Genomic DNA, 72,089 nt, shown 5'->3' on the forward strand with positions numbered 1-72,089 from the left:
TTTTAGGAAGTGCTTTGTAAAACACTACTACCTGAGGTGGATGTTAGCGCATTAAAACAAGGATGCGTTTAACCATCCATGATGGCTTTCTTATCTCTCAATGAGCGTCTATCTCTAGGAGGGATTAACATTTACATTCCAGCATTTAGCACCTGATAATGCGCTTGCCTCAAGGATGTTTGAGATCCCAAACAAGAATGTTACATTGGAGTCATTTACTATACAGATCTGTAAAAGACTGGCTGTCTCGTTTTGATATTAGCATCATGATACATATGCTTTTACCTGATAGGGATGAGGATTGTTTATTCCTAGTGTCATTGACTATGTAGAAACCTTCTCCTGCCATTGTCCTTTTAGTACCAATATGCTGTATTACCTGTTCTTTGTTTTTTATATTGCCTTAGACATCACTATCACACTACTGTAAATGACATAGGCTAGCACATGTACTATACATATTAGTTTTGTGATGCCTCCCTGTTGTTTCAGACCGGGGCTCCCTTCCCTGAGTTGTGACCAGGTTGAGGTGGGCTTACTTGTCCCACAGAATTGGGAGAGTGTTTTTTGGACTCTGTTGCATGTTATGACTTATCAGTCATTTACATATTGCGTTAAAGTTTGGAATTTCCAGAAAGTTTTGATTGATCGCGTTCTTTTGAATATCATTTTCTTCTAGACAAGTTCCAGTGATACCGTTTGTCCACCTAGGATTACTGGTTTTGTATCAGACACTTTTTTCTTTTCAATTTTTTCTCTTTAGCAGCAGCTTTGTTATATGGTCCTGAAGAAAGACAAACATAGCTGTTAGATGGCCAATGGCTGAAGCATGTTGACCTTTCTTTTTAATCTAGCAGTCTAATCATACACTGCGTAGCACTGCGTTTTAATCCTGCCAGCCCAGATGAGCGAATAAAGTTTACTTTTATCTGCACTAGGCAGTTTTAAATTCACCTCTTTTACTATTTACTTTTCGCGCTGCACCCTCACTCTACTAGTTTGCTCGCATTTGGGGATTTAGCATTCCCATCTGCTTAGTGAATAACGAAAACATCCCAGAGCTCCCACCTCTCAGAGGGGTGGTTGTAGCCCTCAGTGGGACTAGGTATTCTCACTGGGAGGAGAAATCCCAAATGATGAAGCATGTAACCTTTGGTGAGTGAGGGCATTCGTCCTAAAAGGGATCGCTCCCCAATTAGGTTTTCTTGTTGAGACACAGTTGTACATTTTCTTAACCTTCGTTGGTTCCAAGTCCTGACAAAGTAATGTTAGTAACCAGCGGAGTCTGTAAAGAATTTCACAGAGAAAATGTAACAGAGACCAATCCAGCAAAGACACACCTAAATGGTTACAAATGCATTGCTTTAGTTTTATTTAGAGCGCAGCCAAAACACTCTAAATGAGCACTCAATATTAAGAACTTAGGCAGAAAGATACAGCTCAGAGTTCAGAGGGATATAAATCCGACAAACAAAGTGACTATTCAGTATTGAGATGTACCAGGGAACCAATCCTACAAAGGCACACATCAGTAATTGCAAATATATTGCATTTGTTACAATTAAAGAGCAGCAGTAACAATTTGATATTTAAAAGTAGGACATGTAGACATTATTGTTTAACTTTTTTTTTGAGTTAATATCATCCAAAATGATTTTTAGTGTAGCAAGGCTGACGGCTGCAATAGGGAATCATTGGACTAGATTGCTTACCTTTATTAAATTCGAATTGGTAGCTGATAGTAAAATACTTCTTATACTCTTTTGAATTATAATTTAAAGACCTCTTATACAGTGAGATTGGATTTTTATTTTAGAAATGCCTCTTTTAGAAAGTTTCAAAAAAGGGGTTGGGCCTACAAATTCAGCAAGGTTAGGCCACTTTTAAATATTAACAAACAACAATATACCTTGTCTGAAGTTTTTTAATCAACACAATAAATCATTAGTTTGTGATAACTAGCATGACTACAGTATCTATACATGACTATTTGTCAACTTTTTCCTCATCCATTTGATATCCAGCGAACTTTAGTAACCCACAGCTTATTACTTATTACTGTAGAACATAAACTCAAATTATAAATTACAAAACATACAAATAAACATTTCTTTGCAATTCGTGACACATATAAAGTGTAGCAGGACCCAACTTTCTGGGGGGTAGGAATAACACATTTGTCTCAATTATCCAGACTCCTAAAATCAAGCATTTGCAGGGGTTGTAACAACTCATCAATTAAACATAAACAAGATACCAGGTTTTTTACAATAGGGTTGCCTATATAAATGGTTGAAAGTCCAACACCTCCCTAATGTGTGGTTGTCGGCGAGTTTCTAACCCCGTCTTTGTGGTGTCTCCTGAGGACTAAGTACTGGGTACAACTGTGAAAGAAATAATTAAATAAATTGTCATGTATTCATTGCACTTGTGGGAGTGCATTCCTTTACCCACAGCCTAACCACATCTCTTTTAACTATAACAAAGCCCAGCATACAAAACAGTAGTTGCTTCCTTGGTAGGTTAGGTATGCCCAGTATAATCAGTTGAGGTGTTTTAGGAACGGTATCCTCCCCACGACTTCCAGTTCTGTTACAATTGTCCCCAATAATCACACTCCTTCTGACAGCTTCAAATCATGTGGCGGAACGTGCCGTAATGGGCACTTCTCTGATGTGTCGTTGGAGTGCATGCCCTAACTGCATGTATCTATATCTTTCTGAGTCTGCTAGCTGATATTCCTTTTGCAGGTCTTTGAATAAGATTATTGCCAAGCCTCTCCATACATCTCTTAGGTGGGCTGTATCTAGCAGTTTCCATTTATTAAATTCTTGTAGTTTACCTACTTCCTGCAGCATGTTGATGTCCCACAGTGGGGCTCTTTCTGCCAGTCTGGTTTCCACCCTAAGAAGTTAGTTGACCTCCGTCATGCGCTCAACACTGCTTGCGTATGTGGGGGCATTTGTTTGTCTGCAGTTTTCTGGTATAGCGCACCTGGGTAACCCCTCTGCCCCATCACCAAGTGATCCACACTGAACCCTGGGCCATCTCTATCCGCAAAGATTAATTCATTGATACTTACCAGCTGTGACGCCCAGTAGTATTTTTTAATACCCGGAATGTCAAGGCCTCCGTCGTATATACCTCTCTGGAGTTTGGTTAGTGCTATCCTTGCACCACCCCCATCACAAAGGAGCTTCCTAAGTTCACTATCTACTTCTCTAAAGAACCTGTCTGATATCTTGTGGGGGGTATTTTGTAGAACATATAGAATGCGCGGCTGTGTCATCATTTTGTAAAGCACCGCTCGCCCCATCAGGGAGATTGGTAAAGCTCTCCATGCGCCATGTCTCTTTTCAGGTGTTCCAGTTGGGGCTTTAGTTTTTCTTCCAGTATTTTCAACTCTCTTTTTGTGATAGTAATGCCTAAATACTTGAATTTGTCTTTAGTTTGGAGTTTAATTTCCCTAGTCAGGCACCGGTCCATCTGTACGCATAAACAGGAGAGACGTATCCCAATTAATTTGGTACCCTGAATAGCCACCAAATCAGAATATTTGCAGCAGCCTGTCTACAGTAAAGGCTAGCCTTGTGACGTACAGTAGAATGTCGTCCGCATATAAGGGTATACGTTCCTCCCAGTTCCAGTCGCCCCTTATCCCCGTTACCAATGGGTCTCCTCTTTCTCACCCAGGCTGTGAGAGGCTCCAGCGCCTATGTAAATAGGATAGGGGACAGTGGGCACCCCTGCCTTGTCCCTCTATGCAGGGCAAAAGCTGAGCTGATCACCCGTACCCTAGCCATTGGATTCCTATAGAGCAACTTAACCCATGATCGATATCAGGGGCCAAATACAAATCTCTCCAAGACTGCAAACTAATAGTGCCATACGTGCATCTAGTGAAAGCAGCACAGATTTGTCTCTCGGTGGGACTTAATCAAGTGCATTACCCCATACTGACACCTAAGATTTAGCCTGGTACTTCGATGCAGCATAAATCCCAACTGATCCGGATGTACCAGACTCTTGACCACTCGCCAAAGACGATTCACCAGAACTTTGGCCAGGATTTTAAACTTTGTGTTTAGCAAGGATATAGGTCTGTATGAACTGCATTCTTCTGGAGGTTTGCCTGACTTCGGGATCACCACTACAGTAGCTGTTCGCTGGTCTATTGGTAGGTATCCCCTTTCTATTGCTTCTTCGAACATCTCCAGCAGATGTGGAGCCACAACACCCACTGTGCCTTTATACAATTCAGCTGGCAGGCCGTTAGGCCCCGAAACTTTCCCCACCTGCAGATCTCGTATGGCCTCTGTAATCTCTTCAACTGTGATGTCTTTTTCCATGTCCTCTCTGTCCCCATCTGTCAGTGTCGGTAGTCAGACTTCTACCAGTAATTTTCAACAGTCCTCTCCTGTTCTAGAGGGTTTGGAAGTATATATTCCCTCATAATAATCTGCAAAGGCCTTTATTATTCCTTCCCTGGTCGTCTGTACTACACCCCTGGAGTCTCATATCTCCACCACACAGTTTCTCTCCCTATCCCTCTTTTCCACCCATGTGATCATTTTGTTAGTTTTATCTCCGAAGTCGTATAGCCTCCTTTGTGTTGCTAATGCTAAGGACCTTGCAGCCTTATCTGCTAGGTCTCTCATTTCTAGCTGTTTGAGAGTAATGAGATGTATGAGTGGTGGATCGGATTCTTCCCCTGCTAATACTTTTGCTTCCAGCCTGACTATTTATCCCTCTAAGGTGTCCCACCGGATTGTTTTTTACCTCTTGCACCCCCAAGTAGTGCTTGTACATACCCATGTATCACCGATTTAAATGCTTCCCATAAGGTGCATGCTGAGTCACTTTTCCAGGAAGTAAAGTTCTGCCCTTTCTCTAATTTGATCTACGAGGTCTTTATTCTTGAAGACCCAAAGGTCTATTCTGGGTGGTAGTACCATCGTTATTAGTGGACCTTGGAGAACCACCTCCACCGGTGGGTGATCTGAAATTCTGCGTGCTTTAATTTTAGCATTTCGGACCAATCCAAAACTCCCCGTGTGCATCAAAATATAGTCTACGCGGGAGTAGCTGTCATGCACTACTCAGTAGTAAGTATATTGACTTTCCCGGGGTTTATGCAAACGCTATAGGTCTGTCAGCTCCTTGGCATCCACAAATGCTTACAACAGTTCAATCCCCCTCCCCCTATTTGCTCTTCATTGCCTGTCTCTCTCAGATTCCATGGTTCCGTTAATGTCCTCCCTAATATTAGGGTCCCCCAGGGGAGGTCAACAAGTAGGGCACCCAATGCCGACAGTGCATCTGCCTGCATGGCTGGCGGTATGTACATCAAGGCAATGTTAAAGACCCGGTAAGCGCCAAGGATCTCCTGAGCGGGTCATGCCAAATTTCTTTACTGCCAAAGGGAGGGCAGTCCTAAGCAGTATCCCCACCCCTCTCTACCCCTTCATGTAACCTGCATGTACTCTAAGTTTTATCCATATGTATCTAATGCTTTATACTTGTTGCCCTTCAGGTGTGTTTCTTACAGTAACACTAGGTCTGGGGAGTGTCTATGTAAGTATTGTAGGACTATTGGGCGTTTAGTTTGGTTACCCAATCCATTTACCTTCCAAGACAGGATTTTCAAATTGTTATTTTCCTGGCACTCCCCCTTGACTCTGTGCCCCTAGAGTGGGAGCTTCCATTTGGGAGTCGATAACTTCATTATTAGCCAGTTGTCTGTCATATATACCACCTCATGCTTGGACACTGTGATTGTTCAGCAACCTGACCTTTCTGTAACCAACTATAAACAGTCCCGTGCTGATGGGAGTAATCCCACGTTCCCCACCTTTGTAAACCCCCCCCCCCGCTACCCTGCTATGCAGGCTTACCAAACCTCCCACCTCCCCAACTTGCAGAGCGCCTGTCACCCTTTTAACATTGGTAACTAGAACGGGGTAGGCAGGTGCCTAATAGTGTAGATTACCATCCTCATTCACCCTTAGACCCCAAAATCTATTGATCTCATTCCTGATGCTGCTCACAACATTAAGGTTTGCTTAGTATTTACTCTTCTCGTAAGCACAGTACACCCCACAGTCGCTTGCTCCTTGCTGTTCATAAAGGATATATACTGGCAGCTGTGTACAAGCACACCAACAGTCTCTTGTTTACAGGTGTTAGTCTTGTTTATGTGCAGATCTTTTGTGTTTCAGTCTTTTTTGCCGTCTCAGTCACCGGTATGCATCCTTTCCCACTGTACACCAACCCTCTAGCCACTCTCAGGCCTCTTCTGAAGTGTTGAAATGCCAGGTGTTCCCCTCTGCTATGACTCTCAGAATTTCTGGAAACAGCATCATATATTAGATATATATGCTCTGTAGTTCTCTCTTGACTGCCTCGAAAGTTTGCCTCTGGACCCGCAGCGTACAGTCCAGAAGGAACCGAATTATCGGATTTTCGTTGTAGAGGTTGCCGTGTGCACATGCTGCTTGCAGTATAGCATCCCTATCTGCCAAATTAAAGATCTGTGCTACAATCGTTCTGGGTGGTGCTCCCGGTTTTGGCTTGGGGAGTGGGGCTATGTGCGCGTGTTCTATGGTAAAGTAGTTGGAGACTCTTTTTGGCTTTAAATGATTAAGTATCAAGTCCTCCAGAAATAAATCAACACTCGGCCCTTCTACACCTTCCGGGACCCCATCACTCTAATATTATTCCTGCGTGCCCTCCCTTCTTGGTCGTCCAGCCTTGCTACCATAACTTCTTGTTGCTTCATGAGGTTCAGAACTTGTTACTCTAGGAGCTTCTTGTTGGTCTGCAAGTGTGCTACCTCCGTCTTTGCTGCGGAGACTTTGTCAGAGATTTTATGGAAGTCTGCTCGCAGAGGATTCACATCTATGGTCACTGCATCTTGTTTGGGTTCAATCGACCCTTTCAAGTCCGTAATTGCTGCCATTGCGCTAAGTGAGGGGTAAGCGGATTCCTCTGTTCGTTGTTCCAGGACTCCCCTTGCCTGCCCTGGGACCGCATATTTGTCCATTTTGTTAGTTTGTGTCCCCGATTGTCCCTTGGTCCTCATCCGGGAAGACCTCACTGTGGCAGCTCTTTATACTTTTGTGTTCTTTTGCCCTAGGACCCAGAAGTACCTTCACTGCATCTGTCGACAGCTCTGGTCTTTCTTGTAGCAACTGAGTAGTTGGGTTCCTCTCCAATTGTTGCTTCGCTGTCTCTGAGTTCCTTCACGAGGAACAGTACCACTGCATAACTATGTGTTGTGGCAGTAGTCTGCTAGTGCCGCTGTGCTTTTCACCCACAGCTCAGGCTCCTTTGTCTGGCCCACAGCTTTCTCTATGTTGAGGGGCCAACTGCCCTTGGACTGTGCCTCCACCGCGACTCTCCCAGGGACTTGTTGCCACAGAGAGGATTTTACCTTCCCTGGATCGTGCCTGTGGCTGAATAGTCCTTGCAGCGCTCACCAGGCCCCATTTTCAGGACAAGCAGGCCCAGGACCTGTTAGGTGTTATGGGCAAAGGATATTAAGGACTACCATTCATAGCCTTGTGGTCTATATGGGCCACGCCTCATGCACCATGCTTTCTAGCCCTTCTGTTAATGTTTCCTGGTAGGGTTGCCCGTTCCTTTCTAGCCTGTAGATCTTTGTTTCTCTATTAGGGTATGGGAAGTTTTGCTTTCCCTGGGCCGTACGTCTCCTGGCTTCTTTCACCCCAATCGCCAGGCCCGAATTCCATACACACATGTCTAGGTCGCTGTCAGTATTGCAGCCGACGGAGTGTTAGGGTTCCCCTTCCTTACGTTCTTGCCACCTGCCTCTATCTCTGCCCATTACAGCCTCTCCACACGTGTCCTGTTTCTTCTTGACAGTTATGGCTGTTCCTTCCTGGCATAGGCCGTGGATCCGCACCTCTCTCTTTGGCCTCTTCAGTTATTCCTCTTCGCCATGCGGCATTCACCCCCTTCCACTGCCTCACCTCACGGGCACTGGTGCAGTCCTTCTTGCACTCTGGATTTTCACTGCCTCTGGAGGTCCAACGCCAGGCCTCATGCGCTCTTCTATTGCTGCCGACTCCCAGCCCCCCCTGGGGGCTTACCGCAGCAGGCCTGGCTGAGAGCCTCGCCTCTTCTGGTGTCGCTAAGGGGGTGACGTGGCATGGGGTTCCGCAGTCTGTGGTTCACGATCTGCTTACCGCCACCCTTCGGGGAAGGGTGTTCATCGCTGCCATCTCAGGATGACTTTGCCATTCTCAACAGGGATCGCTGTTATGGCCGGTACTGCGCAGGCCTCCCCTTTGCCGGTTCTCCGAGTCTGCATCTCGCTATTGCTCTGCAGCTATTTCACGGCTCTTTGTTAGCCCCAGCTTCTTCTCTTTGCATCTCCAATAGTTAGATGTCAGCAGGAACGGAAATTAGTACATATGGTGGGATATCCCGGCAAATGAGGCCCGGAGCTTCGCTAGTGAGCTGCCATCTTGGTCGGCTCCTGAACCACGTTCCCCCTATGCAAATCAGTCTTGACCATGTCCCTAATGGGAACAGTCCAGCTTGAACTGCCAAGCCAGGTTTACCCTGGACCAGAAACAAGCATCCTGCGACCGGTTCAGGGTAACACCCCTCATCAGGCAGGCGAGCTTGAATCCAGTGGCAAAATGAGCAAGGGACCCACGTCTGGGCATGCCCTGCCAACTTATGGCGAACAAAACCAACACAAGGAGATGGACGGAATGCTGAAACTTTTCAAACACTCACCCATAGTCACCTTGTGTTTGCTTAGGTCACAAGACTGAACCTTAGAAGCCTACAAATATAGCTAGATACAGGGCGATAATGTTGTAATACGATGAGAAAATATTTGACTCCATAGACTGGCAACATCTATCCGAGACCCTGAAGCAGTTTAGATTTGGGCCCAAGTTCTGTAGCTGGGTAGGTCTCCTCTATCAAGCACTCATTGTGGCAGTGAGGGTGAACAGGACCGTCTTAGAAACAATTGCTTGGAGAGAGGCATAAGGCAGGGATGTCCACTGTCACATGTTTGCTCTGTGACTAGAGATGTTGGACTGCTGAGTGTGCTGCACAGTAGAAATCTTAGGCTTTCCTCAGATACCAGACGATACAGAGAAAATATTGCTAAACCTCGACGATGCCATGATTTTACCTAACAGTCCCAGAGCTGTCGATCCCAGCAGTACGATTGGTTTTCTGTGCCTTCAAAACCTACTCCTAGTACCAAATTAACTGGGTAAAATCTGACCTTTATCAACAGGGAGAATAGGAGGGCCTGAAGGGTGTGACTGGTGACTACCAGCTGACAAAGTTAGACTTCAAATATGTAGGTATCGATATAACACCGGAACGTGAGCGTTTTTGGAGTTCTGGGATACTTCTGCAAAGATGCAGAAAGGTGGCACAAGCTCTCTCTGACGATCATGGGTAGGGCTGCTCCATACAAAATGATCACCTTACTCAAGCTTCGTATTGCAAAACACCCCATATTGCATTCCGGATAAATTCTTTAACAAATGAGATAAATGCTCAGTGCATTACTCTGGGATGGGGCGCCCTGAATACAGCTCTAAAAACCGTATATAGCTCTGTCTACTACAGAGGCTTTGCGCTTCCCAACATATGAGCGCACCGTACCGCTTCACAGGTTTGCATAATTAACAACTGGAGAGACAACCCCCACAACGAACCAGCATATAGGATAGAGACATCAACCTTGGGGGGCAACCTATGTCCATTACATCTATGGGAAGCCAGATAGGAAATACCTACACAAGCCGACCTGGACCACTCTGAGGATCAGGGAGGATGCCACTAGTGCTGTGGGTTGGAAGGAGAAGCTCACCATGGCTACCCCCTTATGGAACGGAACATTACTGACTGAAACAGGCAAACTCACAATAGGGGATATCTTAGTTGGAGGGGAATTTAAATAATTTGAGGTACTACAAAAAGATTATGCCTTAACCAACACTCAGCTGTTTAGATAGGTGCAACTGACACATGCTTTGGGGAAAGAAGGTGTCCTGGAAATGGATCTTTCAGACCATAGCCAGCTAGAGAGCTGGGTCCTTGGAGGCGCGATCCAGCTCAAGGCAGTATACCAGTTATACCATACTATGCTAAACAACAGACCTGATAACCAAGGTAAATTATGGGATAAGTGGGAAATCTGGAAGATATTGACTGGGAGGCAGCCCTGAGGCACCCTAGGGAAGTTGCCATTAGAGCCAAGCTGCACGTTATCCGGTTCCACATCCTTCATAGGCTAAACTATAACAGGGCCAATCTCCACAAAATTGGGAATGCTGACAGTCTCATGTGCCTTCGGTGTGGTACAGGTGTAGATGAGGGCCTGTTACGCCACATGATTTGGAGCTGTCAGAAGGAGTGTGATTATTGGGACAATTGTAACAGAACTGGAAGCCATGGTGAGGATACCATTCCTAAAACACCCCTACTGATTATATTGGGCATACCTAACCTACCAAGGAAGCAACTACTGTTTTATATGCTGGGCTTTGTTATAGTTAAAAGAGATGTGGTCATGCTCTGAGGAAGGGAATGCACTCCCACAGAGACATGTGGCGAGAAGGAATGAATAGATGTACAGAGGTAGAAAGAGTGGTCTACGACAGCCATGTTGGTCCCAGGAAAATCAAAAATGTTTGTGGGCAATGGAGGGCCTACCATGAACTGACGAACAGCTCAGACGACCCTTCAGGAGGAGGGATCCAACCATTGTGTCATCGCCAACAGAGGGGGCACCAGGAGCGTCCAAGATTGGTGAACAGGGGAGAATTGAGATGGGGACATGATGTGCTTGTCTGTTTACCGGGTGTGTATTGATATGTACTGACCACTGATTGTGTAAAATCAATGAAAATATGATTTGTTTTAAAAGAAAGAGACACGTTATGCTGATTGAAAATGTTTTATTTAAAAATGTATTGTTGACAGTATTTTTTTATTACTATTGCAATGCTCTATTGACCATAATGACTGCATTTAAACATGGTTATTGATTTCTGTGATGTAATGGTGGTTTTTGACATGTGGATTATTGATCTTTTAATGTGGCAACCACTTGACAACGCCAATAGGCTTCCCTTTTATATTGATGTGGTTACCGTTGACCAAGCCAGTAGGTGTGACTTATACTTCAATGTGGTTAAGCTCCTTGAAAAAGGCAGTAGGCCTGCTTTATTTAAAGTTATCTCCCCTATATTGTAATGTTCTATCTGGTATAGGTAGGAGGAAATACTGTGATTGATTTTTGGGGGTCAATTATAATGTCAATGTCACCTTATGTATTTCTATCTGCCTGAAGTTTATATTTGTAAATTACTGCATAGTATTTAGTAGTGTGTGTATGTACCAAATTTATTTTCAAAGAAAAAACACTGACTGGATAATCATTTACTGAGTGTCATAATTGCATGCCAGGGAATGATAATTACTAGCCCACACCACCTCTACTGAGAAGGCCTTGGACTGCTCTGCTTTGCTACGCTTAAGGGGTCTAGCGCTACAATGGGATGCTTTCCTCCAAGTAGGGAGACATGGTAGACCTATTACTTGTGCAGGCCTCACGTCCTCCACAAATAATAACACAATTTATTACAAGAACCTAGTTTGAGGAAGGTTTTTGAGCAGGGAGCCTTAACAGGCATTGTGTTTCTGCTCACAGTTGGGGGAACCTGCTTCCAAAACAAATCAGTGAATTTGTGGCTTGTGAGCATTTCCTATCAACAGAAAAAAGTTGGAACTTTTTTACCTTTGCAGCACCAGGACGAAGTGGGGTGACTCCACAAGAATGGAGCGAACTCAGCAGACAACATTTCCTTTACCTAAAAAGTAAGTTTATTGTATCAACTTAAAGCCATACAGTATACAAATGCAATACATGCATACTTTTAAAAGAATAATGACACTTTTTTAATAACAATAAAAGATTAATAGTTCTTCAGTTATTATTGGGTTCATGCCTCGATGGGCATCAGATATAGGCTCACCCGGGAACAAAATGGAGACAAAATCTGGTCAGCAGTATAAAACCAGTGTTCTTTATAGCTTGCAACACCTTAATAAATGTGTTTTTGGGGGGATTCCCACTGTTGTTGTACTAAATAGCATAAAGTGTCCAACTATTTCCAGTTCGACTGTGGTGCAGGCCCTTAATCCAGAGTTGTTATCTTTGGTGTGTCATTTTACTTTGAAGGCACGTACTGGTAGGACCTGGAGTCTAACCTTCAAATCCCAGGAGCGATTCATCTCCGCAATATTTATATCAAAATATGGTTCAAAGCCAAATACATTATTTTCCTTGGTATATTTAAATATTGGAGGGCCATACTGGCTCGAACAGGCAAGTAGTTATCATTTCAATAGCCACAAACACTCCTTATTTAGAGCTGCAGTGTACTTATTCAGGCTACTCAGTTTCGCAGATCTTGCATCCTATGTACTTCAGTATTATTTTGCTGTGAATTAACCATTTGAATTTAATTGGGTCTCTCGAGTTCAAAATGTCTTGCAAGGACTTTAAATAAAGCTTTAGGCAAATACCATGTAAACATGTAGAGTCTGATTCACAAAGTTAAACGTATTCTTATGTGAAAGATTACCACTTTTTTTGCTAGACACAAACTACAAGTAAATGGTAATTTTATGACTTTGGAGACTCTGCAAACATAACGGACAGTTCTGCACATAAAAAGATTGGAAAGGGTCATCTTTTTAAGTGTGCCTGTTCGCAGTGCAACTGCGTGTTAAAATAGCATGATAGATTAAGTTGATAACCCCGCCCCCAAATTAATAATTTACAATCCACACCAGAGTTGTAGAGATCTTAGCCTTCAGTGCAATAAAGTGACCTAAAGCAAGCAAGAAGCTGAAGATCTCTTAAAACAGTGAATATCAATTGCCAAAAACACGATATTACAGAGGCATTGAGATTTATCTCCATAGACTTATTGGAGTACAAAATAATACCAAACTTCCACACTTTCCACTGATTATTTTACAGGTTTCTAGTGTGCCAGCTTAGCATTATTTGTACCATTAAACTAATAATTTAGAGGTTTGTCAGTATATTCCTGTGGCCTGCTGCAGCCTCTACAGAAATTACAGGCTTCTCTTGAATAAAGAAATACAGCTGGTCTGGGCTAGGGTAAATTGCACTTTTTATCTAAATGTTGATTTCAGGGGCAAAATTGTGTTTCAGTTATATATGAAAAAATAACTCATGTTTGCTTACGGACAAGACAGATGGAGATATTTTGGGAGAGACTTCCTATTTTTTTGGACATCAATTATTTATTTGATTATAATATTACATATCTTGGCAATATTTCACAAACTGTTGTTATTTTTTTCATGATATTTTTTGGTTTAATTTGTCTCTGCTCTCTGAACAATTGTGTTAAAATAGAAAAGAAGACACTGGAAGGAGGCTTAAACATAAGTTTATTAGCACCCACCGGAGGAGACGCCAACAGCCAGTAGCCTCTCCGCATAACTCTTGAGAACCCCCAGCAACAAAGTTCTGGTGATGCACTTACATTCTACATGTGCATCACCAGTTAAAGGAGAAATGACAACACATCTCCCCCCTTAACACATTAATGAAAGAAAAGAAGGAACTTAAGATAAAATAAAAGTAAAAAAAATAGATACAATTTTCAGAAAGAAAAGAAGGAACTTAACAACACATTGAAGTGTAATATAGAAAAGTTAATACAATAGCAAGAAACTAGCTTACCTGTAAACGACAAGAACTAATTTTACCGCAACACGTAATCATTGAGATATGAAGGAGAACATCTCACTCTTCTGTCACGACCAGAAAGCTTTAGTGTCCAGCTACTCCATGTGACATAAAGAAAGACTAGACATACTCCAGATATTGCCATCATCCAACATTACTACATTCTTCATGACCTTGATAATGCTTTTTGGTCCGTAAAACTTTGTTTCACCTTTAGGTGTCCATACAGCTTTCTTAACATACACCAAATCATAAACTTTCCACGTCCGGTTGCAAATACTCATCTAGGCATCATATCTTTGTTTGTATTTATCTTAATAATTCTTCACTTTAGGATTAATTATCGTACTATTCTAATCTCTTACATTGAAAGACGGCGGGTTAGGCTTGGAACCAGCCACTCTGCCCTAGAGTTTCTTAAATGGTGAGCAACCAGTGACACAATTAGGTGTGTTTCTGCGAGCCCACAATTTTTCACGTAAAACATTCTTAAGAGTTGAGCACATGCCCTAACAAGCCTATTCATGCTTTCAACCAAACCATTGGCTTATGGTGCATATGGAGAAGTGCGTTGAAGAGTAATAGAAAGCTCCTTTAAAAACATTTCCATCCCTTGAGAGGTGAATTGTACACCACTGTCACTTACCAAAGCTTCAGCTCTGCCCTCGCACGTAAACGTATCTTTAAGGAATTCAACAATGTTCTTGGTTACCACAAAACACATACAACAATCCAAAACCCATTTCGAGTTATAGTCTACCAAGACTACTATAAACCTCTCACTAGGGGACAGAACTTCAAAAGGTCCCAGTGTCCAGTGTAATTGAAAGGGTGAAAGTGGTTCTGAACTGACTTTCCTAGACTTATCGTTGTTAACACAAGAAGTAAATTCCCTAACTACTACTTCTACCTGGCCATCAACTTCAGGCACCAATAAGTTTCTTTGACACTTGATTTGGTTAAGCTGCGTCCAAGATAACCTTCATGCGCCAGATTAATTATCTTGTCATACATGTTTAAAGGGGAACCAATCTCTCCCCATGTCAAAGCTCATCATCAACAATGCTCAACTCATCACGTACATTCAAAAATCCTCTGACACACAGAGGAACATCGTTGAGGACTGGCCAACCATTGACAACATAATCCATAACAATCCTCCTAGAACTGCCAGTAAGGAGACTGGCTTCCCATTCAGTTTTGTTAAAAGCAGATTATTTGACCCATGCTGCAATCCTCTCTTCACTTACGGTGACCAATTTCTCAAGTGGCATCCTGGAAAGACAATCATCAGGAACATTTTGTTGAGTCAGGCAAATATTCCACCGTCTAATTGTACTCCCAAAGTTCTTCCATCCATCTTTTTATCCTTGGAGTGGTGCTCTCAGCATTTCTACAAGCAAACATGTGGACCAATGGTTTATAGTCCGATCTGACCAGGATCCCAGAGGTGAAACCTGAAATAGTTGATCGCCCATGCGCAAGCTAATGCCTCTTGTTCTATCACTGAGTAGCGTTCCTCTGCTCCTTTGAGAGAACGCGAGGCAAAACCAATAACTTTCTAATTACCATCAACAATGTGGGACAAAACCGCACTCAACCCATGTAAACTTGCGTCAGTAGTCAGCACAGTTTTCTTAGTGATGTCAAGAACCCAAGGTAGAGATGCAAATAATATAATTTTTGACCTTGTTGAAAGCATGAGTACAGTGTTCCGACCATACAAGCTCTGCACCCTTTTTGAGCAAAAGTATCAAAGGTAGTACCACACTAGCAGAATTGTTGAAAAATTTGGAGTAATACTCTGACAATCCAAGAAAAGATCTGACTTGGTATTTGTTGGTTGGAGCTGGAGCCTGGGCTATCTCTTCAACCTTGGGACTGATCCCCTCACTGTAAATGGAATGACCTAAAAAGGACACAGATTCATCTCTGAATTTACACTTGTCGCTCTTTAAAGTGAGCCTGTGTTCTTGTAACCTGGATAGTACTTTGAACAGTATGTCATCATGGCTGAGTCTGTCTTTACCATGGAAAAGTATATCATCCTGAAAAAATAAAACAGAATTTATACCAGACAAAACTTCCTTCATCAACCTCTGGAAGCATGCAGCGGCAGACGCCAAACCATAAGACATCCTGATGAATCTGTAAGCTCCCAGGAGTGTGATGAAAGAGATTAGGGCTCTAAGGGCCAGATGTAGGTAAAATAGATTTACCGATTTTTAATTACCGAATTTTACCGATTCGGTAATTAAAAATTGGTAAATCTAAGGGGTGGATATGTAGGTATTCCAGATGTGCTGGAATACCGATTCGGAAGAATTCGGTATTTACGGATTAATTCATTCCTATGGGCTTTGAAGCCCATAGGAATGAATGAGCATTACCGATGCGGTATTTACCGAATCGGTAAATACCGATTTTCACAAGGGTGCAGGGGGTGTCACTTTGACACCCTCTGGCACCCCCAAAACAGGCATGGGTGCCATGTGGCAGGCATACATGCCCTAACGGCAGGTCTGCCTGTCACATGGCATAGGTGTGCATGCACACATGTGCATGCACACCGGAATCGGTATTTTACCATCAAATTGGATTTGATGGTAAAATACCGATTCGGTAAGGCCTCTGGGACTCTGAAGAGTGCCACCTACATCTGGGGGCCTCAGAATCGGTAAAATTACGATTTTTTATTTTACCGAATCGGTAAAATAATGCCCCTACATACCTGTCACCCATTTACCGATCGGTAACGGCCAAAATCGGCCGTTACTGCTCGGTAAATGGCCTCAAACGGCCACCTACATCTGGCCCTTGATTCCTCATGTAGCTGGACTCGGTGGTACGCAGACGACAAGTCCATTACACTGAAAATATGTGCACCACTCAGTTTTGCCAAAGCTTCATTCACGTTGGGTAAATGTTGTCTGTTGACCCACATGCAATTTTTCAAACTTCTTAAGACAACACACATCCTAATTTTGCTGCCTTTGTCTTTGGGCGCTAACATGATCGGAGCCAACCATTTGGAAGACTCGATTTCTTTAATGGTCTGCATTCCAAGTAGTCTGTTAAGCTCCTCTTGGAGGGGTCCCACCTTAAGATTTGGCACCTTCCTAACCTTGTTGACTACAGGTTGTGTTCCGCCTTCTAGATTATTTTGTGTTTAAAAAAACTAAGAAGTCCCAATTTATCACTGAAAACACCGGGATATTTTCCAATAATGTCTTGATCATCCCCAAAGCGTGCGACCAACATTACTTGCTCATGCGCATTTTGATTTAGTATAATGCCAAATCTCTTTGGTGGCGCCATCCTAACAAATTTTTACTTCTTCATGCAACATATATTTTTCCAACTGTTTCTCTCCCTTTAAACATAACAGTTTGGACAGAGTAACCAACCAAATCAATGTTTTTCCCACCATAAGCAACAGGGTTAATTTCAGGTGGTATTAGTTCAATGTTAGTGTTACCAAATGTACTGTCCCAAAAGGTATCACTTGTAAGGGTATAAGGTGAACCTGAGTCAACTTAAACAGGAACAGCTCTGTTGTCAATGTAAACATCACATTCTGACATTAATGCATTATCATTGTCGACATTTTGTACATCATGTACACCTCAGCTTCCAATAGCAGTAATATGGTAAAGGTGTTGTTGAGGATACAATGTTTTATCTTCCACCACATTTACCTTTGCATTTCTGCACATACGTGCATAATGACCCTTCTTTCCGCAATTTCTACAGTACATACTTCTCACAAAGCAATTAGGAAAATTAGGTCAGTGGTTTTAACTACCACATCTGGGGCATTTCAGTTTTGTATCCTTACTGAAATTGTTATTATTCCCTTTTTGTTTGTCATTGTTCCCTACAACTGTTTCATGTTTGCCAGCAATTTTACAAACAGTTGATGATACATCACCCAAATCCGTACCAACAGAATCACAGCCCTTCACAATTGCAACATTCTCATGCAGTAAGACAGTGCTGCGCATTTCGTTAACCCAATCAGTAGTATGTTCAAAGCTATTAACAATGCTGATGGCTTCCTTCAAATTAGGGTTTTTGGACAATAACTTCTGTTGAATCCTAGTGTGATTCGTGCAAAGTACAATTTGAACATGAATGAGCGAGTCTGTCAATTACTCAAATTCACATGTTTGAGCTAAGGACTTGAGGGCTGCCACATAATTTCCAACCTCTCCCAATAAGTATAGGATCCAGACTGTCATAAATGTTTCTACCTTCAATTCCGAGATTGTACAATAAAACGTCTCGTTTCCCTGCAGCAGAAAACTTTTCACCCCCTAAGGCTATAAGATATGAGTCAAATAAAGGTTTCCATTTTTTCCAAGGGAGAACTGGTTCACCACGTTCAGATAGGAATTGTGGCGGTTGACTCATTCCACTGTCTGTCGACAAACTACCAATCTAACAAAACAAGTTAAAATAAAAATTCAACAAAATAATCTAAAGTGATAATCTAACATAAGTTAAAATAACGAGTTAACCTAAAAATATCCTGAAACTGGATTATTACTTGTTAACTTGTCAAAACTTGTGTCAGCTCCTTCAAGTAGACTTAAGTCAGTTCCTACTTGAACATAGAACTCGATGATGAGGAATCTTTAAATGTAAAAAGGCTTGGAAACGACTAATCCTCACTTTTTTTTTTTTTACTTTTGATTTAAAAAAAAAGCAACTATGCTTTGAGAGGAGAAAAAAAAAACTTACAAATTGTACCTGAATTTGGTAAACAAGTCTAAAACGATACTTTGCGAGACGGAAAAACACTGGTCTCGTCTTCTAGAAAGTGTTCACTGCATTGCGCACTAATTTTTCTTCCAAATTTAGACGTCAACATGACGCAACACGAGTCAGGTGATGTGCCACGTCACGCTGTGATTAGTCAGAAGAGATACAAGACGTTGAGATAATTTCCTCGTGATGACAAGTTTCCTCGTGCTCCTCTCACTGAGAAGTTCCTGTCCATTCAAACAATGCCAGTTCCATGCGACACTGATAACGTAGAGACAAAAACGTACAATTTGAATATGCTTAAACGGCTGTCTGCTTCACTTTAGCCAAATCTTTAGGCTCTCCAGACTCAATCGCTGTGAATTAAATAAATGTGAATGTTTATGCACATCCAAAATGCACAAAAGTTGAGGCAGCACTGACCTTGAGCGGCGAAGCCGAAATTTGTTGCTTTAGCACGTAGAGTACATGGGTAAGCGCTTTCTTCACTCGTCGACAGTGTTGAAATGTAAAGGAAGACACTGGAAGGAGGATTAAACATACGTTTATTAGCACCCATTGGATGAGATGCCAACAGCCAGTAGCCTCTCCGCAAAACTCTGGAGAACCCCCAGCAACAGAGTTCTGGTGATGCACTTACATTCTACATGTGCATCACTAGTTAAAGGATAAATTACAACAAATTGTAAAGCGATTTGATACCCAAAAGGGTCATGTTCATACACTATATAAAACTTTCAAAATAAATAAATGACAGACCTAAAAGTGGCCATGTTAGTGTATTAATGAAGGGTCTGGAATCGGGGATAATTGAAATGCTTTGCCATGTTAACCAATACTTGGAGCATTTACAATTAAAAAAAATCATTTAGTGGGCTCTTCAATAATTATACTAAATGCAATTTTATTTTCTTAGCAGCTCAGTCTAACCAACAATTTTTTTTTTCAAGCACATTACCTCAAATATGTCTTCAAATGTGTTAGCTTACAATTTAGGGTACTAAAACTTCAAAACTCAAATAGGGAGTACAATGGGTTTCCTTCCTTATTATTGAATTTTAAAGAAGTTACCATTGGATGTGGCAGCCCTAAATGTTCATGCATGAAGTGACATGGTCAGAAGACATTGGTTTATATTAATCAAATTCAATGATTCTGGGCCTCTGGTGCGACCTATTCTTAAATGGAACACGATTTGCTCTGACCCATTCCAGACTTTAGTGTTCTCTGAAACATAAATGTATTAATTATAAAATCTCCATACAGAGCCCTCCCTTATGCCATATGAGGAATATCCCAATACTAATCACACTCCATTAATTGAATTAATCTCTCAACTGCATGAGAAACCTAACTCCAATTCTAGAGATCAGAAGAGATGGGAATATAAGTTGGGAAGTTCCCTCTCACATGAGCTATTGAAAGTTGAATGTAGACAAACTAGAAAAGTGTCTGTGAACTATGGGTGTAAGCTGTTACATTTTAAAGCTATTTACCATGTTTATTAAGTGTCATGGGAAACTCTGCAAAATATTTACTGACTAACCTGACAGGCCACACTGTTGTGCATCAGAATAAATGTCTATGCTTAGCATTGTAGTGCCCCCCAGATATAAATCCTGTCAGGATGAATGGTACATTTTAAAACGGGGTTAATGGGGGAGGTGTACATTTGTTACTTAATGGGGGAGGTGTACATTTGTTACTCAGATATGGGTACTAATCCTTTACAATGGTAGATCAAAATGTAAAAGCAGATTTCTGTGCCTGTGTGCTGCACTTACAAACAGGAAGATTGCTATGTCCTAGAAGAGATGGCCACCTCCACAATTCAAACATTTCTCTCTACATGTTATGTCCTTGTTTGTATCTGGTGTACCTTCATTTTTATAAATAAAATTAAAAACATATGATTGTAGCATTGACTGTGCACCTATTGTTTGAAGTTACTGCGTGGAGGAGAGGGCCAGTGGCTAGAGCTACCGACCCTGGTGCTGGGTATTCATATTCGAGTCTTGGCATCGGCTCAACATCCTGTTGATTCTGGGAAAATCACTTAATCTCCCCATGGAGAGCACCTGGATACCCTCACGGGTGATAAGCCGCGCTATATAAATCAACAAACTTTAACTTTAGGTAAAAAAGTGGTGGAATGTTTAATGCTGACAGTATGTCATATATGATCAACATTGTAGGTAAAAACACATATAAAATATGTTTAAATAGTATGTTTGTATTTGATGTGACACTATTCTGTTGATGACCTGGTCTATAAACATCAAATAAGGACACCACCAGCGGCAACTCTTTTGACGCCTCAAGTGAAAACCTTGCAGCCAATGAACTTTGGCTGTTCATAACTTGATTTGCATTGTCAAAGTGTCAAACCTCACGAGCTTTTTTGGTACTTGTTTAACAGTTGATAAAGACTGTTCATTTCATTGTCATTTAAAATATATCTCCAGTGAAGAAAATTGTATAGCGCTTTTCTAGAATGTTTGCATCTTAAATCAAGCATTCACATGTTTCCAATTATCTTCCACATTCTGAAGATCTTCGATTAAATAATTGGGGATAGAATCTAAAAAAAGTGAAATATCTCTTGAAAATTATCTCAAACAAACTGGTCCATTGCTACCTGTAGACAAAGTTGAACTAAGATGACTTGATCTGTAATTATTCGTTCCATCTTCAAATTGCCTTAGACTCTTTGTAGGCTTAGTACTCCAGTGGGTGCTATAATTTCCTGTTGATTGATATTTTGATCCTTGTTTTTTAAAGTGTATTCATGATCTGGGTTTTTTCCAAATTAGAAAGTCCTTAACTTCAAAGGAGAGACTAATAAGAGGTCAAAAAGAAGCATGAACCACATTTTTATGACTGGTACAGTGCTAGGCTGCATGAAATTGCTGGTTGTGCTAGAAACTGATAGGTATCAAGAAGGGGTGTTGGAGAAAGTCTGGCGATGGAATATTCCCCCAGAAAAATGTTTTAAGTGTGCAATAGTTCTCGTTTTTGGCCAACCTGACAGGGAAGACAGCCATGATTCCTTAGCATGAACAAGTTCTATCATTGAACTGTGCTGAATAGAGCAGCAGAAAGAGTAATGGTAGACGGGGATCAGAAGTTTTTTTTCTGGGACTATGTCTGAAGTGTTGGAAAAAACAATTGTGAATTAGAGAATGTTCGGTGAATCATTGTGAATATAGCACTAGTTCTAATAGAAAACCAGTAAAGGGGCAAGTTCAGTGTTTTTTTTAATACTGAATATTGCACAAGGGTCTTCTTAACGTATGATCTGCCATTTTGAGCTTATTGTTAGATGTGTGTAAATACATGCAGCTAAATAGTCACAGTGGCAGACTGTTCGGTAATTTCTCTAATAGACAAACTTAAAACACTGGGAGCAGGTTCGCATATGTCCATATCAAATAAGTTGAATCAGACTGTGGCGTCCTCACATTATTATTGGAAGCTGCTGAGACATATGTCTCTGTTTCACTTTGAGACTTACAAGGATTTCCTTGAAGGAACACTTGGACTCTCTAGAAAATTGTAACTCTGTAGATTGTGCCTTTTTGGTAGATGAGGCTATAAACCTTTAGCAAAATACATATAGTAGACTTGACCATCTCTGCGTCAAGCACAAAAGAGTTATATTTCAAAGACTGAGATACTTATAAACAATTGTAATATTTGCATTTTCTTCATATATATGGCTATAAATATTATTATAATTCCTATATTTTTTATTCTTGATAAGTTGCTGCCTTTTTCGTTATGTGCGTGCTGACACATTGCTCAGATGTATTTTAACTAGTGGTTCAAGAAATCAAATTCACCAAACTATTGTTTAACATCTTATTCTTCCCTGATTAGAGGAGGTAAATTTCTGTATTCTGCCAGTAGCATGAGCTAAGTAAATTCCTAGGTTTCCACATACTTCATTACAATGTAGATATTGTATGGGACATTGGCCAACTTTTTTAACTGTAACATTTACTAGTTTCATTTTAGATACAAGATAATGATACTTTATTTGATTTAAAAAATCATAAAAGGGTGGACTTACCACCATGCAAACAGTGTATACATCATAAAAAAGAACAACACAAATTCAGCTTTGAATGTTGTTAAAAACTGGTATCATAAAATATGCAAATTTATCGGGGAACACAATGTTTTTAGCTCATGATAAAGGGAAAGAAGTAGAGGTGTGGGAAAATAACAGTAGTTCAAACGGGGGGCACGTTATTTTTAACTCATAGTGCAAAAAGACATCCGTTTGGAAAGGAGGAAAAGGAAAAGAAGAGTCCGTAGCCGGCCGAGGCCTGGCCTATTGTCCAGAGACCTCTTTGATTGCCGCCCTGTTTTCCAGCTCTATGGCGGCGTAGTTCAAAAATGTTATGGTTTTGCATGAAAGTTCTATCCAAGATCCACTTAGGCATCTTATCACCGCCGCTCTGCAAGTTCTCACCTGAGCTTCTCTTAGAAGTGGTCGAAGAAGCATTTTTCTAAGATTCTGAAGTGCCGGGCATATGCATATAAGGTGCAGCAAAGATTCCGCACCGTTGCCACAGAGACGGCACTCGGGAGTTACCCACGACCGTAGCCATTTAGGAGTAAGCTCTTTGGAAGAGAAGCAGCCCAGCCTTAAGAGACTAAGTTTCCTTTTGTGATGGGCCCTGAAGCATTCTTTCAAGTATTCCTGAGATTTTAAGTTGGTATATGATGGCAAAACGATCCAAGCATGGTTTTTGCCGGCCACTGCTGCTTTGTCCATGAGTAATGATGCTTGTTTGACTGCTTTCTTGGTTATCAGCTTGAAAGCGGAGTAAGTCATGGGCAAAAGCCAGGATTCTTCCAGTTTTAGTGCCTCAAGAGCTTGCCTCAAGGTCTTATATGTTGAGCTTGGTAGACCAGCTTGTTTTTCGACTTCTGACCAGCAAAGGTGGGCCAGAGATTCGTCTGCTGCGTCCCTCATGCGCCAATAATATTTGGCGAGTGCTCCTTGTCTTGCCGGGAGCTGGTTGGTAAGACCAAACTCCAGGCGAATTTGAGCTTGAGAGATATGGCGCGGAATTAGGAAGAGGTTTTTGAACAGCCTGTATTGGGCGAGGTTTAACGCTGTGGAGTCCCGGGTTGCCAGTAATTCTGAGCCGTATGTTAGTGATGGCAGAAATTTAGCGGCTACGATCTTAAGAATGTGGCCGGTGGAATGTCCGTTTAGTTGCTTTTGAACAGTTTTAAAAGCAAATTGAAGCTGCTTGGCTTTGGATTTCCCCTGTTCCAGGTGCTGTTTAAACTTTTGTCGATGGTCCAATAAGATTCCTAGGTATTTATATTTGTCTACCTGGGTTAAAGAAGTAGAATTTATCTTCCAGACAAAATGTTGTTTTTTCTTTCTAGAGCCGCAGAAGCATAGAGTGTTTTTTTTTTTTTAGGTTTATAGTCAGCTGTGCGTTCGCGAGGTACTGCGACAGTTTGGAGATCAAGCGTTGTAAGCCGATGGGGGTTTTTGACAGGAGCACTATGTCGTCTGCATATTGAAGAGATATTATAGGTGAATTAGCCAATTTTGGAGGATCACACTCAGTGGTACGTAGGTCGCTTTCTAGATCCGCGGTGTAGATATTAAAGAGGCTGGGGGCCAGTACACAGCCTTGTTTTAAGCCATTGGTTGTGCGGAATTTCCTTGTCAGGCGTCGACCATCTCCTTTTTTAACTTGGACCCAAGTGTCTGAATAAATCTCGATGATTGCTCCCAGCAACTTTGGCGGCATTTTAGATACAAGTCTTCGAAAAGAAATGAGGTCTGGTTTCACTTTGGCTTTCTTATACTTTTCTTTGAATTTGTTTACCTTTAATAGAGAGAATTTACGAAAAGTTAACGGAAAGCTTTGAAATATGTGAGACGTTCTTTTCTGTCTAATGAACAGGTGCTATCTCTATGAAATTGATGGCAAAGTGTAATTAATTAAGGGCTAGGATAAGAAAATGTATTTAATCAAATGTAAATTAATTGGGAGTTAGGGTTTGTATTAATTTTAGTGTAAGGGTACACTTTACATTAATTTTGTTGTAGATTAAAGAAGGGCTGTAGTGAGGTTAGGATTAAGTATTTTATTAACATTGAAAAGAAATTAACATATTAACTGGTATGACTATTAAGTATGTGGTCATGATATTTAACTATAAGGGATATATATATATATATATATATATATATATATATATATATATATATATATATATATATATATATATACACACACACACACACTTTGGAATTGGAAAGGAATATTTCATTAATTGCTAAATGTAATTTCATTTAAAATACATGAATGTAGGGTTTATGGTTGTCAGTACAGTTATGCTAAGGAAATTTAACACCCTTCATTTTAATTCTATAAACATTATTACGAGGAAGGTTTTGTATTAGGTTAAGGATAATTAATAATTTTAATCATATTATTACAATTCTGTAAAGGCCAGTTTTAGGTTTAGTATAAGGACAAATAATGTCAAATCAAACTTTATTCGGACGAGATTTCACCCATAAAAGTTATATAAATACATCAGATTTCAAAGCATATCATAAAACATTTAAAAAGAGCACAAGTCATAAACATTTAAGTGGGGCAACAAAGTCAACAAGGCTTAGCAGCATAGGTTATAACAACATAGTACTCGAGCTCTTACGGCATATCTTAAAAAGGAACCAACAAATAAGCTAACTTCATCATCTGATAATTGCAGAGCAAATGTGAATGCAGCTCTAGACTGCCTGGTGTCATGACATTTCTTTTTAAACAGTGGGATTAAAAACAGCCTGATAAACATTTCATAAAATGTACAAAAAACATAAAGTGCATCATCGTTTGACCAATTTTCCCATAACATGGGCATGGAATGGCAGATAGGCTTGGCTGAAAGCCAAGGGGAAAGCACAATAAATATTTAACATTATCGACTGTTAATCAGAATAGTAATGAGTGTTCTCATCACCCCAGAGGCTGCCAAAGGTAATTAGGAGGCAATTAAGAGCTATCAAGGACAGGTAAGCCATGACCTGCATTTTCCCTTCCATTCTATTTAAGTGAAGTGCCTCCTCACAATCATAAAAAAAACTTCTGCCACTTCTTTTTTTATTAAGATTAGTGCATATATCTGGCTCTGCAAAACCACTCTGCATACCAATTTTACCAAATTCGATATTAACATATGCCATCCACAGAATTTGGAGACCATTGTCACAAGAATGGCAGCCAAGTATGATATCGCAAGTCAGAGCCACCTTCTCATTTTTCCAGATTGATAACCAGAGTATTAACAATGTTGGCTTAATGTAGGCAGCTATATACCGCAGTTTTAATTCTTCATGGCAAATAGAATTATAAGTTGAAATTGGGACTGCAAGGAGCTTTCTAAAAAACCTATTTTCTTTATATTGGAGAGCCTCAAAGTTGGTAATCCCCTATAGTTCATCTCCGTATGTTGCATTGGGATTTATAGATCTGTAACGATGGAGCCAATTGTCCACCTCCCGAGGGTGTGGATAACTAAAAAGGGAGCCAATTGCCTTAGATGGTTTTGTTTGACAATGTGCAATCTTGGGGTCCACGCCCCTGAAGTAGCAAAAGTAACTCCCAAATATGGAAAGCTATTTACACTAGTCAGCCGGTTGACACCCACTGATAGAGTGGAGAATTGGCTGCTTTGTGGCCCGCATGCCATGATATGTGACTTTAAAAAGTTTGTACACAGGTCCTGAGTGGCTATAAACTCAACAAAAGCACGCATTAATAAGCACAGTGCTTTTGGGGTGCGGGCCATAAGCACAGCATCATCCGCATATAATAATGTAAGCAAAAGGTACCCCTTGATTGTAGGAACATAACTAGTAATACCTGTTAAAAATGGGTGCAGATCATTAATGTTAAAATAAATGAAAGAGGGGCCAACACACACCCTTATCTCACACCCCTACGGATCTCTATATCCTTAGTCACTTCGACTTTGTCACTAATTTGAACTCTAGCTTTCATGTCAATGTGCAAATATGCAAGAAAGTGCACAAGTGTTGCATCCAATCCTCGTGATAACAACATTTGCCAAAGTCAAAAGCAGCAGGTAAATCCATAAAAGCCTGGTAAAGAGGGGTTTGCTTTCCACAGTATATTTGCCTAGCACCAAATTTAAATTCACACATTGCTCAATTGTCCCAATCTTGTTTCTAAATCCATGTTGTGACAGATATAATATGACCTCCGCTTGCACCCACTCTTGAATTCTATTATAGATAACAGGACCTAAAATTTGAACTGAAGTGTCAATCATTGAGATGGGCCTATAGCAGCTTGGGTAATCCCTAGTACCCTTCTTAAATATAGGGACAATAATTGATGTACAACAGGCAGTAGGCAGCACAGAATGTGGAAGATTGTTTTATTGAACACATTGGTCAATGGGGGGGCCAACAAATCAGTGTTATGCTTTAATAAGTCAATTGAGAATTTGTCCGGCCCTGGGGCCTTTCCCTCTATACTTTGATTGATAGCCTCTTCCACCTCGACCAGAGTTAACTTAATGTCTATCCACCTTCTGCTATTAATTTTAAAATCATCTTCAGAGGGATGGGCGGCATAAATCTTTTTAAAGTGAGCTTCCCTTGCCTCACTAGTAATGTGACAGGAAATTGAGGACACTGACTGGTTCTTAAATCTCATGTCCGAAACAGTTGCCCAAAAAAGATTTCACAGCCTGCCATCTTTTAGAGTTGATAGCCTTATATTGTTCCTCAAGATGGCAATTAATACTCGGTCTCTGAGTTTCTTTCCGAAGACTTTTCTGAGATCCCGATTAGCAACAGTACAATTATTGTTTTTTTTTTGCCTTATTCGCCTTCAACCACCTTAAACCAACCACCTGTTTGTATCCTTACTCAAAGACCTGGAATGACTTCGGCTTTTTAAATGGAATCTCTTGGTGCCTTCAGCTTGTAAGGGTACGTTATCAGACCGTAAATTTCTTTCCCCACAAAAAGGGGGGTGGGGTTCACTCCAAATAGGTCCTTAAGAACCTGATGGACACTTTCGATAGCCTAGGGAGGAGTGACATGGTTGAAGGGATATCCAAAAGGCATAATCATAGGACCCGCTCGAAAAAAAAAACATTCTCAGCTTACTTCCAATGGAGTAACAGGTCCCAGTATGCAATTTCTTTCTTACTGCAAGCTCTGGACAGATCCTTCTTGGATACTTCATATAGTGAGGTCAGCCAATCTGAATGTTTGGGGGGGACTGGATCTACCCATTGTTTGCAAATGTGTCTCCTGGCCAATAGTACTGAATAAAATAAAAGAGATCTGGCTGGGCCTACAATGTTGCTATTAAGGCCAAAGTCAGATCTATGCAAATTGGTACTCTCCAGATACTCTCCAGTGTTTTCTGCTCTTCTTTTCAGAAAAAAAACGGTGGAGGGGCAATCCTTAAACATGTGTATATCTGATGCTTCAGCCAGCCCACAATTTTTGCATGTAACTTGAGTCCCATTCAAAAATTTAGAGGGAATGGGTATGCTCTATGGGCAGTGAACAGGTGATTCCGCTTCAGCCAAGCAGTCTTAACTAAACTGAAGAGAGTTCTAAACAAGTCCCTCCATAGGAGATCGCACTGTGCATTTGGAATCTGTTCACTCCACAACTCATCTGCAAGCTTGAATTCCTCATCCATTGCCTCTCCAATAGCCCAATACCATAATGAGACCTCCCTCTTTCCTACTGGACTCTCGACTAGCTGTTGCTCCAGACTGTTACCCCACCAAATATTTTTTTCTGTATAAACTGGGATTGTACCCAGCTTTGTAGCTGGATATACTTAAATCTTGAGAGACCCGTACCTACTCTCTTTCTTAGATCTTCCCATGAAATATGTGTATCCTCGCTGATCAGATCGCCCCATACTTTTAACCCAGCTTCTCTTAATGGTGTCGCCAACCAATTCTGCAGGCATTTCGGCGAGCCCGGTGGATCCCAAAGTGGCGCATGGTTTGAGAAGTAATTAAGACTCACCAGAGTTTTTAATCTGGCCCATGTTTTAGCTATTGCCTGGAGGACCTTGTGTTTAACCTTTTTAAAGAATTTTTGGTCCCCAAATTTGAACATAAACCCTTCTTCTGATAAAGCAGAACCTCTTAGCATGGCCCGAAAAATATATCTCCTTCCACTGTACTAACAGGCATTTTTAATAACATTCGGGAGTGTGAAAGCTGAAAGGCCCAGGCATAGTATTGTAGGTCGGGTAGCGCAAGGCCTTCTTTCTCTCTCCTTTGCCTTAGTTTTTTCCAGGCTATCCTGGTCGATCTATATCTCCAGATGAAGGAGTTCACTTCCTGCAGAAATTTGTGTATTAAATATTTGTCAAAATGCAGGGGGATTGTATTAAAAAGAAACGTGATCTTAGGAAGAATTGTAATTTTGACCAGATTTACCCTCCCCAAGATGGATAGGGGGAGATGGGCCCATGACTTCATCTGTTTCTGATATTCCCTAAGGACTCGTGATAGATTTGTTTCTGCAATTTTATCTACATCTTGCACAATTCTAATCCCCAAGTACTGCATGCTGGGACTAACCTGGAGTTGAGTATCTCTAATATTCCAGGTCATGATCTTCGTCTTCCCAGCATTTACTTCGTATCCAGAAACCTGTCCGTATTCCTCCGCCATTTTTATAACTGCCGGAAAGGCTGTGTCCAAGTCTGTCGAAAGTATCAGAATGTCATCCGCATACAAGGCCACCCTCCTCTCCCAGTCCCCATATTTAAAGGAGATGTTGTTGGAGTTATCTCTGAGTCTCTGTGCAAATGGCACTATATACATAGCAAAGAGCAGGGGAGAGGGAGGGCAGCCCTGTCAAGTTCCCCTAGTGATCTTAAATGCCTTAGTCAGAGTGCCATTAACCAGCAGCATGGCTGACGGTGCTTGGTATAGCAACCGAATAGTGCAGCAGAACTTGTCTCCCAAGTTAAATCTTGCCATGACTTCCAACAGGTAGCCCCAGTCCACCCTGTGGAAGCCTTGGTGGCATCCAGAGTTAAAGCTGCCAAAGGGAGTGAATAAGTGTAACCAATATCAATTGCACCGACCAGATCGTTTGTAAGGTCTGCTAGTTGTCGCCCTTTCACAAACCCTTTTTAATCTGGGTGAAGGATGGCATTTGCCACCATCCCCAGCCTAGTTGCTAGAATGGAAGTGAAGATTTTATAATCTGTGTTTAAGAGCGATATCGGTCGATATAAACCGCAGCTAGCTGGATTTTTGCTGGGTTTCAAAACCAGGACTACAGTAGCGTCATCCCAAGAACGAGGGGGGCTAATTCCCTCTAATAATATCTTGTTATACAGTTGAGTTAATATTAGGAATATGGCCTCCCCCAGAGATCGATATAGTTCAGCTGGTAGCCCATCAGGCCTGGCAGCTTTCCCTCTTTTACACCCCTCCATGACCTTCTTCACCTCCTATTCTGTAATGGCACACTTTAAATCTGTCTGTTGCTTGGAACTAATAGATGGTAATGTAGTTCCATCCAACCAAAGCTTTACTTTTGCTCTGTCTTCTATGCATGTCTCTTTATATATGTCTTGGAAGTATTCCAAGAAAGCCACGCCAATATCTTTATCTGACGATAAGGAGGGTGCGTCATCATCCACTATTATTTCTTTTATATGGTTTCGGAGCTGGTCTGCTTTAATTTTCCAAGCTAGTAACTTCCCTGCCCCTTCCCGATACTCAAAATGGGTGATCTTGCTTGCCTCCCATCTACGCATAAGCCTCCTTTCAAGAATGCTCTCCAGCTCTTCCTTTAATTGATTGAACTTATCCAGATCTTCCTTCAGGCCAATACCGGCCTGGCTATTCATTTTTAATTTGATTGCCCTCATTTCAGCCTCCAGAGATGAAGTCACTTCCCTGTACTTTTTTCTCCTATCGCTTGATCTTCTGGTAATATTACACCTCAGGAAAGCTTCGAGATTATCCCACACTATAGTTAGGTTGGCTGTACCTAAGTTGTTCTCTAAGAATTGTTTTGTTTCATTGAAAGGGAAAGCTGTCTCTCCTTCTTCAAGCAGTAATGATTGATCAAGTGACCATGCTGCTCTGATATGCTGTGACTGTATACAATCAATGGCTAAAAAAATTCCTGAGTGGTCCGAAAGATGTGATGGTAGGTCTTTTATATCTTTGACTCTATCTCTTAGATTATAGCTGAGCAGGATATAGTCAATTTGCAACTAATGTGTGTATTTAAAATTCCTGAACGATACTCCTTGTTGCTCGCCTGACCTTTCCCTCCATATGCAAAAACAACAGGTGATGCACAGAATGCAGAACAATGCCATACATTCACCCCAGTACAGAGATCTGGGCCTAAATCCATTGTTTTGTTGCTCACAATGCCATTCCAGTTTGAACCCCGCCATACCCAAATCAGTCATGAACCTGTGCCCCATAGGAACAGTCCAGTCCGAACTGCCACGCCAGGTCCTCCCTGAACTGGAAACAAGCATCCTAGGACCGGTTTCGGGCTTTCAGCCCTCATCAGCCAGGATAGCTTGTTTCCAGTGGCATGGAGAGCACGGGACTCACGTCTGGGCATACCCGTCCCACTCGGTGTGACAAATGCAAAAACAACAGTTGATGGACAGAATGCAGAACAATGTCATACATTCACCAAATCAGAGATCTGGGCCTAAATCCATCGTTTTCTTGCTCCCCATGCCATTCCAGTTTGAACCCAGCCATACGCAAATCAGTCTTGACCCTGTGCCCCATGGAAACAGTGCAGCCCGAACTGCCAAGCCAGGTCCTCCCTGGACGGAAACAAGCATCCTCGGACCGGTTTTGGGCTTTCACCCCTCATCAGCCAAGATAGCTTGATTCCAGTGGCATGGAGAGCACAGGACTCATGTCTGAGCATACCCATCCCACTCGGGGTGACAAATGCAAAAACATAAGTTGAAGGACAGAATGCAGAACAATGTCATACATTCACCCCAGTACGGAGAGATCGGGGCCTAAATCCATCTTTTTTTGCTCACCATGCCATTCCAGTTTAAACCCAGCCATACGCAAATCAGTCTTGACCCTGTGCCCCATGGGAACAGTACAGCCCAAACTGCCAAGCCAGGTCTGCCCTGGACTGGAAACAAGCATCCTAGGGCCGGTTTCGGGGTTTCACCCCTCTTCAGCCAGGATAGCCAGATCTTTGTACTGGGGTGAATGTATGACATTATTCTGCATTCTGTCCATCAACTGTTATTTTTGCATTTGTCACCCCGAGTGGGACGGGTATGCTCAGGCGTGAGTCCCGTGCTCTCAAGCCACCTACCACTTAGATCCTCCCTATGTTGTAAGATCTGAGCTTTAGCTTGCTTTTTAAAAAGAATCAGCGCTCCTCTATTATTAGCTGCCTGGTCGGTGCATATGAACGCGTCCACCCATTTCTGAGTTTTTAGCATTTCTTTTGTCTCTGCCTTGAGAAGGTGAGTCTCCTGAAGGACAATGACCTGCGCCAGGGAATCTCTCAGATATTGTAGAATTCTAGCTCTTCGTGCCCTCTCGCGCAGGCCATTGACATTCCAGGACAATATCTGGAGTATTGTCATGTTATTTTAGAATTAGCATATCCAGCCCTAATTGAACAGGAACAGAGACCGCTTCCGGCTCTTTATGTTCTGTTAAGATTTCTAAATCTGACGTGTTTGAGACAAATGAGGTTATTTTATTTTTTATCCCCCGTGCTCCCCTTCCCCCATTCCATCTCTACCCCCCCCCCCCCCCCCTTGGAGAACCCTTCCCCCTTTACTCTGAACCGGTATTGTCCATATGTTGCGTCTGTGAACTACTCCCCCCCCGTTTCTATTGTGACTATATGTTACCCTACCCATAGAGAGACAGAGTTCTTCTTCACTTTTTTTCTTCTTTCTTTTTTCTATTTCTTTTTTTTGTTCCTTCCCTTTTCCCCCTTCTTTCCTTTTTTTCCCTTTTAAAACTCAAGAAGTACTATAAACAACATTATTTTCATCTTTTCTTCTTCCCTAACCTTATTATTTAAATCCTGCCAAACCATTGACACATCAGGGAGTAGGAAGTAGGAATAGACAGGAAATAAAAGAGAAAGAGACTCTATTCACACTAGTGCTCAGCTCCTCTAACCTGACCCTCTATCAGAGCAAAGAAATAGGACTGCCTCTAGAGGCTTATGGGAGCTCCTTGCTGATTGTGTCAAGCAGTTTGTCTGCCTCTTGGGCTCATCTAATGTTATGCATCTTATTGTTATACATAACGTTCGTGAAGGCCGGGAATTTAGGTAGTACTACTGCACCAATCTTCTTAAAGTTGTCAATTCTTCTGCCAAGTACCCACTGCCTTTCTAGTGTGGCTTTAGAAAGGTCCGAACAAACCTCAAAGGAGAAGTCCCAGCTCATTAGCATCTTTGCTTTTAGAGCCAAATTCAGGATTTTTTCTTTTACAGAATAAAGTGAGAAAGTTAATAAGGATCTTCCTAGGCTTTGCTCTATAAGGGTTGTAGCAAAATGGGTCCTCCTCAGCCAGACATACCTCCACCAACACTGTATTTTCCCTAATTATAAGTTCAAATATTCTTGCAGGGTCACACATGCTCCATATCAACCTTAGGTTGTCTGTAGTAGTTTGGAGATCACTTGCCTGATCTCTTCATTATGATTTTTCTTAGGAACCATTAGATGAGCAATCTGAAGGGGATTGTGATCACTATAAATAGATAGGACCATGGTTCAGTGTAGGAGTATCTCCTCCAAGCTCTTTGTTACAAATATGTAATCTATTGTTGAGGGTGCACCTCTACCGCTGTATGTAGGTGGAGTAATTGACTGCTATCTTCATGGCATCTACTAAATCAAGTGGGGCTAGCAGGGACACCAACTCCTGACTTCTGGGATCTGACTCAGTTGCTGAGTACGTTGAAATGTTGAGCCAAGGGGAAACGAACATTACAATCACCTGCTAAACATAAGTACCATTAGTGTCAACTTTTTCAGTCAACTCAGTAAGATAACTAGATAACTCTAAAAACTTGGAAACTAGTGCTGGACAACTCCAAAACCTCAACAGGACCACCTTTGCTATGTTTAGCCATACTAATAGCTTGCCCAATGCTCAATCACAGCAGGACTTAGTTGCTAGGGGGACTATAGCATTGAAACCTATCATTTATGGAGAGAATTACATCCCAAGTCTCCTGGAGCATAACAATATCATAACTTTTAATAATTGACAACCAGTCCGTCAAATGGAGGTTAGAGCGGAGCCCAGGCATGTTCCAACTCACAATTCTTAACGGGGTACTCAAAGTAGGTAAAGGGAGAACAGTGAGGTGAACAGCCTCTTATAGTCATTCAACATCTTCTAGGCCAAATAATGTAACTGTAATTAAACTCCATAAATTGTTTTGGTATACATTAGAGTTATATTAACTATAAAAAATGAAGTAACATGTATTTTAAAAACAATAATACATAGGACTGGGGTTACAGATATGAAAAACATCCTTTTATTTGACTAAATTAAGTATAATTGTTAAAACAAATATGCTTTGAAAAATATTGATTTACTCCTATGGTCGATGGTAATGATAAAATGGATTCTAAACTTACCTTATAAATATACGACCCATCAGTGTACTATCGTTGCTATACTAACATATAAACTAACAGGCAACGTATATTCTTTGAAGGTTGCCAAGATTGTTTAAGTCTATATACACAATTCACTATTCCTCATTTTCCCAATTTCATTGGTGTCTGTTCTCGCCTCTTATGGTCCAAGTATATTTAATGGTATTGAAACAAATAATAAATAAGGACATTATGAAAGTCACTGAAATAAATAACTGTGATTTATTGCTTAACACATGAGTTAGCAGAAAGATTGCTGAATTGTCTAAAACCACACAGATCAGATTTGTGTTCTCAGGGACTTATGAAAAATTGTTCCCAAAGATAATCTTATTTTTAAGCAATGTCACTATTTTGTATAAATAATATTTAGATAGTGCAAGCAACATTGATTACAAAATCTGGAAAAAAATACAAACATGTTATTGTAGTTCTGACAAAAACTACAGTACAGACGTGATAATAGTGGGGTAGTCTCTTTTGGACGAACCCCATGAAAACAAATTATGCAAAAGATATTGACATAGCATTGTGGCGGAGACTTACCTCTATGTTTACATTAACCATTGAAGGGCTGCTGAATTGAACTCGGACCTTAAAGACTCACCCGTTCGTCCCCCTGCCTCCTGCTAACTGCCGCTGACTGCCGGGTCCCCTGCGCGGAGTCCTCCTGCCGCCGCACCAGCAACACCTGCGGCCGCTGTTGGGAGGAACTCGGTCCCCCAGGGGTCACCGCGTCGGCGCCTCAGGAGCGCGTCATCATCTAGCGCCTGGAGGCGCTACAAAGCTGGGGCACGCCCGCAACGCGGGACGCGAGCGGGACGCCCGGACGAAGCCCGGACCAAGGGCGGGCCCGTCTATCCCCGTCCAAGACCATCCAGGACCGGACCGGCCCACCCCTCTAACAGTTGCTGCATTTCCAGTAAGGATTCTTACCTTTAAGCTTGCAATGAACACTTAACTGCATGTTTGCCCCACTGCAAACGTTTGTTCCCTGAAGTTATTGCTGGACGGACAATCATTCGTTGAACTTTTGCTGATAGTAGCATACATTAAAGACTTATAGTTAGATCTCGCGATTGCATTAACTGGCATGTCGAGCAAGGGACCCACCAATCTACTAACCCCGCTTGGGAGGGCAAATGTGATAGGGCCACTAGATGCCTATTTAACAAAGAGGGTTGCAGCCGTAGACCATGAAATTGCCCTTGTGGAAAGGCGCTTATAATTTGGTTCGCAAAGAAGCAAGCTATCCTCAAAAGATACTAGCACCCTATTAACACCTTCACCCACACATACTGTACAGATAGATAAAATTGTAGACATAGATGTTCCGCTTATATTCCAAGAATACTTGTCTCCACATATTATAGTGAATAGCCCTTCCCCCAGTATGGTCCCCTTAGAACTTTCTTCAGACCTCTCCTCAGTAGAACCCTCTTTATTGCAATTGCCTTTACCAACTCCTAAGGGCAATACAGATAAACCTATAATAGGCAATCCGCCTACAAAAGTACACCTAAAGAGGAAAAGGGGCCCACCTTTGAAGGGGAGAACCTCGAAAGTTCCCAGACTTTCTAGAAAATCCATCCCAGCAAAGACATTATTGAACAACCCCAGGAAAAACCAGCAAAGTGCTGAGAATTTAAATACCCTAATCCCTCCCGTACAAGTAGATGGTGTATTTCCGTGTACCGTGGAAAACATAGAGCACCTCATGAAATCATTAATTATGCCTTTACTAGAGAGGGTGAAAAGATTGGGCAATGATCTGTCCAACCTAACAGAAGTAGCAAATGAAAATATTAAACTCTTGAAAGATCTGGCACTTTACATAAAATCAGATCGCCCCAAAGAACCCGCGACTATAGAAGGTCCGAAACCTCATATAACGGCCCCATCGACAGGCTCCGACACGGTACATCCTGCATCACATCATAATGTAAAAGAAAATCTTCCTACTAAGAGGGTTAAGGAAGCTGTTCCATCCAAACAAGCTAGGATAGATCCATCGAGGGTGGTTACTCATATTACTGACTGGTACGACACTCGTGGAGCAAATGGTATTGCCACAAGGGACTTGAGCTATTTCTATCCCCAGCCACTAGTGGAACCACTGTACGATGGAAACCCTTTTAATAACCCCTCCGAACGCCCCTATGTTCCCTCTTTATTGAACATGAATGTAGGGCCCAGGAGACCTTTGTGGCAAAACCCGAGGGATAACCCGAGACTGAGACTGTCTAGTAGAAATCCTTGTGTATGGGGGGGGCATATGGATTTTGTTCCGCGCCCCTCATATGTGCCACAATGGCAAATCCCTTTGGTCAATAGATACGATGTCCTGTCAGGTCCTGAAGATCTAGACTGACAGGCAAGGTACTCTGAGGAGGAGGACACACTCTCATCAACTAAGATGTTGCCAATAACCCTTTTTAACAAGCAACTAGAACAGTTAGCAATGAATAATAATGTTAGTTTTGGGTCACCAGGAACAGTTTTAAAGATACATGGAGTGTCAGTGTCACAATCAGCTAGGGACCATAAGGAGATAATAAACTTAGATCATTGCCACCAATTGTTACATCCAGAAGAATCTTATTCAACTTCCCCTCCTATACAGAATTCGCAGCATATCCCTCCCTTGTTCATTTCAAATACCAGTGGGAATCTTGGACCCATTCGTGATGAATTTAGTAATCATTCACATACACTGCTTTCCTGGAATGTAGCGGGCTTGGCAAGTAAAATCACTCTTAATGCATGGTTGGACATCATCCGAAAGCATAGCATTCTTTGTTTACAAGAGACCTGGCTCTTGGATGAAGTCCACATAACAGGTTACCAAACTTTCCATTCCCCAGCCACCCCTTCGACCCAGGGCCGTAACAAGGGGGGTCTTTGCATATACGTATCAACAACGGGGGGTGTTAAAGTGAACAAGTTTCAGTCAAGCTTGTACTACCAAATCCTAACTTTCAAATGGGGCCTTTCACATAATATCATCTTAGTGAATTTTTATAATAACATGCCGAGCACTGAGATGGAGCCCATGATGGTAAAAATTCTGAGTTCCATTAAATCACTAGGAGAAGAAGTCATGGGGGAAAAACTGATCATTTGGGTGGGGGATTTTAATTGTACCACCTGCCCGCATTATGCACTAGGTTTGTGCGGCCTGGCAGATTACGGGGAGGATGGTCCCACACACTTAACCCACACCAAGATGGGGAACCTCCTTAATGACATTGTTTTTCATTTTGACCTGTCATTTATCAACCAGGTATGTTTACCACCTGCCCCTTTCGAGTCAACCTTTAACGGTCGTGGCTGTAACTCCACGATAGATTTTGCTCTAATTTCCCCTATTACACCTGGGCTCATAACCCACTGGGAAACGGGGAAAGTCCCCTTGAGTGACCACTACCCATTAATCTTTAATGTAAATGTTTTGGGGCAACAAAGTAAAAAATCCACTACTTGCGTCTATCCGCCTAAGATTAACCTGACTAAAAAAATGGTTATGTTGTCAAATGGGAAAAGATTCAACCCCTAGGATTTCTTCAAAACCTTGTTTCATTGTGTGCAGCTGATATTTCAGTGTGCCTCGAAGAAAATAATAACCCAAAGGAGGTAATGGCTGCCTTTTCCAATATTCAATACACAATTAAAAACCTTTTGGTCCGAGTACCCAAAGGGAACACTAAAAAATCTTCAGGGTGGTTCGATAGCAAATGCACTACTGCTCTGAAAGAGCTAAAAAGGGCCTTGCGCCTAATACCTAAAAATTCGGACCACTTTCGCCAGACTAGGAGGTTATATAAATTAGCTATTAAAGATAGGAAATCAAAACTGAAAAGTGAGGCTTGGGAGTCCCTAATGGAGGCATCCAGACAGAGAAATAGCTCTGCCTTTTGGAAGGTGGTTAAATCCTCGTATAAGTCGAAGAATAATGAGAACACTATGGATGTAGCCATAACTGGTGACACCTGGGTAAACCATTTCAAGCAACTGTATAACCACCCTACCCCTGGTGTAGGTCTACCTATTCCCGGGGTGTGTTCATCTACATCAAGGGCAACCCTTAATAATCCTGGTGTTCACTCTCACTCTAACCCATTTCCCATAGATATATTATTCACTTGTCAGGAAGTATATGATGCTATTAGGGAAAGCGCATCTGATAAAGCGCCTGGACCGGATTGTGCCCCGGTGGACGTCTATAAAGCAGAACCTGATCTTTGGGCCCGTTGCTTACAAACGTTTTAAACACGGGAAATCAGTGTGGGTTCATCTCTACCTGGCCAGATGCCATCGTGGTCCCCATTTTCAAAAAAGGTAATAGAGATGATCCCACCTGTTATAAGCCAATATCCCTGTTAGATGGTCTGATGAAGGTGGCTGGAAGAATAATTTTTTATTTTTTTTTTAAACTTTATTTTTGTTGCAGACAATGATAGCATATAACATTTGCGCCAACAGTCCCAAGAAAGCAACGACATTATCAAAGATTATACGTCTGTATACACGGCCCATCAGCCCACAACCCGGAGGCCGGGCGGCGGTAGCTCGTAGCATGTAAGCCAGGTCATGACCCTAGCTCTGTGACTGCACGGCAGGATATTCTGATCTGCTTTTTCGTTTTTTATTCTGTTTTATTTTTTTAATACAGGTAACCCCCCAACTCCCCATAGGAACCCCTCCCCCCCCAAACTACGGCATTCATGATTAAAGCATGTGTACACAGGTCGTTCACCTCATTATGGCACTCCTATTGGCAGATCTAGCAGCGATCATTACGTAAATTAGGAATGACGCCTCGAGATACAAAACACAATACCTCCCAGTCGTAACCTACAGGTGCGTGTACGGTCAGGCACTCCCCCAGCTCACCAATCTCCCTCACCCTCCCCATCGCCCTCACCGCCCTCCCCCTCAGACTCCGTATCCCCAGGGGTGAACAACTCCGCACTCGTACCATCCGAATCTTCAGCTGCCTCACCCACCACTCGCATCATTCTCCACGCAAGCAGGTCATCCTGCAATTTGACATCTCTACGCGCGTTTTGCATAAAGGTTTCCTCCGCCAGGGACCATTCCCCCACATCTCTAAGCCAAAGTGTCATCTCCGGGGCCCTCTGTCCCATCCACGTGATGGCCACCCTCCTCCTCGCCAGTACTAGTAGTAGCTGTAACATCTTGTAGGGCATAGTACACTTCCTGGGCTTGGGGACTAATGCTAACAAGCAGTGGAGGGGGGTCAGTTCCATCCGGAGTCCAGTAACTCTACAAATGTGCGCCACCACCGACTGCCAGAAGGCGTAAACCAGTGGGCAATCCCATGCCAGATGAAGAAAGGAGGCCCCCGGCGCGCCACACCTAGGGCAGTTATCGCGCTTGTCCGGGGCAATACGCTTCAAGGCAACCGGAGTCACATATGTGCGGTGTAAGAAATTGAAGTGTGTCAATTTGAATTGTGCGTTGCACGACACCTTCCGGGTGAGGGTACCAATGCGTTTGCGCTGTGCTGTGTCTAGAGCAACCCCCAGGTCAGTCTCCCAGGCCGCCCACGCCGGAGGAATCGGTGGGGTGGAGTCCTGCCGCATGGCTGAGTACAATAGGGTTATCAACCTCCCGCCCCTACCACAGGAAAGGATAATATTGAGGGTATGGGACACAGGGGGCGCATCAGGGAATTGCGGCCAAGTATCTCGTGCCATTGCGTGGAGGCCCCTATAGTGTAGGAACTGTCCCCCCCCAAGTCCGAACGTCTCCGTCGCCCGTTCGAGAGATAGGAACGTGTCGTCCGGGTAGAGATCTGCCAACAACTCGCACCCACCCGCTCTCCAGTCATGGAAAGGCATGTGTACCTCCATGTCTACCACCGGGGCCATGATCCATATCGGCAGCTCCCTGTGAAAGGGGGCCCTCCGCAGGATTTTTTCCACAACACGCTGCCAAATGGCTGCGGTGTGGCGCACTATGTACGGCAGTGCCGCATCCGCGCCCCTGCCGCGCATTAGGGCCAGCTGTACCGCCCTGTCATCCGCACTCCCTGCAAGGAGCCGTAGTTCCCAGGTGTCCGCATCTGCGAACCACCTGGCAGCTGGCAACAGCTGAGCTGCGTAGTAGTAGAGGTCGAATCTTGGTGCCTCCAACCCCCCCTCCTCCCAGCTGCGGACCACCGTGTGCAGGGCAACTCTACTACGCCTGCCCGCCCAGAGTAAAGACGTAAGGGGAGTATTAAGAGTGCGGAACATCCGCGGGGGAAGCGGGCACAGCGAATTCTGTAAGACATACAGTACCCGCGGCAGCATCACCATTTTTGCCACTGCCAGACGTCCCATCAGGGAGAGAGGCAATGTGTTCCAGAACGCCACTGATTGTTGCAGGGAGTGCACCACCCTATCCGCATTGCGGGCCAGCAATTGTTCGTCCGACGACGCCACCTGTATCCCCAGATAGCGGAAGGCCCCAGTTCCCACCGCAGACCCAGGTGTGGCAAGTCTCCGCGCGCGTCCGCATTGCATCCCGCTAGGGGGAAGATCAGGGACTTCCCTGCATTGATACGCAGGCCCGAAGCCGCGCCAAAACGGTCCAGCAGCCGTAGCAAAACCGGTAATGCGTCTTGCGGAGATGTTAAATAAAACAGTGCGTCATCCGCATACAGGGACACCGTGTGGACATTGCTCCCCACTTTGATTCCCCATTGGTCCATTGTGGTACGGACTTCCACCGCCAATGGCTCAATTGCCAGGGCGAACAGAAGCGGCGAGAGAGGGCAACCCTGCCGGGTGCCTCTCCCCAACGCCCAGTCCTCCGAGCGTGCGGCCCCAAGTCTGACTCTGGCCCGTGGCGCCCGATACAGTATCTGGATCCACGTGCGAAACACGGGCCCCAATCCCACCTGTTGAAGCACCTCTGACAGGTATCCCCAGCTAACCGTGTCAAATGATTTGGCCAGGTCTATCGAGACCAAGACCTGGGGATCCTCCCTACCGCGCACCTCATGCATAACATGGGTTAATCGCCGCAGATTCATCGCAGTGTTGCGTCCGGGGATAAACCCACACTGGTCCTGGTGAACCAACTGGGCCATGTGCGGCGCCAACCGAGCGGCTAAGAGTTTGGTCAGGATCTTGACATCCGTGTTGATCATTGTAATAGGGCGGTATGCCGCGGGGTCACAGTCATCACCACCCGGCTTTAGAAGCATGCAGATCTCGCCCTGGTACATCGTGGGCGGGAGAGCTCCATCCTCCAGCGCTGTACGGAAGACCTGGAGGAGGAGGGGGCCGAGGACGTCTCCGAATGCGTGGTAGAACTCGGAAGGAAACCCGTCTTCTCCTGGGGACTTCGCCGTCGGTAGGCTGGCCATGGCCACCCGCACTTCGTGGAGGGTCAAAGCCCCATCCAATTCCTCCGCTGCTTCGCTCGGAATGGCCGGAAGGGTCACTCCACGGAGGTAAGACTGGTAGGATGCTTCCGTGACCAGCGGGTCTGCCGTATACACCTGCTGCAGGTGGGATTTGAGAACCCGTAATATACCGGACTCCGAATGCACCATGGTCCCGTCAAGGCCCCTCAGGGCCAGTATCCGAACCGGTGCCGATTCTTTCCTCAAAATCCAGGCCAATAATCGGCCGGATTTGTCCCCCTCCCTGTGGAGACGCTGCCTGAATTGACCCAGCGTGTATCTGTCGAGGCGCGTAAGTATATCGTGGACTTGCTCCTGGGCTTCCCGCTCCAGGGCTAGTTCCGGTTCCCCAGGATTTGGTGAGGCTTGGCGAGTCCGCAGGGTGTCTTCAGCCTCCCTCAGTTCGCGGGTCAATTGTCGGCGCACCCCATAAGTAAGAGCCATACATTCCCCTCGCACCACTGCCTTCAGAGCGTCCCATTTCGTTGACAGAGGCACGTCGTCTCCCTCCCAGTTCAGGTCGACGTAGTTAGTGAGCGTAGTCTGCACATGATCTCTACCCAATGGGTCCTGCAGTAAGTCCGCAGGCATCCGCCACACACGGGGGCGGCAGGGCTGGTCGATGTCCTGTGTAGCGCACAACACCGGGGAGTGGTCAGACAGAAAGCGGGCCAGATGAGTGACCTTCAGTGAATACGACGCGTCCATATTTGCGGCGAGAACCCTATCAAGTCTGCTATGGGTGTCGTGTGTAGGAGTGTAACAGGTGTACAATTTCTGCGACGGGTGACTCTGACGCCACACATCCACCGCTCCCAAGTTCGCCATGACCTCGCGCAGTCTCGCCGTCATGCGAGGTTTCGTCCCCGCTCGGGGAGGATGTCTGTCTAGGACCGGGTCCAAGACACAATTAAAGTCCCCGAACCACAGGAGGGGGCTGTCCACGTCCGACACTAAGACGTCTTGCATTTGTGAGTAGAAGGTCGCATCGTCTACGTTAGGTGCGTACGTATTAAGGAGTGTAAGGTCCCTGCCATTCAACTTCACCCTCAACAATAGGTATCTGCCCTCGATGTCCGCTTCTGCATACTGTACTGCAAGGGGGACCCCGGGTGCCACCCAGATCAAGACCCCACGCGCATATGTCGAAAAGGAAGAGTGGAAGACCTGACCCCGCCACTTTTTAGCTAGCTTTTGCGCCCCCTCCTCATTCAGATGTGTTTCTTGTAAACACGCAATCGAAATGGCATGCCTCCGGAGGAAGGACAGGACCCTATAACGTTTGGTACAAGTGCCCAACCCACGCACATTCCACGTTAAGATTTTGTATCCCATTTTTCCAGTAAGTGCCCTGCCGGGCCATGCAGTCTGCCGCCAAAATACCGCCTCCTAGGGGCCTGAACAGTGATACACATGATGCCTATACCAACATTTTTTAACAGTACCCCCCCATCTCCCCCCCCCTCAACATTGCAACATTTGCAGAACACTCCCCCCTCCCCCCACCCAAGAGCAGGATAATGACAACAACCCAACCTGTCAACCCACCCTTCCCCCGCTGGTGCCAGGACGTGCACAGCCTCCCCACACACCCCTCACAACCCATCACACACCCACACAACAACGAACTGCATACACCCCCCCCCCCAGCTCCCCGCAAGACCCAATGCTCACATTATGTATGCCCGGCTCCGGCCCAGCCGTAGTCGACCATGCAGGACCAAGTCCGACGGTAGCACCCCCGCCCCCAGATACCAACCGACACCCACATTGCAACTCTACCAGCTCCTGTCCCCTCTCCATCATGTAAAGTCTGGTGGCTCCGGGTACAATGTCATTCCAGTGTCCACCTATACCCCTCTCCACCTCGGGAGCCACCGCAGCCATCCAAAGACAAAGTACCTAGGGCTTCTACATCACCTCAGGGTGGGCCGTTCACCTCCAGGGCCCCAGCTCCCCCAGTCTCTTGAATCACCAGGTCCGACGGTGTCATGTCTCTCACTGCTGCGGGTAACGTGTCCGGGACCAGGATTTCCGCAGGTTCCAGTGGATTTTGAGACTCCGCCCCGGCTTCCTGCAACAAGGGTTCCAGGAGCATTCCGCCATCAGCCCCAACCGTGATTCTAGGTTCCTCCGTGTGCTCCGACGCGGAGCGTCGTCCCCGTCCGCCCCGGGGCCTCCGCTGCCGCTGGGGACGGCTCCCCCAAGACTCCTTGGACCCACCACGGGCCCCTGGTGGGACTCCATCTCCCCTAATTTCCAGCCATTCCCAAACTTCCTCCGGAGATTCAAAGAAGTGTGCCTTACCCTGAGCCAGCACCTTGAGTTTGGCAGGATATAGCAACATGTATTGTAACTGCATCGCCCGGAGCTTCTGCTTAACCCCCAGGAAGGATTTCCTCATCTCCTGTACCTGGTGGGTATAGTCTGGGTATATCGAAATCCGACTATTTTCAATGGCCAGGTCTGGTTTCTCCCTTGCTGCTCGTAGGATGCAGTCTCGATCCCGATAATTCAATATCTTGGCAATCAGAGCCCGCGGCGGGGCCCCCGGTTGTGGCGGGGGAACCAGGGCTCGATGAGCCCTCTCGATGACAAAGACTTCTGAGAGACCCTGCGGGCACAGCTTCGCTCTAATCCATGTTTCCAGAAAGCGTTCAGGGTCTCCAGCCTCCAGTCTCTCCGGGACACCCAGGACCCGAATGTTGCTGCGACGCGCCCTCCCTTCTGCGTCCTCAGCTCTCCGTTCCAGGGCCCCAGTCGTAGCCGTAAGGTGTGTGACCGTCTTCCGGAGAGAGGCCACTTCCCCCTGTAACTGCTCGATATTGGCCTCCGCATCCGTAACTTTGTCCGCTACTTTACGGAGGTCTGTTCGCAGGAGGTTGACGTCGATGGAGACTGTTTCAATTTGCCTCTCCAGCGCTGAGTGGGAGCCCTGAATCGCCTTTAGGAGTTCCGCACGGGAGGGCTCACCGGAGTTCGCGGGCTCCTCATCCAGGCCCGATTGGCGCGTGATCCTTTGGGGCGGCAGTCTTTGCGTGGTGTACTGGGTGATCGTATTGGCCTGTGACGAGCGGGACGCCTTATCTTTACGCATCCTCGGATTGAACCCAACGCGGGGCTGGCCCGCCTGTAGACCAGCAAGTCCACCACCGCCTCCACCCGGTCGGCGGAGCGTTCCGTGCGGAGTCGCGCTCGAGCTCTCACCCTCGCACAGTCAGCTGGGCGTCCCCACTCTCCCAACACTCCCGTCACAGGCGGGTCCCAGGGACCGCAGGCACCGCCAGGAAGCTTCTTGCACCGACCAGGGGGGATTCCGGTGGTGAGATCTCGTCCAGTGACCCCGTGGCCTCCAGCGGTGGCGGCTTTGTGTCCCTCCGTCCAGCCGGGCCCCACAGGGAGTAGTCCACTCTATGCGCCGCACCCGGCCCGTGCGGGCGGCGTGATTCGTATGCCCCACTCACTCAGCCAGTAGTCAGGTGTGGGGGGGCCCCTCAATGCGCTCCACTCCGGCGCTTCAATCAGGAGTCCAGTCAGCCCCCCTCAACTAATAACGCTTCCAGCAGCCCGGAGCCTCCTCCAAGAGTCAATGGGGGGGTCGCACCCCCTCCTCCCCGCACTTCAGGAGGCCGGTAGGCCCGAAGGAGCCGGGTCGGCCCCACGCAGGCTGACAGGGGCCCAGCGTCGGTGCCTGCGCCGTCCGCGCTGCTCTTCTGTGCCCCTCCGGGCCCCCTGCCCGCTCCTATCACACAGACTCTGCCGGGACCCCAAGCAGCAGGCGCCGCCGGTCACTCACCGTCCCCACAGTCCAACGGTCGACCTCAAGATGGCGGCTCGGTGGGGGGAGGGGTACGCACCGGTCCTCGGCTCTCCCGTCGCTTTTCCGTTTCGGGATAGCGGACCGTCCCCCAAGCAGGCAGTGGCACCGCTGGACAAGTGCACGTCAGGGCGCCCTCACGGGCCCGGGCTCCCCCGACCTTCACTCGGAGCTCGCGGCCTGCTCCACCGGGGCCGAAGCTCCTCCTGAGGCGTCCCTCGGACCGGCGCCGCCAATCACGCCCTCACACTCGGCGTCGTCCCTCGGGTCAAGGTCCAGGTCCGGGACAGGCTCCGCGATCGCCCCACAGGCCCTCCGCAACACTGCAGGATATGGCCTCCCTCGGCCGACCAGGCCCAGACCGCGGCCTCACGTAGGTGTGGCGGCCGCCTCCAGATCACCGGAGTTGCTCCGCGGTCACTCCGCTACTCCCGCCGGCTGAAAATCGGCAGGGATGATCCCCGCAGCGTCAGGGATTCCTCCGGTCCATCAGAACTGCTCACCGGAGCCTGGGCAGGATTTTATTCAGGATTTAAGGGTCCGCAGGACGGGAGCTGGCAGAGCTCACGTCCTGTCGGCCATGCTGCTTGGCCACGCCCCCCGGAAGAATAATTTTAAAAAGAATTCAACCTTGGGAGGAAAACCATCAAGTGGTATCAAACCTCCAATATGGGTTTAGAAAGGGAATAGGGACGATAGAACAATGCCTAAATTTGTCCCTTCTTATCTCTAAATATACCCAGGCCAAACGCGGAACACTTTTTATAACTTTTATCGATCTTAGTTCCGCGTTTGATTGTGTTGATCATGGCTTTCTTTGGACAACACTGGGGGATATTGGTATTGACGCCCGCATTATCACTTTCATCAAAGAACTTTATAAAGACGCAGGGGCCAGAGTGAGGTACGGTCAACAGGGGGAATGTTCAGACAAATTTCCTATTTCCAGAGGGGTCAGACAAGGTTGCATATTGGCACCATTGTTATTCACATTATATATTAACACTTGTCAACCTCACCCAACGATTACCGTACTGTTAATGGTTCCCCGGTGCCCATTTTATTATATGCCGATGATGCGGCTTTAATTTCCAGGACCAGAATTGGCTTACAGCGTGCTGTAGATAAGTTCACAAGCTACATGAGGGACAGAGACCTAAGAGTGAATATCTCAAAAACGTATACCATGCCCTGTGCACCAAAGACTAATAGGGCCCCCTGCACCATATTCCTGGACAACCAAAGAATAGCAACAACAGATAGATTCTGCTACCTGGGAATTCTGTTCGACAGGCGGGGCCGCTGGCAGGCTGCCATAGCAGCCCGGAAACTGGCCTATAGTCGAACTATAGGTGCTTTGCGCTCCTTCTCTGATAAAATTGGTGGTAAACCAGTCAAGGAAATAATCCAGGTCTACAGAGCGAAGTGCGTATCTACAGCCACTTATGGCGCAGGGCTATGGGGCATTGAGAAAGATCATTCCCTACAGTGCTGTGAAAATCAATTTATTTGCCATCTATTTGGAATGCCAAAAACAACATCTTCATACATGTCACATATTGAGGTGGGAGTCACTTATATTAGCGATATCATCAAGATGTCCCCTATCTTGCTTTGGCATAAGGTATGGGCCACGCAGGAAGCCAAACTGAACAGAGATCTTATTAAAGACTGTCTAGCACTAGATGGGGTAGGCAACATCAAATGGGTATCCTATGTGAGAACTCTCTTCACTGAACTAGGTCATTCTGAGTTCTTTGATAACCCTAGTACCCTAGAAGGGATACCCAGAACAGCACTGAAAAAGATGATGACCATCCATTTAGATACCATCAGATGGAATAGCGAAAAATCCAAAAGCACAGTGCTTAGTTACCAGGAAATTACACCGAAGGAGGGACTTCAACCTCACCTAGTCCTGGTACAGATTCCCTACCCCAGAATGTTGCTGACTCGTTTACGTTTGGGGACTTTTTTTCGCATGGTCACCTTACCTACTTGCAATGATTGGTCTATCACCAAACCAATATGCTCTTGTGATAGTACCTCACTTCAATCAAACATTCATATCATGTTCTTCTGCAAGTTTTATACGAGCCCCAGGAAACAATTTTTGATACCTTTCCTTAAACGTTGGGGCATTCGTAAATGCAGATCAGCATACATGAAAATGCTACAGATAGAAGATAACCATGTAGTTTACGCTGTCTCATGCTTTTTAAAATCTGTTATAAACTTGCGAAAATCCATGTATTAAGCTACTGTTCTACCCTGGACTGATGACGCTCTTTAATGAAATGCCTGTTTTTAGCTATTTTTAATGAATTTTTATGTAAAAGGTCTTTTAACGATCAAACAAGCTATTCTTGTACTGTACTGATTAACTTTATGATACTTTTAAGTGTTTTTTTATGTATACATGGATGTATAAATGCTTTTATGATTTTTATTTAAAATCGAATAAAGCTTGTTTTGAATTTGAATTTGAATTTACTGGTGATCACCCAATTTTGTCCAAACTTGTGCTGCAGACCATCTCCTGAAAGGGGAGAAGAAAACAGTGTGTCAGAAAGAGAGGAAACGCTAAAAGAAGGAAGTGAACGAGAAAGTAAAACAAACTAGATTGAGGCAAACAAACATTAAAAAAAGACTATTAACCCCTTTGCTGATAGGCCTCCCCCGTGCTAAGCCTATTTTTTGGCAATTTGGGGTAGTTTGCGCTTAGGCCCCTGAAATTTTTTGACCACATAAGGTACCCATGCCAAATTTGCGTTCTTTTCCTCCAGCATCACGGTGATTTTAAAGGTACCCAGGGTTTGTGGATTCCCCTTTACGGGACCCAGAAATTAGCCAAAATACAGCCCCATTTTGTTTTTAATGGGAAAAAAGCGCTGCAAAGGAAAGCATCTGTTTTTTTTCCTGCAAATGATATCAACAAAGGGTTTGTGGGGCTGAAATCATAATTTCCCCAGCTTTCAGGGACTGACAGACTTTTGTCAGAAAATCAACATTTTTTACACAGTTTTGGCATTTTACTGGGACATTGCCTATTTTTGCTATTTTTTGTGCTTTCAACCTTCTTCCAGTTAATGGTAGAAATAGGTAGGAAAGCAATAATGGATCCTGGAAAGCTATACATTTTAGAAAATAAGACAATATTCTGCATTTAGCAAAGGGTCATTTGTGTAGATCCTTCAAGGTTTCTTCATAGAAACTGATAGTTGAAAATAGGAAAAATTGAAAATGAGTTGAAAAAAACAGCCATTTGTGCCAATGTTTTCACCTGTAACTTCTAATTATGACAGATGTTTGAAAGCAATATGCTGTTACATCCGCTGGACCTTTCTGGTTGTGGGGATATATAGACCCAGACGAACCCAGAGCCAATAACTGAGCAGCGTCTTGCAATGTTTTTTTATTATAAGCATAATTTGGGAAAATATATATAGTGAAAAATCGGGATGAAAGACACCTATGTATTTCTGAAACTGGAACAAAATATAGAGTTTAGAAACAGCAGCTATTTGCACATTTCCAAAATTGTGAGTACCCATACTAGCATGAGAATTCTAGGACATTTTTTCAAAGTGACTTCTTTTTTACACATTGTCTTTCTTTCATTTGGAAGGCGAAATTCATCGAAAGTCAATAGGTAATAAAAGTTGCTCTACAATTCTGTGTTACCCCAACCATTTCTTGTGAGAAATGCGCATGCGCGCAAGCGTGCGCATGCGCAGTTTTTACAAGGATTACCCAGAGATGGCGAGGAAGGGGAGGAGGGCAACCCGGGGACGCCGCAGTACAGATAAGTGGTTTTTATTATACTTGTCATTAAAGTCTAATTCATTGCTAATAGGGGGGGTGGAGGCGGTGGCTTGCTAACTCCGCTCTGCTGTGGCGTGTGCAGAGATTTGCCTACTTCACGGAATGCGGAGTAGGCAAATCTCTGCACACTCTGCGGGCAGAGCGCAGTTCTCCGCCTGCGTTTAGTTGTTTTGTGATAGATCATTTTGATGTCTCCTTAATACGTTTTGGGCCCTTGCCTGTCGAGGATACTTGACCCACCCACGCAAGTGAGTTACCATTGTTATCGGGTGACCTGTGTGAATGCGGGGTGGTAGGAAATATGTGGATCCATGGAGATTCTAGAGCTTTCCATCACAGAAAGTTTTTTTACCAAGTTTGGGGTTTGCAAGGCCTTCTCGGTAACAGAACCTGGTAAGAGCCAGACAATTCACCCCATCCTAGATTTCCCTGTGTGTCTAGTTTTTAAAAATGTATAGGTTTCCTAGGTTTCACTAGGTGCTGACAGAGCTAGGGTTCAAGATCTACAGCTAGGCACTTTGCAAATAAAGGGGTCAGTTTTCACTGTGAAAATGTGGTGTGTCTTTGTTGCGTTTTGGCTGTTTCCTGTCGCGGGCACTAGGCCTACCCACACAAAGGAGGTGCCATTTTTCTCGGAAGACTTTGGGGGATGCGGGGTTGGTGGAATTTTGTGGATCCACGCAGATTCCAGAACTTTCCATCACAGAAATGTAATGATTTTTTTTTTTTACAAAGTTTGAGGTTTGCAAGGGATTCTAGGTAACAGAACCTGCTGAGAGCCAGACAAGTCACCCCATCCTGGATTGCCCTGGGTGTCCACGTTGAATTTTGGTCCGTTTCCCGTTGCAGGCAATAGACCTGCCCACACAAGCAAGGTACAATTTTTATTGGAAGACTTTGGGGAATGCGGGGTGGGTGGAATTTTGTGGATCCATGCAGATTCCAGAACTTTCCATCACAGAAATATGAGGAAAATGTGTTTGTTTTTTTACAAACTTTGAGGTTTGCAAGGGATTCTGGGTAACAGAACCTGGTGAGTCCAGACAAGTCACCCCATCCTGGATTCCCCTGGGTGTCTAGTTCTCAGAAATGTATAGGTTTGCTAGGTTTCCCCAGGTGCCGTCAGAGCTAGGGTTCAAAATCTACAACTAGGCACTTTGCAAAAAAAGGTCAGGGTTCACTGTAAAAATGTGGTGTATCCATGTTGGGTTTAGAGCCGTTTCCTGTCACGGGCACTAGGCCTACCCACACAAGTAAGGACCCATTTTTATCGGAAGTCCTTGGGAAATGCGCAGTGGGTGGAAATTTGTGGATCCACGCAGATCCCAGTACATCCCATCACAGAAATGTGAGAAAAATTTGTTTTTTTAAAACTAAGTTTGAGATTTGCAAGGGATTCTGGGCAACAGAACCTGGTGAGAGGCGCACGTCACCCCATCCTGGATTCCCCTTGCTTTTTAAGTTTCAAAAATGTACAGGTTTGCTAGGTTTCCCTATGTATGCTGCGCTAGGACCCAAAATCTACAGGTAGGCACATTGCTAAAAACAAGTCTGTGCCTAGTGGACTTTCTGTTGCCCTGGGGGAGGGAATCGGAGGGCAGGAGGTTGCCCTAATATACCCCCAAGGGGGCAGAAAGACCGTGGCTATTTGTTTGGGAGGTGGGGGCATTGGTATGCCCATTCTGGGAAGCACCCACGCATACAAAACGACAGAGTAATCGCTGGCACTGCCCCCGTCTGTCTCCTGGGGGGGGGGGCAGAACAACTGTGGCATTTTTTGGGGCATGGTGGGGTATTGGCACACCTCTGAATTAAAAAAACAAATATTCCCTGATACCTATTTGTCATTCTGCCCCCACCCCGGAGGGGCCGTAAGACTGTGGCAATTTTTTGTGGGGTGGGGGCATTGGCATCCCCTTTCTGGGCAGCCCCCACCCCTATGTATATACAAAAATCCCTTGTGGGCTTTCTGTCCCCCCGGGGGGCAGATCAGGAGTTACTTCATTTGTTTTGGGGTGGGGGCATTGGCATGCCCATCCTGGGAAGCCCCCACCACTATGTACAAAACAATTCCTGGTGCCTAGTGGGCTTTCTGCCCCCAGGGGGGCAGATCAGGGGATATTGCCCCATCTGCCTCCTGGGGGGGCAAAACGTCTTTTGCCTTATTTGTGGGGTAGGGTGGGGGCATTGGGATGACCATTCTGGGCAGCCCCACCCTTGGACTATAAAAAAATGTATCCATCTAGGGTGCTCTCTGACCCCCGAGGGTAAAGATTGGGTGCTACTACCCACATCTACTCACAAGGGGGGGGAGGCAGAACGACTGTCTGGCAAAAATCTATGGGGGGAGCAAAGGCCTTGCCCAAGGGGCCGCTCCCCCCTCCCTGGTGCTAGTGGGTGGATCCCTGCTTGGGAAGGAATGGTTCTGTCATGAGCACCCAAAGGGTTAAAAGGCCATCTCTACAGGTATAGGGGGAAAAATGGAAGCAGCCAAGTATGCCACCAATACCGAAGTGTAGCATGAATTTCAAGTGAACTGCTGACTGAACTATGAGGGCTTGGTAGTGCACTACAGGGAACCCTCTGTGCTCCACAGAGACAAGAAGGATGCAACCAAGTATTTCACCAATTTCGAAGTTTAGTTTGAACGGTAAGAGAACTGTGAGTGAACTAAACTGGTCCTGCAGGGCACTTCAAGAAACCTCAGGGTTCCACTGTGCTCCACAGTCTTGGTCCCGCCACGTCCCACAGATGGGTTGTTGCTTCACTTGTATCTGGGGTGGCCTTGGGGTGAAGCAAAGAGGTTGTGGTAGTACTAAATGGAAAAACTAAGGGCAGAAGGGGAATCACAAAAAAGGGAAAAGAATAGAGAGAGTGAGGGATAAAATAAGACTACCCACAGATTACAAAGAAAAATTCTGGAAAATGGTGCATATAAAAGAGGGAAAAGAAAAATGAGAAAGGACTGTCAGAAAAGAAAGAGAGGGCTTTAACCAAAAGGGGCAGGAAAAGGCACTCTGAAGGGCAGTAAGAGGAAAAGTGGACAACATAGTAGTGGAAGGGGGAAGTCAAATCAGACACGAATTGCCTAGATGTCAAATAAAAAGAAAAGACGGACAGAAAAAGTGTCTATCTTTTGCATGATACTGCCCCATATCTTTGCCTTGATTGTTTTTGGGGCTTAGAGCTCTGTGCACTTTACCCCTGCTAACCAGTGGTAATGTGCCTGTGCCCCCCCTGTAAACATGGTGACATTTGTATACACCTAATTGGCTTATTTAGTTTGGCTATAGTTTCCTAGTATATGGTACCAGGTATACCCAGGGTCTATGAATTGAGGCCCACATTTTTTAAGGTTTTGTTTTGCCCCCTGTGCCAGGCAGGGGATGCAAAACCTAGAATGAAATTTACCAAGCCACACAAAGCCACTTTGCATGGCCCTGCGTCACTTGGTAAATTTGGAGTAACACAAGTCGCTGCCTTACGTTACTCTGTCTGGTGGGAGAATTATATGGATGGAGCAAGGCTGTTCCTTCCCATCCACGTATTCTGAAGCATTCCCACATTTACCAACTCTGGTTACTCAAGAAACCAACAGCGGACCCCACCGACCTCAAGAATTACCGCCCCATCTCGCTTCTCCCGTTTCCAGCCAAAGTCATCGAGAAGACCGTCAACAAGCAGATGGCCGCCTTCCTCGAGACGAACGGATCCCTCGACCCCTCACAGTCCGGCTTCCAAGCCAAACACAGCACCGAGACCGCCCTCATCGCCGCCACCGATGACATCCGAGCCCTGATGGACAATGGAGAAACAGCGGCCCTCATCCTCCTAGACCTCTCCGCGGCATTCGACACGGTCTGCCACCGCACCCTAGTACGGCGCCTCAGCAACATCGGAATCCAGGACAAGGCGCTGGAATGGATCATCTCCTTCCTCGACGGAAGAACACAGAGAGTCCGCCTACCACCGTACAAGTCAGAGGCCTCCGAAGTCATCTGCGGCGTCCCCCAAGGATCATCCCTGAGCCCCACCCTCTTCAACGTCTACATGAGCCCCCTCGCGGCCATCGTACGCAAACACCACCTCAGCATAATCTCCTACGCCGACGACACCCAGCTGATCCTCTCCCTGACCAACGACCCCGCCGCCGCCAGAGCCAACCTGCACGAAGGGATGAAAGAGGTAGCCGAGTGGATGACGACAAGCCGCCTGAAACTGAACTCGGACAAGACGGAGGTCCTCATCCTGGGCACCTCACCCTCCGCCTGGGACGACTCCTGGTGGCCTCCCGCCCTGGGCACCGCACCCAAACCAACAGACCATGCACGAAACCTGGGCTTCATCCTGGACTCCTCCCTCTCCATGACCAGGCAAGTCAACAGCGTCTCCTCGGCGTGCTTCAACATCCTACGCATGCTACGGAAGATCTTCTGGTGGATCCCCACAGAGACCAGGAAGACCGTCACCCAGGCCCTCGTCACCAGCCGACTGGACTACGGCAACGCCATCTACGCCGGGACCACCGTCAAGCTCCAGAAGAGACTCCAGCGGATCCAAAACGCCTCAGCCAGACTCATCCTCGACATCCCACGATCCAGCCACATCTCCGGACATCTGAGAGACCTTCACTGGCTCCCCGTCAACAAGAGAATCACCTTCCGCCTCCTCACCCACGCACACAAAGCCCTACACGACCAAGGCCCGAGCTACCTCAACAGCCGAGTCAACTTCTACGCTCCCCAACGCCACCTCCGATCAGCCAACCACGCCCTCGCCGCCGTCCCCCGCATCCGAAGAGCGACTACAGGAGGAAGGTCCTTCTCCTACCTGGCCGCCAAGACCTGGAACTCCCTCCCGTCCGACCTGCGCCTGACCCAAGACCACCTCTCCTTCAGGAAGAAGCTGAAGACCTGGCTGTTCGAGCAGTAGCGGCACCCCCCCCCCCCCCCCCCCCCCAGCGCCTTGAGACCCTACGGGTATGTAGCGCGCTTTATAAGTGTCACTGATTGATTGACTGATTGATAGACCTGGAATGTGTCCAAATTGTACGCCTTCCCACCAGAGACGTAACAAGGAGAAATATCTTTATTTCTCCTCATTGTTTCCTCTCTCTAAGTGTGCTGCATTATGCAGTCGGTTCTATTCCCCCTGACTGACGCCACCGTGCCATTCTCACCTGATTTTCCATTTGTGTGGGCTTCTGGCCCCATGCGCTATTTGGTCATCTGGCTGAGTACGGATCTGGATGAATTGTAGAGATCAAACTTTGGGTGTGCGGTAGACTGGCTGGAATCCAGGATTCCATTGTGTAGCTGGCTTCCGTTGGCTCTGGCGGGCCGCATCACAAACGCCAAAATGGTTGTCCTTCCTAAATTTCTTTACTTGTTTTTAAACATCTCTATCCCCCTCACTTCTCATTTCTTTCACAAATTACGCTCCCTAATCATTTCGCTCGTTTGGGCGGGTAAACAGCCAAGAGTAGCTTATGACATCCTTACTCTACCCATGTCTGCCGGTGGGATGGGCTCGCCTGACTTCAGGCTTTATGCCCTGTGCGCCCAGGCCAGCTTCCTGCACTTTTGGATCTACCCCTCCCCTTATCAACCTCATGTCGCAGTTGAGACAGACATACCATCTACCTGGCCTCTGTCCACAGCTTTGTTTGCACCTGCGGTGTGCCCTCGGACCAAGGTTGACACTGTTGAAACGCTGCGATGGGCCTGGTCTGGCCTGCGCCAGCTGTCTGGCGTCCCCCTGCTCTCAGCCAACTCCGTGCCAACAGTGAACCACCCGAACTTTCCCTCACTTCAGGCTTCCAGCATGTCCAGAAGTGCGACGCGCTTGGGCCTGACGATGGTGGTGGATCTCTATCTGGAGAAGACCTTTTATACGCCCCCTGACGTCTCGGGCCACTGGACACGCTTCTATTCTACCAGCTCCGTGCCACGTGCTGGAAGCTGCATCCCACTTTTCCTCAGCTCCCACCCACCATTCCGGCTCTGGATTTCATCTATACTTCCTCGTCCCGCACAAATTAGTCACCAACTTATATGCTCTCACCCTATTGTCTGCCCCCATTTCCTCTGATCGTGCTCGGAAGGCATGGGGTGCTGATCTTGGTACCGACATCTCGTCAGCTGACTGGCTTTACTGCTGTAATCAGACTAAGAAGCTGCCACCGAACTATCGGCTTTGTTTGAACCATTTCAAGTACCTGCACAGGCTTTACCACACCCAGGTGCAGCTCCACTGGCCCGGGCTTATTCCTGGTGACAATTGTGTGCGCTGTGCTGCTCCTGCGGTGGACTTTGCTCATCTTGCTTGGCTTTGTCCTAAGGTCACGGAGTTCTGGCAGGCAGTGTGTTCTGCCATTTCTGACATCACCCCCGATCCACCCCTGTGCCTTCTTGGTTTCGTCAAATTCTGCCCTGACATCTCTCGCGGTCTGATCGTGATGCTGCAGGTCCTTGCTAGGCGTAGGGTGGCCATATGTTGGGGTCGCCAACCTGCTCCCAAGGTTGAGAATTGGCTGGAGGACGCCTCTCTGTGCCAGAGTCTCCTATCGGAGTTCTGGGATTTAATTCCTGCTAGGTCCCGACCTGTTAACATCTGGGGCCCTCTGGTTACCTACCTTCTTTCCCATTCTCACTCCAGTGACACTGCCTCTCTCGCGCTCGCCGCCAGCCCTGGGTCCGCGGCGGCTGCCGGCACTGGTCACTGACTGCTTCTCCCCCTGCCATGGGCGCTCCCGCCCTGCTTCGCTTAGCCCCTCACTGCTGACCCTGCTTTGTGTGTGTTTCCCCATGAGGGAGGGACCTCAGTGATGTGGAGCTGTGATATCATCCTCACGTTCATTTAATGTGCTGAAAGTTGACACCTATCTGTAATAGAACACTTGACCTGCTCTTTGTTTTGTATATTTGCACTGTGATTTTGCATGATGTACTGTGTCTGCCTTGATTCTTCTCAATAAAGGTATTTGGAAAAAAATTATATATATATATATATATATATATATATATATATATATATATATTCACTGAAAAAACCATAGGTTTCACACCAGTTATAGTTAGGAATTAGCATTTAAAAAACCTATTAAATTCACTGAAAAAACCATAGGTTTCACACCAGTTATAGTTAGCTGGAAATTTTACTGATATAAAACCATTGAAATTCCCACGTTATAGTTAGATGGACTCACTATAACTTGCGCGTGCAATGCACTGCTGATGACATCACATATTACATCACTCATGACATGGTCAGTGACATCACTCATGACATCACTGATGACACCATCCAGTGAATGTGTGTCTTTCTGAAAAATAAATATATTTTATATATGTATATGTAAAAGTTGATGGAAGAATAAATGTTTAAATAAGTGTCTAAATGGATGGTTTTTAAAAATTGATTGGTTAACTGGCTTAATAAGACATCATCAGCAGTGCATTGCACGCGCAAGTTATAGTGAGTCCATCTAACTATAACGTGGGAATTTCAATGGTTTTATATCAGTAAAATTTCCAGCTAACTATAACTGGTGTGAAACCTATGGTTTTTTCAGTGAATTTAATAGGTTTTTTAAATGCTAATTCCTAACTATAACTGGTGTGAAACCTATGGTTTTTTCAGTGAATTTCATAGGTTTTTTAAATGCTAATTCCTTTGTATATCGAGTTTCTAACCTTTTTTTTTTTTACAATTTGCTGTTTTTTTTTAAGTATTCATTTTTTTTATATAATTTTTTTCTTTTGCGCTCTGGGTGCGCGCTCCGGGAAGCTTTCAGCTAAGCTCTCCGGTAAGCTTTTCCGTGAGCTCACCTGAAAGCGCACCCAGAGCGCTACTGTCGTTCGTGAAAAAAAATATGAATGAAAAGTTAATAATAATGCAAAACATTTCGTACCATACAAATAAAATTTGTTTTTTTTAATATGGAAAATGATTATGCATTTCTATAAAAGATTGATGACGTCACTTCGGCGCGCAACGTAAGTGCCCTCGGAAGCGCATACGTGCGCGGCGCATAAACGCACGGAAAAGCGCCTACGATCGCGCCACGTTTGCGCCCCGGAAGCGCCTACGATCGCGCTGCGTAAACGCACCCGGAAGTGCTCCGGAGCGCGCAGCGTAAACGCGTCGGGTCATGTGACCCTCAAATAACACTTTTCATTGGTTGCTAACAGTTTTTTTTTACAATGAATGAAATCCCCACCCATTTCCTTCACTTCTTCTTTCACTTTTGTGACTGAAAGACCTGCCTTTTTTGCTGCTCCATATTCCTGGATTCATCATGGCTGCCAGTCCATCCAGCAGTGAAGATGACTTCATTGATGAAGAGCCTCCTACCCCAAAGGTGAAGGAACATTTCATCTGGAAATTTTTTAAGTTTCCAGAAGGCCAGAAGAAGGTGAATGCACCAAAAGTAGAGTGCAGGATCTGCAAACAGGTCCTGTCACGGGGTAACCCCCCAAAAAAATACTCTTTTGGCAACTTCACCATGATTCGCCATGTGGAGAGGAGGCACCCCCAGAATTTTGCCCGGGAAAGTGTCAGGGCTCTGGCACAGGAGGTTCCCAGAGATGGGGCCTCTACATCAACAGGAGGAGCAACTTCTTCTGGAAGAGAACAATCTCAGGGGCAGGTAGCAAACATTCAACCTGCATTCAACCATGGGGTCGTCAGATGCAGATACTGCAATCAACTCCTCACCTATGGGGAGCAAAGTGTCCTGCTCATGGTTCGGGCATTGGAGAACCATCACTGCCCTTCCCACCCCTAATTTTTTTCTTTTCTTTTTGCTCCTGTTGAGCAGTTTCTATTCCCTGTTTTTGTTCCTCTTCAGTTAAAAGAAGAAAACCAAAAGTTCTTTTCAGAACTACCTCCAATTCTCATCAAAGAGCTATAATCTTAAAAAATGAAGAGTAAGTGAAATATAGTGCATTGATAATTGAAAGGAGAATGAGTAAGAAAGAACAGAAAGGTATGAGAGGTGAAAGGAAGTGAAGTAGGAGGAATGAAAGAAGGTGAGTGTTAGAAAAGAAAGTTATGACACAGTGAATAAACTGGAGTATTTCTGACATATCTGTAAACACAAAAGTAACGCATTGCAGGAGTGCGTCACAAAAATGACGCAACTCCAGTAATGTGTCCTTTCACATGGAAAAAGCACCATGTGAAAGGTTTGCTGTGAAGCAGGCGCAAGATTTTGGCGCAACTGCATCCTAAAAGTGACGCACTGCGTCATTATTACCAAGCTTTTTGCAAGGAACACCCCCTCTGCATGCATTATACCTGACACTATTTTTTAAAAAGTGACGCATCTAGGTACATGGGTCACTTTTTAAAACTCTGCGCCATATTGTATCTGCATCAGGTATAATGTATGCAGAGGGGGCAATCCCGCGCAAAAAGCTTGGTAATAACAACGTACTGAAATCTATGAGATTTCCCTGCGTCACTTTTAGGATGCTATTGCGTCAAAATTTTGCGCCGGCCTCGCATCACTTTTATGTTTACACATATGTCAGAAATACTGACGTATCTGTAACTCCTTGCAACATGATTCGTCATACATTAAATATGACACATCTGGAATGTCATAAGGACTGTGGACAGAAAAGTGACGCATCACACCAGCAGTGTAATAAAATGTGCCTCGTTGCACTATATTTAAAGGATGCAACAGCATCCTAAAAGTGACGCAGTGAAATCTCAAACATTTCACTGCGTCGCTATTACAAAGCTTTTAGTGGGAGAACACCCCCTCTGCATGCATTATACCTCACGCAGATATAATGTGGCGCTTGATTTTAAAAAGTGACCCATCTACCTAGATACCTCACTTTTTAAATATAACGCAACGCGGCACATTTTTTTACACTACTGGTGCAATGCGTCACTTTTCTGTGCGCACTCCTTATGACATTCCAAGTAACGCATTGCTGGAGTGCGTCACAAAAGTGACGCAACTCCAGTAATGTGTCCTTTCAAATGGGGAAAGCAGCATATGAAAGGTCTTGCCTCAGTCTAACACCTGCTGTAAAGCAGGCACAAGATTTTGACGCAACAGCATCCTAAAACTGACGCAGTGAAATCTCAAAGATTTCACTGCGTCGCTATTACAAAGCTTTTTGCGGGAGAACACCCCCTCTGCATGCATTATACCTGACGCTATTTTTAAAAAGTGACGCATCTAGGTACATGGGTCACTTTTTAAAACTCTGCGCCATATTGTATCTGCAACATGATTCGTCATACATTAAATATGACACATCTGGAATGTCATAAGGAGTGCGCACAGAAAAGTGACGCATAACACCAGCAGTGTAATAAAATGTACCTCGTTGCACTATATTTAAAAAGTGACGCATCTAGATAGATGCGTCACTTTTTAAATATTGCATAACAATGCGCATTTTTTTACACCGCTGGTGCGTCACAAAAATTGACGCACAGGAAGCGCAAAACTAACAGCGCAAGGCCTTCATAAATATGGTCCTGGATTTTCCCCGTGCTTCGCCGGTGCGCGTACCATGCGCTTCCCCCGCGCAAAACGAAAAAAATTTTTTAATGCCCTGCAGGACCCTATTTTAGTCCCTACATCAAACCTAGGGGGTCAGAGGGGGTCTACTCTTCCCCCTTATGGTCATTTGCCCCTTTTTTTTTCAAACCCCTTGTGTCTCGATTTTACCGAGACACAAGATGGCGGCCGCTCCGCACTGTTTAGAATGTTTACAGACAACTGAGATCCAATCAGCTTCCTGCGCGCAAGTCGCGTGTCGCGCCTGGAGCGCACTCGGGTGCGCGCACGGGAGAGCGCCTATAGATATATATATTTTTTTGAACCTAAATTACTCAAAATCCACTGGAGCACATATCTTGAGACATAGCAAAGGCACATCGGGCTACCAGTCCCTACAATTTTGCCAAGTTTGGTGGAAATCCATTCAGCCGTTCGGGCTAAAAGTGAAATCGACGGCCCTATGGAAATTAACATGGGGAAAACGCGTTTTGGGACCCCCCTTTTATCTCGGCCCCCGCTTGACGAATCCCCACCAACCTTTCAGGGAAGGACCGGACCACCATGAGACCATTTTCCTGAAAATTTCAGGCAGATTCGTCAACCGGCGCCAAAGTTATTCAAAATAGAATGTTGAGATTTAACATTGAAAATTATCCTAACTATAACTACCTACTGGCGACCGCCAGTAGGTAATATATATATATATATATATATATATATATATATATATATATATATATCCCCTCTAAATAGACCCATAAGGCAGGATGCATGGTATTTAAAAGTAGTACATGTAAACGGCTAATCTTAAATAGGTCCTTAAAGTGACAAGCACACCTCAGAGATATTTTCACTGTAGCAGGGTTGCCTGTTCCATAGGAAGCATTGTGATACAATATTTAAGTTTAATAAATATTCATTACAGTCAGATTTGTAATCAATATTTTGGAAAGGTTACTTTTGGAAAGTGATGTTTGCCCTGCATGAAATTCCTGGAAGCTAAATGTGTATTTTGCTCAGTCATTTCTGGCAGCCAGCAATTAGCATTTGAATAGGCATGAATGAGTTGTGATCTTGCTTCCAGGATAGGAACAAAAGGGCTTTGGTGTGGAGAGGTGTTGTTGTGACCTTGACAGGATGGTCATTGTGCTTGGCCAAGGACATGATTAACTTCAGGGATGTTTACCCTGTAACACGCAGATTTAGGTAACACCCAGGCCTGGACCCTTCTTTTGTCCCTTGTCATCCCCAGCCAGACTAGCACCAATCACAGCTGGCCTCATTTTGACATTACAGTGTCAAATCCTGTTTGACAGGTCTGTTGGGTTTACATATATAACATGTGGACCCCATTTCAAAGAAGAGAAGCAGCATGCAAAACAGCTTATGTGTATTACCTGTATGGTTGCTGAAAACTCAGCTTTGTTCTACCAGACTTTAGTCTCTGAGTCTGTTGGGGGTACAGGGACTGCCTGGAACTGGATTTTAGTGTTAGATGTGGGAGAACACTAGGATTCTTTTAAATTGTGTACAATGCACTCCAGTTCCTTTATATATTAAACAAATTACTCTAAAATACAAATAATCTTAATATTGTGAGCTAGGCTGGGCTTTTTAAACAAACAAAAGGTTTTAATTCTGTTACATAACGTTTGTGGTTATCTCAGTTATTTTTCAAAACTAATACATAGGCCACTCCTGTAATTTAAATGGCATATATCAGTGCCTCAAATTCAAATTCATTGATGGAATTCCAAATTCTTTAACATGTCCAATGCCTTTTGTGATCACAGGGTCCCTTCTTCAGGGGCACCTAGAAACAAAGTAAGGAAACAAGCTGAATTGGAACTGATGGGATTTTTATTTTCCATTATAGAGAAAATTAGAAGGTAAAAATCAGAAAAGGTGTAGGTGAAATGTCTACTCTAATGAGCACATTTTAAATACTGCCTTTGGAGGAGGAATGTATGTTTATGCAATGCTACCCTTTGCTTTCTGAAGAGAAAACAAATAGAGATACGTTAGTGCAGGACAGGTTAACTTTCTCCCCTTATCAGAACGGTGAAAAAGTGAATAAAAGAAAAACAAAACCAGTAGGTGCCAACATACCAAACTCATAACAATAAAAAAGAATAGAGAAAATAATAGTGCTTAATGCCATGCTGAGCCCAAACTCCTGAATTCTAAAACCAATCTATAATTTCCCAAGTGTAAACAACTATTAAACAACTGCAACCAAATGGAAAAATATGCCAGAATGGCCAGTGGCCTATAGGCAGTAGACCATGTAACTCATGTAAAAAACATCCAGGAGATTCCAATTTGTAGATACTAATTAAAGCCTGAAATATGTCCTATCTTACATATGAGAAACTGTGCTGACAAAATAACTAAATGTCATGATTTAAATAAACTTCAAGATGCTGATGCCATCAATCTAAATAGCGTAAAGAGTAAACGCACCTCTGTGCCATGCACATGTACTTCTATGTATTATCATGGTAATTAGAGCTTAATGCCGCCAAGCCAAAATGCTAACCCGATCTGCAAGTTACATCAAATATAATAGACGTGTGCTCTACCTGTTCTTCTTGACAATTCTGCTTGTATTGGAATAAGGACGATATTTCTTACCTTGTTTAAAATGAGCGCTCCACTGCGTCTTTCCTTTCAAAGTGGTAAGATCTGCTGACAGCCAGCAGTGATTACATCTGTGTTGCTTATAAAAAACGTGTTGCGTTGAGTGAAATGCATTTCCTAGCCATCACAATAGAAAAAGGACTTGCAACCTGAATTAAAACAGCCTAACCCTCACGTAAATCCCCACCATCTTGAAGTGAAACTTACTGCTTACCTTTCTATACGGTTTGAGTAATCCTGATATTGCCTAGGTTTTTTAAACTAATGCTTCCTGTAAAGTTATCTGAAGCCTTAAACTAAACCCCCAAATGAACATCCGACATAACAATGTTACTGTGAATGAGTTGTGCTAGAAAATTGCAAGTAGATCTCCTCCACATAGTGGTGTTAATATGTGTGCATCCAAAATGAATGAGATAGTGCCAAGGATGTAAACAGAAATGAACAAAAAATGTGTCAAACATCTAAAAAATGCTTAACAAAAAGAAGCTGAGAAAAGACATAGAGATGAGCACCTTTATACAATTATGTGATGCTCACTTTTGTAAGGTTTTATATCTTGGAGAAGCTAGATTATTAAGCTTTCCTACATTCATTGTGTGCTATAAAACAAGTCATCTGCTTATAGTATCAGTCATGACAGTTGGATTTTACACCTGTATAAAGTGTAAATGGTGTGGTTTTTGAATGTCAACTAGATACTGGTTTAGTTTTGGTTCTATAACCATGTTATTGGTACTAAGAAGAAATAATCTACTTGTGATATGTGTTGAAATGGTGATGGGTAACTACGCTGAGTAATGTTACTGTCATAGATTTGGTTTGTCATGAAAAACAACTGAATTTAATTTTGTAGTTTTGATCCTTAGGTGAAAATGTATCAAAGCATTTAACTCCGTATGTTTCCCGTTGGGGCAGACATTTATAATGGTTCATCCCAGGGGTGATTCTGAGAACTTTCACTACTTAAAATCGAGGTTGTGCCAAGTTATGTTTATGTTCTATCCAGTGGGTTGCTAAATTGGAATTTAGATTTTTGTTGTGGATCATACTCTTATGTTCCAAAATTCAATTTATTTATTTTTCTCTCTGTCTTGCCAATGTACATGAGTCCACGAGAACCTTTGATTGAGTAAATCACTTTGCTTGTGTTGCAGTCTGCTGACTTTGTAAGTCTGACTATCTACCTGTAGTTGAACGAGTGACTGTTTTCCTGGTTTTGACATTATTACAGTGAATACAATTAGAATATCTTTATATGCCAACCCATTTCTGTGTGGGGGTCTTGCTTGGTGGTGTTAATATTTCTTTTACATTTTTTGTTCTGGTGTGTGCAAACATAGGTGGCTTGTCGAAAATTCCCCAGAACTCTGCCTCCAACTGTAGTAGTTTACATCTTTTGAAAATACATTTTTTTGATGATGGATGAACTGGTTGAATATCTTGCTACAAAGACTATTCGATCTGATTTTTTCCTGTAGATTTTTCAAGACGTTTGTAACAGTCCCTTGTCATAATTTTGGCTGCTGTGTCATTCAACAAGTCTTTTGGATACCCTCTTGCTTCATATAGTATGTTCTTATATGGTCTTTTGGCATTTGGCATTACCAGAAGTTATTCTTTTGATATGCATAAATTGGGATCTAGGTAAAATCTTTATCAAAGATGGTGTGTAGATGCTTTGGTTTAAGAGACAATTGTTACAATCTGTACTTTTACAGAATACACTTGTTCTAATACTTTCATCCTGCAATTCAATCTGAACATTCAAAAATGATATTTGAAGGTTACTAATTAGATGAGTGAATTTGATCCTTGGAGTTTAAATTGAGTATATTAGTTTTGAGACTTGCCCTTGTTCCACTCCAGATCAGAAAAATGTAGTCAATGTAACAACAATATATGATTGTGTTCATTCCAATTTTGGTCTGTAAAAAATGTAATTCAGTCCAAATTTGGCTATGAAGATAATGCCACTTAAATCCCAGGAGTGACCTATGTATTAGTTTTGAAAAATAACTCTGTTTATTAATAAATGTAAACTGAGATAACCACAAACGTTATGTAACAGAATGAAAACATTTTGTTTGTTTAAAAGAAAGAAATGTATGTGATAAATTCATTAGTAGTGCATGCAGTGTACAAACAACCGGTGTTGCTTGGGGTATTAGAACTCTAGGATTACTACAGTATACTCCTTAGACACACACCAAGCCCTCAAGGCCCACGTTTAGTGTGAGCCATTTTGAAAATGCCCAAAGTGGGTAGGGTTAGCCATGGAAACTTTTGTCCCACTGCTTAGGTGCCCCAAGGAGTCATTCCCACCCCAGACATAAAAGTAGAATCTCAAAGCACCCATTCCAGAACACCCCTGACCTGGAAAGATCAAAAGCAAACTCAATCTGTAGTCTGCAACTGGAGAAGAGCCCTCAAGGACTGGACCTGCTCTCTCTTGTACCCTGGACAATGAAGTGTACTCCAAGGACCATAAGGCTCACCTCCTCTTCACACTACAGGGATAAAACAAGCTCCAAGAAGCCTTTCCTGCAGCTGTCCAGCTGAACAGTGCCAACTGGACCTGGACTGGACTCTGCTTGCCACCCTGTAAGTTTCTAACAACCTCATCTGAAGACCTGTTGGGCATTCAAAGTGCACTCCCGTGGTTGATTGGGGAGTAAAGGATGAAAGTTAGAAGATAAAATCTTTGACAAGGACGAACCGGATTAGTGTTTTCGACCCACACCCCATTGACCATTGGCTATCATTGGCACTTTGTGCTTCTTGGTGCACTTTCCAGTTAGAAATTTAACAATTCATATCTCCTGTTCTCTTGATTGGATATTTGTCTTTTTGGTGTCATTTTTTTTGTTAAATGTTACTCTATTTTTGTAACTCATTTTGGGATTTTGTTGTTGTTTTACATTTTAACTTTATCACTGCTACTGTTTTGTTATTGCTTAAATATTTTATACATTGCCTCTAAGTTAAGCCAGCCTGCTCTGTGTCATAGCTTCCAGGGAGTTAAGCTCAGGTTTATTTAGTGTCTTGAGTGGTTCACCGTGACAAAGATTGTGATCATTACTTGAGGTGAGTGCTTATCATACTTAACAAATAACCCAATTTCTTACAAAGAGAAAGAGGGAAAAAGAAAATCTGTACAGATTTTGTATTTATTTTGCTTACTTTGACCTTTGTTTTGCAGGACCTGGAGCCCGAGGTAAGAGCTGTAGAGGAGGAGCATGTACTGGCTCCACTTATTTTTTTTTTTCTCTACACAAGTGTGTGACTACATGAGGGGGTCCCTCCCCGGTGTGACTGCTGGGTTTGAGCTCAACAGAATTAGGGTAAGTAATGGGGCTAGAAAAGTCTCCTCACAACTTACAAAGGAAAATACTAAAGTAACTACAGGAAGCAAAGGGAGTTGGGAATGGTACTGCGCCTAAAACAGAGAGGAGAGACATATAAAAAAGAGATGGAAAAAGAAAAATGAGAAACACCTGAGAGAAAAGAAAGAGAACACGTTAACCAAAAGAGGTAAGTATAGAGGAGAAGGCGCTCTGATTACACTGAAGGGCAGTAAGAGGAAAGGTGGACAACATAGCAGGGGAAAGGACGGGGAGAAAAAAAAGAATTGCCTAGCTGTCAAATAAAAAGAAAAGACAGAGAAAAAGAAGAAGAAAAGTAGCACTTTTTAAAATGTATTTTTACATTTACCTTTTCCATTGTTCGGAGGAATCTAGATCTGAAGCAAGAACCGCCTGGAAGAGCAGATACGAGAGCCAAATAAGGACCATAGGCAAAGAAAGAGTTAACCAGGATTAAGACTGACTCTAATAAGCGCTGTAGATCTTTGTTTTGTTTAAATGATAAAGAAGGCACCAAACTCTAAAATAAAATCACTTTTCTTTAAAAAAAAATATAAATCTCTCTCTCTTCTGGCCCTAATTCTGGTGAGCTCATTTCCCATGTACTACAAACATCCACTGTGGGCCTGTCATCGAAATGCATAAATATGAACATGATTCCACAAACGACAGTCTTGCAGTCACTGAAGGTCACATTATAATTTATGCCTCAGTCTGTACTTATTTAGTACCCACATCAAGGGTGAAAATACTCAATGGTACATTCAATGTTTGTCCTCCCTTATTAGCTAGTAGATATCGCATTATTGTGCCACCACCAAGTGACTTTTTGCTGATGATCAAACTTGAATGAACTCTTTGACTCATGGCCCCCTATTAATCAATACATTGTTTTGAAATGTAATGAAATTGTCCACTGCAGTATTTTATACCAACCGGTCAGGAGACGGTTAGAATCAGGGGAGATTTCTTTGAAAGACTGGGAACAATCAGGTGAACCCCAGCTTTGCCATGGGTTCAGGGGTCTAAAGAACTGCCTTTAAGACTTCCAGCTGGGCAGCCCGGCCCACGAGTAGACTCATACTTGACTCTGGGTGTTTGCAATATAACTAGGAGTTTATACACATCAGTAAATCCAGAAGCGGAAGCCAGTTATGGAAATAATGCCTTCACCTATCTGATTGTACAGAAGAACGACAAAGGGTGTTGGAGTGTCTTCACAGTCAAAATACATGTTCTTAGTTGGTCTTTCTTAATGTGCCCCTCTGAATTCACAAAGAATACCATCTCTTTTACCAAGTTTTTTACCCTGAGTGTATTGTACCATCACCTAAAAAAAAATGGGTTTCTGGTGAGACCACATCTTTTTCACTGAACATAAGATCAAAACTTTCACAGTTGTTGTATGGGCTTCTTGGATGTCTGAAGAAAATTAATTAATGACACAATATCGAAAACAAAAATATCATGATCCAGAAATATTGTATCAAAAATATTGATCACAATAATATTGTTTTTCTATATATATAATGGTAAGGACAAAAATATTTTTTAAAAATTGTTTACAGTAATATTGAAACAATGGATACAATAATATCGTTTTTAATATATATATATGTATATATATATATATATATATATATATATATATAGTTAAAACACTTAACTATGAAATATTTCGAATATAACATTATAATGTATATTACAAATGTTTAAGTAATATTTAAACTTATATCTATAAATACAAACTTATTTAAGCACACACATATATATGAATGTGTTTATTTATATACACATATATAATATAACATTATTTAAAACATATTAATTAGAATCTGTATTTTAATTTTCCAATTTTATCTAAATATACCAACATTACAACTATATATATATATATATATATATATATATATATATATATATATATATATATATATATATATAGTAACAGCTCTAGATCTGAAGATTTCTTAGAGGCTGGCGCAGACTGTCTCAATAGATTTCGGGAGCGTGGGTACAAAGAGAAGGTGTTGAGTGAGGCAGGGAAAAAAACTGAATCAAAAAATATAACTGAGTTGATCAAGGATGTCCCCAATGAGAAAAGTACTGGTACCAGTAATCTTAGACTCATTACGAATTTCTCCAATGCGGCCAAAAGTCTTAAGAAAATAATGTACTCCCACTGGAGTATACTGAAATCTGACCCTATTGTCGGCCGGGATATTCCTTCACATCCATCCATGACCTTCCGAAAAACCAGATCTCTTAAAGATCATCTGGTACAAAGTCACTTACCACCTACAAACAAAGGCATACAGGGACTAACAGGCTTTTACCCATGCAGCAAATGCAAGGCGTGTGCTGATAGCAAAAAAACTACCTCCTACCATATACCAGGAAGAACAAACCCTATAAAAATCAATACATTTATGATTTGCTTTACACCTTACGTTGTCTACTGCCTAAGTTGCCCATGTGGCCTTAGGTATATGGGCAGCACGATTCACCCAGCCAAGATACGCTTAATGGAACATCAGAGGGCCATCCAAAATAACAACATTAATTATCCCGTAGCACGTCATTTCCAAGCCCATCAGAACAGCGACCGTAAACTTTTGAGGTATTTCTACTTAGATCATGTGGCTCGAGACCCGCGAGGCGGTGATAGGGAAAACGCCTGAGGAGATTAGAATCTTGTTACATTATAGACTTGGCCACGAAAACTCCTTTGGGACTGAACATGGGGGAAGAATTCAGGGTACACTTGTAAATATTGTATATGTCACTTTTGATTTTTGTTTTAATTTTGGGATTAGAAGTCACTTATTGACTGATTTCTGCCAGTTTATACAGCTTATAATTATTATGCCTGTATAGTCTCAGCGTTTGATGCTTTAGAATCATGAGTTTCCTTTCTCTAAAAATGCCCATCTAGGGCCATATTGAGTGTTGGTGCTACCTGTTATCTCTGTGAGAAGGTGTAAGCCCATTCAGGGCAATATCATGATACGATGTGACAGTCTCACGTGGGACAATGATGAACTGTGTCGTAGCACCCAGACTGAATTATATTGTGTTTTAATTTCAAATAATGAAATTTTGCAATCATGAAATAGTGGAACTACGAGCCTATGCCAGACAATGATTTACATACAATCAGGCAGTATTTAAAATTAATTTTCTTTGCCTTGATTGTGTAGAAATGACATTGGGCTTAAGCTGTTTAGGAATGCTGATGAATGACGCCATTTCTTTATTTAATTCAATGCTTTATTTAACTTTTTGTAATGAACTCACGTCATGCCTGACATTAAGATGGCGCCCCGTGGTGACACATCCCACGTGATTGTATGATGTTCGTTTGTTTATTTAATGAGAAGCGTCATGGCGGCCGCCTTACACTGACGAAGGCGTACCGCTGAAATGCGTCTGTACCCATTTCTTTTGTGCCCAATAAATCAAACAGGGATGTAACCCCCAACGAGTGATGGTTTTCATATACGGAGCTTTTCATATATATATATATCAACTCGCTAGGGCTGGGGCTCATGAAAGATGGTGTGCACCCCGGCCGAGCGTGTCGGTCATTAATATCCAAAGCAAAAAAGTCAATGTCGTACACTCTCAGGAAAAATCCAGGCAGAACACGATGTAAATATCCAAATTGAATCCACTACTGTGGATTAAATTCTAATATTTACATTGTGTTCTGCCTGGATTTTTCCTGAGAGTATACAACATTTACTTTTTTGCTTTGGATATTAATTACTGGCACGCTCCGCTGGGGTGTACTCCACCTTTCACAGCTCCATGTTCCACTTCATCTGTGCACTCTCCTGTGGGTGCTTTCTGTGGGTGGTGCGCCCACACAAATCAAAGCTCCAATCTCCGCACAACTTCTCACGTACAAAGAAAAGCACTCCCGGGGGCGAGTCCAAAAGTTTTACTTACACGGACTCAGGGTGACCAGACACGTTTCGGCAGACGCCTTTATCGATGGTAATGTGGCGTGCACGAAACAGCACTTCTTTTATGTCTATTACAAAATAATCGACATGGAAAAAACAGCACTACAGCCAATAATGGCGCACATCTTGAAATGTGTAAAACCATTTTACATTCATTTTAAAGCAACGTACACTGCGTTTAAATCTTTTTAAATACATTCACGTATACTGTATAACACTTTCTGAGTGTTTTTCTTAGTTCTAGCCCACTGATGGGCTTTTTCATAGTAGAAACCCATATAGCTTTAAGCACCAAAGGTGTAATGTGCAGCCATATTTAAGCTGCTCGTTACAGATCACCCAAACAAAACAAACCTTATTCCCTCGCCTGATTTAGCACCGTTTGTTGATGGATGAGAATGGATTCTCAGAGGCGACAGGTGGAAAACCAGCATTTTTTCATGAAGAATTTTAAGTCATCTGACAGTCATGGCAACGCAACACACGGGGCAAACCCCCGGAAATAAGAAACGGAGAAAGACCAGAAGAGGGGGGCAGTGGCGCAAAAGGGCACAGGTCACCAATGGTCACGAAAAGCAAAAAGAAATTCAACAAACGGCGCTGAATCAGGCGACATCTGATAACCTTACTATCATAAATCTGACTCCACGGACTCTGACACGAACGGAGGAAGAAGTGCTAAAGCTGGGATTCACATTTTGCCCTCAGAAGAAACTTGAATTCACGCAAACGCGTATCGATCTTTTTAAGTTCACCAGGAAGTTAAAACTTCATACGTTTTTCATATTACGCCCCAAGAAAGCGAACAACAGAGGGGGGAGTGAGTGTCAATACGAAACAGACATTCTTCTGGGGCAGGATGCACCCGCCATACAGGCTCTGGAAGATCTGAGATATGAAATCGACGGCCCTGAGGAGAACGAGGACCCGGCCGGGTTCCTGGGCATTGAAAAGACGTACCCTATGCACACACTCAGTTATGTTCTACACATTGGTTAATGTATATATTTCTTAAAGGTTGGACAATTATGCAGAGAAACAGCAGTAGTAAACAGTAATATCAAGTAGACAGTAATATCAAATATTTATAATAACTGTCCACACCAGGAACACGGCGACCCTGGAGTAACGCGTCTTTCAGATACTTCGAAACACAATCACATATTACGGGAGCACAGAGCAACCTCTATCGCTCGGGCAATATACGACGAATCTACTGGATACGGAAGTTACCTGCCCATCTTCTCCTTTTACACAACATCTCCCGGGTGACTTTACAAGCGCATTTCGCTTTAAGTCTATATTTAATCATAGGATATTGGAGCAATTGCCGGTCTTGGGCCCTTCCGGGTCGGAATTATCACCGGAAGAGCGACCGATTGGCTTAAGCACAGCCACCTAGAGCCCTGAAGATTCGCTTGATGCGATGAAACACGTGTCAGCTGGTTGTTGTCAAGCCTTGATAATTAAACAAGGACATTAAGATTCTATCTAGTTATTATAATTATTTGATATTACTAACTATATATATATTAACCAATGTGTAGAACATAACTGAGTGTGTGCATAGGGTACGTCTTTTCAGTAATTACAGGACTTGTTCAGCTTGCTGACATCTCCATTGGGTGGTTACATGGTTTTCCACTCACCCAGTTGCACCACATACTATCATAGTCAGTGCTTCCATACAGGCTGTGCGCCCATCTAGATTGACAATTAAAAACCATTCTTACTGTTTACAGGTTCCTGGGCATTGAACAGAAGAATATGGCTACACTGTTTAGACTAGCGTCCACTTTCTTACCATAGATGCCGAATGATGTTATTGGCGCATTCTCCGAAAAGGTTGCACAGGAACTGGTGAACTTACGAACTAAGATATGTGATACAAAAAAGAAGTGCGACTTCACCTATGAGCAATATGAGGTGATTGAAAGAATAAAGGGAGATGCGTCCATTGTCTGTAAGCCCTCAGATAAGGGCGGTAATGTGGTGCTGCAGACTTTTGATGTCTACAATAAAGAGGCCTTATGCCAATTAGGTGATGTTGCTTTCTTTGAGAAGGTGGGCAAAGATGCGTAGATTGTCATTTGCTATTGAAAAAGTAGAATGAGAAAGGCAGAATAGAGACAGAGGAATATTTATTTTTGAGGTGCTTAAATCCAAAACAACCTGTTTCTATCACCTGCCTAAGTTACACAAGAATGCCCTATCACCACCAGGGAGAACAATTGTATCATCTCAGAGC

Source organism: Lissotriton vulgaris, chromosome 2_1 (genome assembly GCF_964263255.1).
Source record: "Lissotriton vulgaris chromosome 2_1, aLisVul1.2, whole genome shotgun sequence".
Lineage (NCBI taxonomy): Eukaryota > Metazoa > Chordata > Amphibia > Caudata > Salamandridae > Lissotriton > Lissotriton vulgaris.